The sequence below is a fragment of the Sciurus vulgaris genome, assembly GCF_902686455.1.
Source record: "Sciurus vulgaris genome assembly, chromosome: 1".
In the NCBI taxonomy this organism is placed as follows: Eukaryota; Metazoa; Chordata; class Mammalia; order Rodentia; family Sciuridae; genus Sciurus; species Sciurus vulgaris.
In genome coordinates this window covers 120,544,384-120,616,472 of record NC_136461.1, presented here as the reverse complement: position 1 = coordinate 120,616,472, position 72,089 = coordinate 120,544,384, and the positions used below count along the sequence as shown (strand labels likewise).

At 37.1% G+C, this 72,089-nt stretch overlaps 1 protein-coding gene across 3 annotated transcripts; it reads right to left on the bottom strand.

Annotated features, from left to right (window-relative positions):
• Positions 1-13,087: 13,087 nt before the first annotated feature.
• Positions 13,088-64,332, bottom strand: LOC306638957 (olfactory receptor 10J1; the record flags this gene model as incomplete). Of its 3 annotated transcripts, none has more annotated exons than XM_079102407.1 (2): positions 13,088-13,896; positions 64,212-64,332. In XM_079102407.1, the coding sequence occupies 2 exons, from the start codon at positions 64,330-64,332 to the stop codon at positions 13,088-13,090; spliced, it is 930 nt and encodes a 309-aa protein (XP_078958533.1). The 3 variants fall into 3 exon arrangements, with proteins under 3 accessions (XP_078958533.1, XP_078958532.1, XP_078958531.1); XM_079102406.1 differs by having other exon boundaries at positions 13,088-13,930; positions 64,246-64,332; XM_079102405.1 differs by lacking the exon at positions 64,212-64,332 and adding an exon at positions 21,875-21,936 and having other exon boundaries at positions 13,088-13,961.
• Positions 64,333-72,089: the final 7,757 nt, after the last annotated feature.

Here is a 72,089-nt window from a genome sequence, read left to right as displayed (position 1 = left end):
GACAGGGGTCAAAAGTACTAGGAGTTGAAAACTCCTCCAACTTGTCAAGAGACATAAACATACATATTCAAGGGGCTGAAATAATCCAAAAGAAGATAAACAGAAATTTATACCCAGACCCATTATAGTCAAACTTTTGAAAACTATAAACAAAGGGAAAGCATTATAAGCAGTTAGAATCAACAAGTTGCCTATAGAGGAAAGAAAACTCAGAGAAGATTTCTCACCTCAAGCACAGAGACTAGAAATAAGCAAAACAAATTTTTCAAGGACTGAAAGAAAACAACTCAGAATTCTATATCCAGCAAAAATATCCCCCAGTAAGGAAAGGGGAAGTTCTATATTCTCAGATGAAGGAAGACAAAGGGAATTTGTTGCCAGCAGACCCACCCTAAAAGGATAGCTAAAAATGTTCTTTCAGACAGGAAATAGTACAGGGAGAGAGGAAGAAGAAAGAACGTTGGAAAATGAAAATAAGGGTGAATTAATTACACTTCTCTTTTCTCGAGTTTTCTAAATTATGTTTGACGAGTTGAAGCAAAAATTGTAATTGCTATATAAGGATTGATTTGGTTCTACATCTGCATAGAGGAAATATTAAGATAATTATAAAAGAAGAAGGATAAAGAGACATAAAGGGAGACAAGATTTCTACTCTTTTACTCAAACTGGTAAAATGATGACATCTATAGCCTATGAATACATTATGCATATATACCAAGAGCAGTCATTTAAAAAATTGTCCTAAAAGTACCAGTATGCCAAATGTTAAGACTATATATATACAAAAACGTACTGTGAGGCATCAGTAGAAGTACAGACAAACAGAACAATGAAATTTAATAGAGAACCAAAAAACATACACAAAAATACCCTGCTTCTTTGTGACCAAAGTTAAGAAGCAATTCAGTGGAGAAAAGATAGTCATTTCAAAAATGGTGCTGGTTCATTTGGAGACTCCTAGTGGGGAAAAATGGAACTTTGATCTAAGTTTCATATCTTAAAATGAAAATTAAGTCAAAGTGGATCATGATCTAAATGTAAATGTAAAATGTAAATGATCTAAATTTAGATATAAAACTTCCCGAACAAAACATGGGAAAGAATCTTTAGGGTCTAGGGTTAAACAGAGTGAACACTAAAATACTGAACACTGAATATATGGTCTCAAAAAGGAAAAATTAATAAATTAGACTTCTAAATAAAGACTTTTGCTGTATAAAAACCATGTTAAGTGGATTAAAAGACAATTTTCAGATTGTCTCAATACTCTAGAGAAGTCTCAAAGGACATTTAAACACATAGCACACTTAGGACTAGTATCTAAACCTTATAAAGAACTATCAAAACTTGACAGTAAAGAAATCCAATTAGAATCTGTCTCAAAGACTTCAGTAATGAACATTTCACTGAAGACAATATGCAGATGGCAAATAAACACAGAAAATGATGTTGGACTTTATCAATTATTAGGAAAATGCAAATAAAATAAAAATGAGATATCATTATATACCCATCGGAATAGAAAATACTGACAACACTGAAGGCTGATGGGGTGGAAAATTGAATAACTTATACATTGGTGATGTGGATGTAAAATTGGGAAAACATTGGATGGTTTCTTGAAAAACTAAAAACATAATTAGCATATGACCTAGCATGTTCATTCCTGGGGCATTTTCCAGAGAAATGAAAACTTATTTTCATACAAAAATCTATACATAAATTTGTGTAGTAGCTTTATTCATAATAGAACATCTGGATTCAGCCCAGATGTTCTTCAGTAATAGGTGAATATTTAAACAAACTGGTACATCCAAAGACTGGACTCTTAGAATGAAAAGGAGCAAACTATTGGCTACTTGTGGTGAGCTGAATGAAGTTTTAGCAAATGATACTGTGAAAACAATTCTAAAAGCTCCATAGTGCATATTTCATTTATATAACATTCTTGAAGGATAAAATTATGGAAAAGGGGAATATACAAATGGTTGCAGGGGTCAAAAATGGTGTGGGGTGGGAAGACGATGGATGTAGCTATAAAAGTACAACATGAGGGATCCTCGTGGTGATAGATACATTTGTATTTTGCCTGTATCAATGGCACCATCTCTAGTAGCTAGGTGCTCCTGTTGGGGGAAGTGGGCAAAGCATACATAGGATCTGTCTATATTATTTATTTCAATGGTATGTGAAGCTGTGATTCTCTCAATAAAAGTTTAATTTTAAAAAATCATCTGAACTTGTACTTTATCCCAGCTATAAGATACCTTGGATTTTTATGCACATATATACATACTAGATTTTTTTAGAATAAATGCGAGAAAATTAGTAAAGTATGTTTTCCATATCAAGTCAACAATTACTCGTAAATTTTTTTAGCAACAGCAAAGAGTTCATATGATTTTTCTTCATTAGCTTATTGATTTAATAAATTACTTTTGCTTGATTTCAAATTCTGAATTGGTCTGGAATGCCTGGAATACTCTGACAGTTGTTTGTGGGACACATCCACACACAAACACACACACTTTGCTCATATTTTTTTGATGTCAGTGTCAGGTTTTGGTTTTAAGGTAACACTGACCTCATGGAATCACTTGGAAAGTGTTCTCTCTGCTTCTACTTTCTAGAAAAAATTGTGATATTTTCTTCAGTAATGCTTTAACACAATTTATCAGTGGAAGCTTTTGAAACATGTACCTTATTTCTTGTAGGTTATTTGATTAACTTTATATATATGTGTGTGTGTGTGTGTGTGTGTGTGTGTGTGTGTGTGTGTGCTTAAAATATATACATACTTTAAATTTTATTGACTTGTGCTCTAATATTTATTTATTTTTGTTCTGCTTGCTTTAGTCTTAATTTGTTCTTCTTTCTTTTGTTTTCTAAGACGATTAGATTAATAAAGCTAGATTTCTTCTTTCCTAATTATGCTATTAAGACTATAAGTTTTATTTCAGTCACTGTTTTCCCTGCATTCCAAAATTCTGATAAGCCATATTTCCATTTTCATTCAGTTCAAATAAATTTTAAAAAATTTCTTTTTGGATATATTCTTTAACCCATGAATTATTAGGAAATTTCCAAATATTTGGGGATTTTGCAGCTATCTTTGTGTTATTGATTTCTGATTTAATTATGGTCTGAGAACACACAATATGTGATTTCTAGGCTCTGAAATTTGTTAATGTGTGGTTTGTGTCCCAGAACGTTTATCTTGGTGAATGTGTCACTCAAACTTGAGAAGAATGTTTATTCCACTGTTATTGGATGGATTAGACTACAAATGTCAATTAGATAAAGTGATTGATAGTTCTGTTCGCTTTCTTTACATCCTTACTGACATTCTGCCTATTTAATCTATCATTTACTGACGAAAAAGCATTGAAGTGTTCAACTATAATGGATTTGTCTCTTTACCCTTTCAGCTCTAACAGTTTTGCCTCATATATTTTGATGACCTTTTGTTAGGAATATGCACATTTAGTAATTTTTATATTCTTATGGAATTGCCACCATTTCCATTATGTAATACCCTTCTTTATCCTTTATAATCTTCTTAGTTCTGAATTTGACTTTGTCTAAAATTTATATGGTTGCTTCAACTTTTTTTGTATTACTGTTAACATGGTATGTCTTTATCTCCTTACTTTTAAGCTGTCTGAATGAGTTTCTATTTAAATAAAACATGTAGGTGAGTCCTAATTTTTATCCACTCTGTTAATCTTTTAACTGATATTTTTAGACCCCTCATGTTTAAGGTGGGTTGATATACTTGGGTTAATATGTGCCATATTTTAACTGTTTTCTATTTATTGCATTTTCCATTTTCTTTTATGTGTGTTTTGTGACATTTAAAGAATTTTATACACTTACATTTTTTTCACTTCTTTTAACATACCTTTTTTCTTATTTTAAAAACTATTAGTAGTTACCCTGGAGTTTTGAATATTTTAAATTAATCCAAGTCCACTCTCAAAAAACACTATTCTGCTTCAGATATAATACATACATTTTATCATAGATTCTTCCATCCTCTTCCTTTTGACATTGCACTTATTCATTTCACTGACCTAGTACATGCTACTATTATTGTTTTATAAACAATTGTCTTTTAGGCTCATTAAGAATAAGAAAGATAAAAACTTTTATTTATGTCTACTTATTTCTTCTCTATTTTTTCTTTATGCTGATCCAAGCTTCGGACCCATATGATTTTCCTTCTTCATGAATAAACTCTTTTAACATTTCTTCAATGGCAGGTCTGTTGGCAATAAATCCTTCAGGGTTGGTTTGATTTTTTTCACTTTTGAAGAATAACCTTGCTCTATATGGAATTCTTGGTGGGTAGATTTTCCTTTGAACACTTTAAATATTTCACTCCACCTCCTTCTTGCTTACATGACAAGAAGTCTGTTTTAATTCTTATCTCTGCTTCTCTATGGGTAAGGTGATATTTTTTATGTGACTTCTTTAAACTTTATCTTGTCCTTGGTTTTCTGTACTTAAGTATGCTTTCTGTTGTTATGGTTGTTTTGTTTTTGCTACATGGGAGCATTTATCCCATTTTTTTCCCTAAGATTGCTGGATTAGTGGTTTCATGTCGGTCATTAATATTTGAAATTTCTTAGTCGTTATTCCTCAAATATCTCCTGTTTCATTTTCCTGTTATTCTATTCCTGTTTTTCTGATTTCACATGTGCCATATCTTTTGCTATTATCTCCCAGCTTATTCTTTTTCTTTTTCTTTCTTTTTTTTTTTTTTTTTATATTCTTGATGCTGTGTTTTCTTTTTCTTTCTTTCTTTTTTTTTTTTTTTTTGCCATTCAGTTTGGGAAGTTCCTGTTGAGATATTTTTGAGCTCACTGACTCCTCTTTTGGCCATGTTGAAATTAATGGAAAGCATTCTTTATTTCTGTTACTTTGATTTTAATTTCTAGCATTTATTCTTATTTCTTAGCCTTCCTATCTTTCTACTGAGATTATCTATCCATTTTTATAAGTTGTCTACATTTTACTCTAGAGCCCTTGACATGTCCTTAAAATTCTTATGTTATTAAATTTCCCTGTTAATTCCAACATCTGTGATATATCTGAACCTGCTTTGATGTTTGTTTTGTCTTTTCAGACTCTTCTTTTCTTTGCTTTTATTCCTCACAATTTTTTTGCTAAAAGCCACACATGCTATCTTGGTAATATGAAGTAATATAAATGGGCCTTTAATATGATGATTTATGTTAATCTACTCAGAGGTTTCAAATTCCCAGGATGTTCTTGTTTTTGTCTCCCCTCTTGACTTCGGGTTTCCCTAAGTACTCTTCTCCAGAGTGTCTGCATCTTGCCACCTTCCTGGCTGGAATATATACTGGGAGGAATGAGAAGAGGGAGTGTTCTATCATCTTCTTCCTATTTCTCAATCTTTCAGTTGGCCTGTGTCTCAGGGTTGTGACCTTCATGTGTATTTCTCTGGGATAGTTATCTTCTCCAGGTTATCTACTCTTTTTCCTGCCTGCATAATTTCTCATTTGTTTATTTGCTGTTCCAGCCCTTGTTGACTATCCCTTCCCCCCAATCTCTAGATGAGATGGGAAGGCTAGAGATGACTGGGTGTTGGAGAAATTCCCTTCCCCTGGGCTAAGATTAGGTTCTGGCAAAGTTATTTTCTATAAAGGTAGGACTTTGTTGGAGAAGAATACGGTTATATTTGACATTGATTAATTTTCCCTCTCTGCTACAAGAACCATGAGGAAATTCTTCCTGAACCTTTACCATGGTAGACTGTTGGGGTTCTTGGATGTAAGACCCATGAAACTGTGGAAGCTCCAATAAAACTGCAGCCCTCAGAAGTGTCTGACTCAAGCTAGTCCACTCTGTGCCTCAGACAGGGTCTTCCTGAGCGACCCAGGCTGGCCTCATAATTATGATCCTCCTATTTCAGCCTCCCAAGTTGCTGTTTTTAATTCTTTTGTGTAAGAATGGGATGACAACTTCTAGTTCTTTTTCCACTGATTAAATCTTCAATAGAATTTATGTAGAATGAATACTATCTATAGTATCTATTCATTTCTATTTGATTAGAAATAAAAACAGTTACCTAAAAATTGTTCAGTAAGAGAAAGTCTCAGATCTAAATTGTTCTGTGGTATAGGAATACTAAATCAAAAAGTTGTAAAATAAGGGAAAGTCTAGAGAAATAAATCAGAACAATATTTCAGTATTCTCTCCTTCCAACCTATGTCATATTTTATTCTCATGTTAAAAGCCTTTCCTTTCTCTACCTCTTACCTCTAGTGCTTAGAGTTAAACTTCAGCCAATCAATTCCTCCAACTTCTTTGAATAAAAGTATTAAAGACCTAGAAATAAAAATATGGAATATTTTGACCTCTAAGTTCCCAAAGGTACAGGATAAAAAGATTTGCATGCATACTTGGAGAGCATGCTTTCTAAAGTTCTAAACTAGATAAATCTTTTGGGACTAGTTTAGGTCAAAAGGAACAACTATGCAGTGAAATTAGCAATAAAACACTGATCAATCTTGTCTGAACAAGGTGGGGGTCTTCCTGAGAATTCAGAATCAAGATGATAGATGTCCTTTTTGTTTCTCTTTCACAAGGGTTATTGACAGCAGTCAGCTGGGAGTTCATTGACTTCCAGAAATGGTTTAGCAATTCTCCCACATCTGTGTAGACAGTTCCTTACAAAAGATCAAAGACAACCATTAGTCCTCTAGAATAGGAGAACAAGCTGTAGAAGAAGAAAAAATATATATAGGCAAGTCAGAAGTAGATGGAAAAGGGAACCTTTATACTTAGGCCATCTGGAACATTATGGAATCAGCTAGCAAACTCCCCTCTCCCTAGCCACAATGGTGGAACAACATATCCTGAATCAAGACATGTCTTTCTGTCATTTTTAAGGAAAGAAGAAACTAAATACAGAAAGGTTGGCTTGTCAGGATGGAGGTATGTTGGAGATACTCCGTTGCTACATAATAAATGAAAGGAACATCTTCCAAGCAAAGAAGAACAGAGAAGAGGGTGGATAGAGGGCAACTAACTAGGTTTAAATAGCTGAAGGTTGGCAACCTTCAGCTGTTGGACTTTGACTACCAATTACAAGCTATCTATCTCCTCTCAGCCTCAGTAGCCTAAGAGGTGCTATTCTCTGCTAACATCATAGACCTTTTGTTAGGATCAAATGCAGTACTTTATAACCATGCAGGTGCTGCTAATTTGTTCCATGAAGGAACACGATCTATAACGGCTAGAGTAAGCTCATCCCCAGGGGCAAGCATGAGGGTGCTGCTGAGGCTGAAGGTTGAGAGAGGAAAATATGAGAGGGCCTGGAGATGGTAAGTGAGTGTGCAGAAAGGAAAGCCCAGACTGTGGTGAGAGCACAGGCCATCCTGCAGTCACCCTGAGGATCCACAGAAACCTCTAGGACGACATCTAGAAACCACAGCACACAGCTTCCAGTCTTTGGTATGAAACTCAATTCTAACACCAAAGAAAAATATACTTCTTCTGTTTTCCTAACCCCACTAAGCAGATCTTTCTATTTACTTTGCCAAATCTGCTTCCTTTAAGAGTTCTTTTTTGTAATTCCTGGGAACCCAGAACAGACTTTGGTTAGGAGCCCATTTTTTGCTAGTTATGCATTGCAGCTGCAGAATGAGGAAGGGGAAGACTCAGTTGATAGACCAGATTCAAGCTCTGGTTCTCTTGCTTATTAGCTCTCTGTTCTTTGCTTTTTGATTCTCAGTTCCTTGAGGTCATATAGCTGAACCATTAACTACTATCCCAGTTCAGAGGCCTTGTGATTATTTGTTCTGGGTCCTCCATAGCCCAGCACAAGGGCACAGCCTTCCCCTATGGCTTACAGATGTCTCATAGATACAGGTTTATGGGTTGTGGAAAGGAGATTTTCAGCCAGGATGTTGCAAGGGCATTTGACGCATCTAGACCTTACACCATTGGGCAATCAGGGAGTGAGGTGCTCATGTTCTCTAAAATTTCAGGTAACTCCTGAAGAAATAAGAGTCCACAGCTTAAGTTGCAAAAAGTTTTCTTCCAAAGAGAAGTTAGGGACCACCACAGAGACCTCAAATCTCTGCTATGTCATCTCACTCTAACTGCTACTAACCGTATCTGTAACCCTAACCCCACTAGAGGTTGGTATATGATTGAGAAGAGGTGAATTGGGAGACTGGATGAGAACTTGAATTGACCCTTCTTTATTTATAATTTAAATACATTATTTGAAACAAATTATTCTTCCTTCTATGCTCCCATTACTTCTTTAGAGATCCAGTTTAGCACTCATCATCTAACAAAATTTAGCATAATCTATATATGCACATCTCTTTCTTTCTGCCTCTCCAGTGGTTAGACAATAAGCACAATTCATCATTGTGTGTTCAGCTTCTAGCACTGGACTTAACAACTCAGTGTCTATTGAATTAAATCTATTTCTATAAAGACCACGTGGGTTTGTGAGACTCTGCTTTTCTATGATTTGCTTTAATAACTGAGAAGGTGGAAACTCATGAACAGTCTTAGCTGGTTCTGCATGAATAAGACTTCACAGCCTGAGCAGTGCTGGAGATGATGCTTCTCCTCTTGGATCTCCATGGGCTAGAGTAAGGATCCCAGTTTCCTCTCTCTTGGAAAAGGCTCAAGATGAGATTTTTTGTTTTATCTGGGAGAGTTGAAGTCCTGGAAAATTTAAATTTTTTTTTAAACTTGATTGTTCAGTTACAACTGTGAGTTGTCCTTGGGTGATAATACACTCTGGGTAAACAGAAAGAGTCACACTGCAAATTCAAGTTTGGCCTTTGCCCTTTGTTTTATCTTACTATCTATATAAAGGAGAGTCTTAGTCCTGCCTTTCTCAGGATTGTTCTGAGTAACCAGTGAGATAATAGTTTGGAAGGTGTCTTGGGCAAGGGATTACAGTATGGAAAGGTATTTGCTCCCATAAGTGAAACTGGGCATGAATAGAGGCCAAAATGATTCCAAAGAAGGGGAGAAATTCCTATCAGTTATTTGAATGAGCCAAATATTCTGTGAGAGGCTGAAACTATTCCACAGATGAGAAAAAGTTTTGTGGCTGGTATCTCCATGGGGTGAGAAAAGGTATCAAAAGGATTTGATTCTACAATGTCTGACTGCCAAGTTATTCTGTTCAAACAAGTTATCTGAAAAACACAGGTGATTAATGTTCTAGAAGTCCATGGTAATAAAATGTTCTAAGTGATGTCTGTCAGGAGCCACATAGCCCTGGGCCCCAGGAGACAGACTGGCACAAAGAGCAAGACAGTCCTATTGTCCAGGTAACAGGTATTTATTTCACTGAACTCCAGCATGCAAAGCCCATTCTCAGCTTGATGAGATTTTGCTTTATATAGATTGGGAAAAAATATCCCAAGGCTTACATCTTTGTCATTAAATATTAAACATACTTTGTCAATTTCTCTATTGCATTGCATTATAGTGAGTTTTGCATAGTTCTATCTCCCCTGAAAGACTGGGAATTCCTCTATTTAGGGGACAGTGCAGGGTTTATTTCAACATTTTCCATGTGTAGCACAGCATGTGGCATATAGTAAGGATTCCTTGAATGTTTATTGAATGATGGTCAAAATCTTTACTTGCAAATCTTTGCTTTTAATTATTCAGGTTTTCTTTTCTTTCCTAGTTAATGACTTCTCTTTGTTACTTTGATAGCCACCTATTATGTTCTTAGAAAACTCTAGGTATGGTTTGATTTTTTTATCATTGCCTCTGTGAATTTTGAGAGCGGGCCTGGCAAGTCATATTCTGGAGTGCAGATCTCTGTATTATGTGGGTCTCTGTATTTTTTGAAGGTTTTTCTGATTAATGGACGTGAAAGTTGTGTCCTGATGTGTCCCGAGGCCTGCAGTTCAGCCTAGCCACTAACATGCCAGCAAGTCCTTCTTTGCTGGGTGCTCATCTTTATCTTAAACCACAAACCTACATGATACCCTCTGATCAACCTCTGTTTCATGCTATCTCTTATTCTTATTCAGCTTCAGTTTAAGTTCATGAGATTCCAGTCTTTCCTGTTATTGTCTTGGTTTGTAATCTGTAGCTCTGCAGTACACAGCTACTCAGATGTCTCAGTGGAGCTAAGTAAGAACAACAAGGATGTCAAAAATCCAAATAGATGCCTCATAATCTGAATCTTAGTTTTCCTGAGTCATGGGTGATTCTCATTCTCTAAATGTAAAAAAAAAAAAAAAATCCTCTCAGTGGCAAACGAAGCCTTCATAATTTGCCCAGGATCTACCTTCGGTTGTATCTCCTTCGATTTCCTCTTCTCACACCCTGGAGTCAACACACTGAATTATTTTTCACTCCTTGAACACTGCTTTTACTTTCTTATCTGTAACTGTATTGTTTCTTCTCTTTGGAAGCCTTTTTCTGCAACTTCAGACAATCACCAGCCAATCTCTTATCAGTATTTATTTTTTTAATTTTTATTTTACTTATTTTGCAATATAATCTAAAATTTTTTATTTGTTCTACTTTGTTGTGCATGAAAGTAGAATACATTTATACATTTTGATAGATCATACATAAATGGAGTTTAATCTCTCATTTTTCTGATTATACATATTGTAGGATCACGTTGGTCATGCAGTCATATATGTACATGAGGTAATAATGTCTGTTTCACTCTAGTATCATTCCTACCCCCATACCCTGATCCCCCCTTCACTCCCCTCTACCTAATATAAAGTAACTCTATTCTTCCCTATCTCACCCCACCTTACTATGAATTAACATCTGCATATCAGAGAAAATATTAGACCTTTGGTTTTGGGGGTTTCACTTATTTCATTTAGCATGATATTCTCCAACTCCATTCATTTACTAACAAATGCCATAATTTCATTCTTCTTTAAAACTGAGTAATATTCCATAGTGCATATATTACATACATGTATACACACACACACACACACACACATATACACGTACCACATTTATCCATTCATCTGTTGAAGGGCATCTAGGTTTGTTTCATATTTTAGCTATGGTGAATTGAGCTGCTATAAACATTGATGTGACTGCATCACTGTAGTATGTTGATTTTAAGTCCTTTGGGTATAAACCAAGGAGTGGGATAACTGGGTCAAATGGTAGTTCCATTCCAAGTTTTCTGAGGACTCTCCATACTGCTTTTCATAATGGTTGCACCATTTTGCATTCCCACCAGCAATGTATGAGTGTACTTTTTCCCCACATCCTGGCCCAAATTTATTGTTGCTTGTATTCTTGATAATTGCCATTCTGATTGGAGTAAGATGAAATCTTAGTTTATCAGTGTTTTTTTTTAAATGTTTTAGTTGTAGATGGACACAATACCTTTATTTTATTTTTTCATTTTTAATGTGGTTCTGAGAATCGAACTCAGTGCCCCACACATGCTAAGCAAGCACTCTATCACTGAGCCACATTCCCAGCCCAGTTTTATCAATGTTTTAAAGTCAATTCAGTCCCACTCCTTGGTCTATACCCAAAGGACTTAAAATCAGCATACTACAGAGATACAGCCACATCAATGTTCAAAGCTGCTCAATTCACCATAGCCAGATTGTGGAAACAACCTAGATGCCCTTCAGTTGATGAATGGATAAAGAAACTATGGCATATATATACAATGGAATATTACTCCGCCATAAAGAATGATAAAATTATGGCATTTGCAGGCAAATGGATGAAATTGGAGAATATCATGCTAAGTGAGATAAGCCAATCTCAAAAAACTAAAGGACGAATGATCTCGCTGATAAGCGGATGAGGACATATAATGGGGGGTGGGATGGGTTAGTGTTAGGGTTAGGTTTAGGTTTAGAATTAGGGTTAAGGAGGGTGGTAAGAATGGAGGAAGGAAGGACTGTATAGAGGGAAAAGAGGGGTGAGAGGGGTGGGGGGAAGGGAAAAAATAACAGAATGAATCAAACAACATTACCCTATGTGAATTTATGATTACACAAATGGTATGCCTTGACTCCATGTACAAACAGAGAAACAACATGTATCCCATTTGTTTACAATAAAAAAAGAAACAAATAAAGAAATAAATAAAGCCAATTCAGACAATAGGAAACGTCCTCTCCCAAGACTTCCTGATGTCTCCAATAGTCTTATTCTCTTCTCTTCCCTTCTCTCTCCCCTTCCTTTTCTCCTTTCTTTCCTCCTAACCAATAGCTCTCTTAGTTTTCTTTTAATTTTTTGTGTATATCATGTAAGACAAAGTATTGAAACCATGCTTTTATATATATCTTTGCCACTAGAATTTAGCTTCTTGGATCCAGGCAATAGGGCTTTTTCCTCTTTATTTCCCCTAGATGCAGTACACAGCCTCGTTCATCATTCTTGCCCATTATATGCTTTGTGTAATAATGGCAGCTGAACTGACCCAGGAGGATCTTGGATTGTGCCCTCAAAAGACTATCATTATGGCTGATGAGATAGGTACTTGGCTAGGATCTCTAATTAAACTGTCCCTAGTCACTGACTTCAATAAGCCATACTAGAACCTGGGAAGAATTAATGCAGCTAGGACAGGAAATCCATTTAATCTAGGCTTTGCCATCCTGAGGTTATCCTCCCTGCCTGCCCTGTGGCTTACTACTTGGTATGTCATGTATAAATGGGTTCCAACATGGATTCCTGTCTGAGAAATCCTTATGATCTTAAGAAGGAAAAGACTGTATGAAACAATTTAAAGTGAGTCTGGGTTCTGTTTTTTTGCCTTTGTTAGGTGGAAATTCACAAGGAAATCAAAAGGTCAAAACCCTCAACCCTTATTCCTTCCTGATCTTTTCTTCAGGTTGATCTTATCTTTCTTTATCTATTTATCCACAAAGCAGGCCCATGCTTTATTTGGGGGCTTTATTTGAAGGTTTTCAAATTCCCACTTGCATGATTCTGCTATTTTCCTTGGTTCCTGTCATAGGGGCAGGTCTCTAGGGGTCAAGTGTATGTGACACTCATCCTCATATTCCCACCTGGAGTGGATGTCAAGAGCCTTGGGAGAACTCTTCATAAGTTGTCAGGAGAGTTTCCTGCAGATAGCCCTGTACAGAGCATCCTTGACCTCTTTGTTCCTCAGGGTGTAGACCACTGGGTTCAGGAGGGGCGTGATGACAGTGTAGGTCACAGAGATGAGCTGGTCTTCATCCCTGGTGTTCTCTGACTTGGGCTTGAGGTAGGCAATAGAGGCACAGCCATAGTGGACAATGACCACTGTGAGGTGGGAGGCACAGGTGGCAAAGGCCTTCTTCCGGCCCTCAGCTGAAGCAATCTTGAGGATGGTGGAGATGATGAGGACATAGGAGATGAAGACCAGGCCCATAGGTACAACAAGCACCAAAACACTGATGATTAAAGTCAGGATCTCATTAACAGTGGTGTCAATGCAGGAGAGCTTCATTACAGGTCGGATGTCACAGAAGAAGTGGGCCACCTTAGAGGCACAGAAGGGCAGTCTGAACACAGCTGACACCTGTGTCATTGCTACAACTAGGCCAATGCTGCAGGCCCCTCCCACCAGCTGGAAGCACACCCTCTTGCTCATGATGATTGTGTATCTCAGGGGATTGCAGATGGCCACATAGCGGTCGTACCCCATTGCTGTGAGCAGGAAGCAGTTAGTAATTCCAAAGGTTACAAAAAAGAACATCTGTGTGGCACAACCTGCCAATGATATGAATTGACTCATACCCACAAGACTGGATAGCATCCTTGGGAGAATAACCAATGTATATATGGTCTCTGAAGTGGATAGCATGCTCAGGAAGAAGTACATCGGTGTGTGAAGATGACGATCAGTTTGTATGATGGTCACAATGATGACATTGCCTGCTAGAGTTAAGATGTATAGCATAAGGAACACCACAAAAAGAGTGATCTGGTGCTCATGGAAACTGGAGAAACCTTGGAAAGTAAACTCAGTGATGAGAGTGTAGTTTTCTCTCTTCATTGAGTAGTCAAAATCTGAAGTGCAAAGAATAAAAGTTATATAGTTCCAGTAAAGTAGTTTAAGCACATTTCTGAAATTGATTGAATTTAGTTCTCAGCTGTAAATCTGGGGACACATTTCATAGTGGATTCAAGTTAATTTCTGAATTTACTTAACATTTTTTGCTCTGTGGTCCTCTGTTTTGATTTCCTACACATTCGAGGATTGGATAAACTCTTTTCTCAAGGTATAGCAGTGCATGTTCCTACTTCTCTCTTACTCTTCCTCCCTCACATATGGAAGGCCTTCCTCCATTTACATAATTCTTCTCCATTCTTCATAGATCAATGTAAATTTTCAGTCCTCCCTAAAATCCAATGTTCTCATGTTTATTTGGATTATTTTATACCCGCATCCTTGCAGTGTCTTCTCATGTAAAGATTTTATAATACCTCTTACGTCTTTTCGTATCTCACTAGCTCAGAATTATGCATGAATTAGATGATTGGAAACGATTATTTAGGGATGGACTAGAAAGTTCTTTCCTTTTGAGACTATGAATCATCCCTCTTGCAAATCCACATCCTTTAGGAAATAGAGGCAAAGAAAATGCAGGAAGGTTCATCTTGTTTTCAAGAAGAAAAAGGCAAATCTTAACCAACCACCAACCTCTCCCAGCTGCTGTCTGAATGATGGAAGTCTGCTGACAGTTCACAGCACTGATTCATGTATGTTATAAACTATGCTACATCTTTACCTTCCCTAAACTAAAAAGCAAATTTACAGCCAATACAACTTTGGGAGTAGAATACACCTACTCTGCAGAGGTAAACAATTGTATCAGGAAAGATGCAGCAAATTCAAGTGTCCCTCACCCAAAGTAAAAGCAGCCTCTGAATGCAAAAAAAAAAAAAAAAAAAAAAAAAAAAAAAAAAACTACAATAAGAATACATCATTTTGTTGAAGGATAGGGATCAGTGCAATTTATGTAATATTTTGTATTTTTGTCTCTTTTAACAGTAACCTCCTGTAGGGTATTTAAATTATATTCTGATTTGCTTATGCATATTCAGAAAGTGACTTTTTACATAAAGTAAATCATATCAGCGATGAAGGTTAGGAGGCATGGAGACTTTCTTCAAGTTTATAAAAACCTATTTAACAGGAGTTGATGACCAGCTGTTTATCATTTACACTAAGAATGTTAAAAGAGAGTAAAGTTGTAGTAGAAAATATTTTCCAAAAGAGAAAATCACTTGACACTAAAATATGTGGAATAGGACAGTTTATCTTCTGTGAGGTCTCTGAGCAGAAATTAGGCAGTAGTCCCGCTGTGGAGTGGTATGCCACTTTTTCAGTGATATCAGAAATGCCTGGTAGAGCTTTGATTGTTATGATGATCCACAAGGGTGCTACTGGCAATCAGTGATGCTAAATGTCCTGCAGTACATGCAATTGTCCTTCCCAAGGAAGAATTTTTCTATCCCAAATACCAGTAGAGATCCTATTGAGAGATGCTTGGGTTAGATTATCTGATTTGGCTGAAGTCTATCTTGAGGTAGAAGAATGGCTACCATGGCATGATTAGCATCCTCTCCCCCTTGAAAGCCTATGCTTCTTCAAAGGAGATCAAGGGTAGGAACACATCCTAAGTCAACTCATGAGTAACAAACTTTATTTCATCCCCTTTTTTTAAGAGCACTTACATGACTCTGCCCAGTCCTGAAGCACAAAAGGAGAGCTGGCTGGAGGAGGCCAAGGAGGAAAGATTGAAATGTTGGGCTCCCTTAGTCACAGTGTGAAGGTGCAGGGAAGAGCAGGGTGAGCAAGAGGACTATGATGGGTTTGAGGCCAGGCAGGCAGGGGAGAAACACACTCTCATAGGAGTGTGGTTAGGCTTGGTAATCAGGCATTCTTGTGTGGAAGAGTCTTTGAAGCCAGGAAAGATGCTCTCTAAGGATCAGCAGTTGACCTTCTGGGAGTCACTCCCTAAAGACATTGCGAGAGCCACCCTGAGTCTGGGAGGATGCAAGCAGCAGGTATCTGGAGGTCTCATTATGTGTAAGGCTCATTTACCCAATTGTCAAGTTAGTGCTTTGAGAGCCTAGAAGTTTTTGCTTCAAGTAGAAATAAACAGTTGAAGAAAACTGGTTAATTTGTTCAAGTTTTACTCACTTGAATAAGCACATTGGGTTTTTTTTTCTTTTTTTCCGATAGGCCTTGGAAATCCATAATGACAAATCTATGCAGCTTAAGCCTACAGCTATAGTGTCTTGGATCTCAGGAAGCTTAGGACCTTCTACTTCTAGGCAGGAATTCTATGCATTATAATTAACTTTGGAATAAAAGTAGTCAAATACATTCATGGTCCTATGGAGGACAGTTCCCACTACTTGTGTTTTCCTCTGTCATTCAGGATTGAAAGTGCAGTCTAGGCCCAGAGATTCTCTCTTTGGGGCCAGGAAACAGAGATGAGCCTTTGAACACTATTCTCTTTACCCAGCATTCTCTTCTTCCCTCCATTAGGTAAACTTCTACTAGTCTGTCAAGACCCAGCTCCAAATTTACTTTCCATTGAAAACTCTCCATGAGTTAGTTTATTCCTTCCTTAGCAAGCACCTTAACATGAGGTGCTTATCTGTGCCCATCCATTCTTTAGGAATTATCATATGCCAGACCCTGTGCAAGTTGTTGGACATACAGGAGTGAATAAGATGTTGCACCAACTTTTAAGAAGCTCACAGTTTAGTTGCAGGTAATAGAAAACCATAATAAACTGATATGAATGCTACAGTTAGTCCTTGATTAGACTCAGACTGATCATGGGAAATTACATTGTGTAAGTAAAGTGAGATGAGGTTACAAAGCTTTTTAAGAGTTTTTGGATCTTACCACTTATAAGGACCTCTCAAGTGATTCTCACTTATCCCTTCTGTTCATGGACTTCAGTTTCCTTAGAAATTGATCTCTTAAAGGAGTGAACTTCTACACTACACTCACCCTGTGGCCTCTTCCTATCTGTCCAGTGATTTTCCTTCCTTCCTTGAAAAAGACATACCCAGCACTGAGTTGGTAGATTGATCTGGCAGCAGTGTGCAAATGGATTTGAGATTGGTGAGAAGAGGCAGGGAAACCAGCTAGGTGGCTGATGTAACAGAGATAATTGGGATTGATCTAGAGGGGTGGCAGTCATCCCAGAGAGAAGGGATGGATGTGAGAGACATTTGAAGAAGATCAATAGAGCTTGTACCTGAATCAATCTGTGGATCAAGAGAGAGCAAAGAACCAATCATTTTATAAACTACTCTTATCAGGTTCATTCAGTCAACTCCCTGATTATTTGCAAATATACATAACTTCCTATTGTAACAGATGAATCAAAAATTATTTCTGTATTAATAATATATCATTAGAAGATTGGTAGCCATGGGATCTCAGCAGGAAAGGAGTAGGGCTGGGCAAAACAGCTAAATGCTTTATGATGTTATTGCTTTGGAGCAATTGGAAAGATTTTGAAATGGGGAACTGGGTTGATGATATAAAAAAGTGGTGCCTGATGAAAAGGAAAGGTATTTAGCTTCAACAGCTACTAAATTTATTGAATATTTTCACATATTTTGTCTCAATCCTCCAAATGACCCTGTGAAGTTGGTAGTATTGTTTTAAATTGCGCATGAGAGATACATGAGAAGCCCTGCCATCAACCATAAATATATCGGGATTTGGTGCTAGAAAGAAATGAAAACACACACACACACACACACACACACACACATACAGTGACTATGGAAACAAAACTTGCAAAAAAATGAAAAGAACCTGCTATAACCTCTTCTAGTTCCACATATCACTTTATTTGGGGACCAGATTCCAGTAATTATTATAGTGTTTATTCATGATATCCAATTTAGCTTAGGATTCCAGGCATAAAATTCCCAATGATACTTTGGAATTGTCAATGAGAGACTTTCAAGGCCCTGAATGGCACTCACAACAAATCTGAGATTCCTAAAGTCATGTCCCCTCCTGCACTGTGTCCCACCCTATTCCTGTAGCTTGGAGCTAGTGTGTCCGAGTTTTCTGCATGTGAAAACTTCTTTTTAATTTCAAAATATTTCATGGACCTTCAATGCAATAATAACTGGATAATAACAGTTACACTATGTATACCTATTGAAAGAAAAAACAAAATCTGAAAAAGAAAATTATGGATTTAGTAACTGGTCCTTTCAAATGAATTAAAGTTACATTTGAAAATCATTGCATATGCTTTTGTAAGGATTCGTTCATCTGCATAAGAGGAATGTTGCAAGCAGGAATCCTGGCACTACTCACAGTGACTCTGAGGCAAATAGTAGAGAAGAAGAAATAATATGAGAATTATCTGGTAAGCTAGTAGTAAGTAAAGTACAGGAGATAAGAATCTGGAGGTGAAATGCAGACAGGTGGTGGCTGACTGGTTTATTAACATGGCAGGTGTATCTAGGAAGTATTTCTTAGAAGACCTTGGAAGAACAGTTTGCTTTAAATGGAACATGGATCAGGGACCATAGAAGAAGCCTATTTACAAAGTACTGAGGGAATTCACTAATTCTACCTTGTTAAAACTGGGGCTTTTCCATTAATTGCATGCCAAGGATGACTTAATGTTGATCTCAGAATGACCTAGAGCAATGTGCATGTGTGTGTGTGTGTTGTGTGTGTTGAGGGTGGTTATGGATATTAACAGCTCGGAATGTGCTAGGAAATATTATTTCATAACATTACTGGCTCCTCTCAGTAACCCTATGAGGTTTATATGTCAGCCTTATTGTGCAGCTAGGACAAAAATGCCATGCAGTTTAAGTCACTCTTCTTAGGACACATGTGTGTGATGATGGACCTACAATTTGGGAGGCATGTCTCTCTGGATCCAAAGCCTGTGCTCTGTATACAATATAACACTGCTTAAGTATGTTCTACTCAAGGTTATTAGTTCTTGGAAGAGTTAGTGTAAACAATAACTATGGGAAAAGATAGGTATATAGGTTAGTAATCTGACAGATCCTGAGCCCTATCATTTCCCCAATGACCTTTGATCCACTTCAGACTCCTTTTCCTTCTTTCTTCTTTGTGATTTGTCTGGGTGGAGAGAGGATGCACAAAAATATTCAAGGAAGAAAAGGATACTATGATATACAATTTCTGAATGTCCAGACTGATTTCTGGTACCCAAGAACATCCCTAATAAGATTTTATATATATATATATATATATATATATATATATATATATATATGTGTGTGTGTGTGTGTGTGTGTGTGTGTGTGTGTGTGTGTGTGTGTGTGTATACTTAGTTTGGGGATCTCTTCTTCTAGAAGTATAAAATAGCATAATTTGGTTATTTATTGTAAAGGAGAAGTCTGGTTTAAAATAATCATTGTGTGCTTATAATGCAACTACAGACTCTGGGATCACACTGCTTGTGCTTAAATTCTGATTCTACCACACACATGCATTGAGTCACCTTTAGGAATTTACTTAATCTCATCAGGTCTCAGTTTTTTCACCTGTTGAAATAAGAATATAAACTACCTACCCCTTAGATTTAAGGTGAGGATTAAATGAATATAGTGCTTAAAATGATGCCTACTGCCAACTTTGACCAAGTGTACCAAAACAGGGTACCAAAACAGGATTCACAAAGGGGAACAAATAGACTGAAAGTATTAAAATAATGAAAGTAAAAGAGGAAGGGCTGTCTGCCAGTTCTCATTGTATTTTAGCTTCCCACAACTATCTTTCTTTCTTCTTTCTTCTCATAAATATTTATGTCCCAGGCTCTGTTAAAGGTGCAACAGATGCAAAGAGAACACTCGTAGCGAAGCCTGAGTCATCACCCTGTGTATACAGATGCCATCTTGCTGAGGTGGGGTTCTCTAGAACCAGAACCTGAGACTAGGACTTGGGTACAAGGGGTTGATTCAGGGAGTGGCTTCAGAGAAAAAAAGGAGAAACAACAGAGAGGGACAAGGAAGACCTCAGCAAGGATGTGGTCTCAACTGGAGTCTGACTTGAACCTGGTGTAATAGAGGTTTCTCACATTGACCACTAAAATTGGTTTCATCTTGAGGCAAGTCAGGTGGATTTTTCTACCTTCTAAATCCCTCAGGCATTCGTCATGGGCTGCCCTTTGTAGAGGTGGGGTTTGTATGGTCTTCTCTACCTTTCAGGCAAGGTCAAGACTTCATAGAAGAGGGAAGGTGTGGGCAATTAACATTTAAGAATCATGTTGACTGAGAAGGGGTGTCCCCAGCCCTGCAAAGGGGCTCTGGGCAGAATATCAATAGAGTCCATTGTACTACTCAGAGTATCTGGGGAATGAAATATAGGGGTTCTTCTTTTTTAATTGTCAAAGATGAAGGAAACATTTTTATGGTTTTTGCTCAAGCTGCTTAAAATTCAACCTTTTAACCAGCTTGTAAACTAGAAAGCTTTCACCTGACAGCAGTATAGGGTTCATACCCAGAGTAAGAGGCACAAGGTAAATAATGAGTGAATTTGTTGTTAACTATAAAGTGTAGCATTGGAGGTGTCATGCATAAACAACGGAGAACCTTTCATTTTAGTGCCCTGATTTTCACACAGAGGCAGGTTCCATTTACATAAGTTCCTGTGATAAGATGCTACACATTTTCCCTACCCTCCCTATTGGTTTATCATGCTCTGTGCCAAGAATAACAGGAATAATGCTTACTATTTTCAATACATAGACATGCTTTATCTCATTTGATTTTCATCAAGCTTGGTAAACCCATCTATCCAGCTTAGGCAGATCCCTCTAGCTCTTCATTCATTAATATTTTCCTTCTTTGTTTTGCTCTATCCTGTTCATTCCTAGATGCTTCCCAGACAGGCACTTGGTGCCCTCATGTTATCTTTTTTCTTTTTTCCAACTGACTCCCTCACTGTGACACCTCACTAAACTCTTTGCATTTTATTACTATATTGAGATTGATCAGCACCTAAGAAGGGGGCTTTCTTCCCAAAGCTCTGCGTAAAGCATCCTTGACCTCCTTGTTCCTCAGGCTGTATACAACAGGGTTCAGCAGTGGGGTGATAACAGTGTATGTCACAGAGATGAGTCTGTCCTGCAGAGAATTCTGGGATTTGGGTTTCAGGTAGATGAAGGAGGTACAGCCATAGTGAACAATAACCACTGTGAGGTGTGAGGCACAAGTGGCAAAAGCCTTTTTCTGGCCCTCAGCTGATGCCATCTTGAGGATGGTGGTGACAATCAGGACATAGGAGATGAAGATCAAGACCATGGGCAAAACAAGGACACAGAGACCAATGAGCAAAGTGATAAATTCTTTGATGGTGGTGTCAGCACAGGCAAGCTTCATTAGGGGCCGGACGTCACAAAAGAAGTGGGAAATGATGTTGGCATCACAGAAGGGAAGGCTGAAGACAGAAGACACCTGAATGATAGCCGTGCTCAGGCCAATGGTCCAGGATCTACTTGCCAATTGTATACATGCTCTTTTGCCCATGATGACAGAATACCTCAGGGGGTTGCAGATGGCCACATATCGGTCATACCCCATGGCTGTGAGCAGGAAGCAGTTGTTGACACCAAAAGTGAGATAGAAGAAGAGCTGGGTGGCACAGCCTTGGATGGAGATGGTTTGTTGGGGCATGAGAAGACCAGACAGCATTCGGGGGATGATGGCCACAGTGTAACATGTCTCAGACATGGACAATACACTCAGGAAGAAGTACATGGGTGTGTGAAGTTGATGACTGATGTAGATAACTGTCAAGATGACAGCATTACTGGTAAGAGTCAGCAGGTACAAGACCAAAAGTACCACGAAGAAGATGAGTCTGTGATGCCACCCAAAAATGGAAAAACCTTCAAAAATAAACTCTGTTACAACTGTGAAATTGGGTCTTGACATTGAAGAGGATCTGGGTCTGAAAGAGATAAAGTAGGAAGCCTGAGAGTCCAGGTTGGAAGCAGTAGGCTGGTCCAGGGTCATCAGCCATGTGCAGTAACTCCTAAAGAATGTACCTCTGGGTTTCAGAAGTACTGAACGTCAGATACTGGCCAAGCACTCAAGGATCTTTAAAGTTTCTCAGGGTCCTAGGACTGGAGCAACATTCAGTAGAGAGCTGAGGAAAGAGTAAAAATGTAAAAGGGGTACTAGAAACCCTTAATTAACTTGGCTAGAAGTAGATGGGAATTGGAGAAGGAACTAGAATGAGTGTGCACAGCCATGGATCTCCACCCAAACTCATCTGGTTTGGACCAGCAGCGTCTCAGAGGCCCACAGCAGAAAGACACATTTAAAGAGTGAGTGCAAGCCAGGGACAAATCATATGTGAGGCACACTCCTGGTAAGCAAAAGACCCCTCCAACTTTGTTCCAAAGGGCTTTCATTTGGTAAATCAAGATGTGAAACACTGCCTCCTCTCACATTAAAAATCAAAATATATTAATATCTGTAGTAAGGCAGTGAGAGGAGATACTGCGTCTTTTTCCCTCTTGAAGAGAGTACAATGTGTGGACCCAGAACATTCTGTGGTCCACAATCAACTCCCTTTTCAATCTTGCTTCTGACCTATGGTTTCCAGACATCACGTTTTTTTTTTGTTTTTGTTTTTTTTTTTTTAATAAAGCAATCACAATTTTTAATTTGTTTGAATGCATAGGAAGAAAGACTTTTCCTATATATTATATATCAGCACTGCACAATAGAAATATGGTGTAAGCCACATATGTAATTTCAAATTTTCTAATATCCACATTAAAGATAAAAAAAAACTAAAATTCATTTTAACAATATGCTCTAACCCAATTCATATAAACTATTATTTCAATATGTAATCAATGTAAAGACTATTGATAGGATATTTTGCACTCTTCTTTTCAAGTTAAGTCTTTGAAATATGGTACGCATTTTATGCTTACAGCCCATAACATTTCAGACTATCCACATTTCAAGTGCTCTGTAACTACAACTGATTATTGGCTAATGTATTGGGCTGTGTACTTCAAGAACATGAGTGATTCTGTTTTCATCTTTTCTTCTTTTCTACATGTTCTACTTTTGTCTTCAGAGGAAAATCAGTATTTTAAATAAATAATTGGAGTAGAACAAGGAAAAGTATGGGTTTTGGGAATCAGAGACCTGGATTTGGTGGGTTATGATTCTATTATTTTTCTAATTTATTTGATGTTCTTTGAATAGCTGTGGTTCAACAGGACAAATGTAAACATTTTGTAGAGATAAGAGAGAGTTGTCTGCCACAAGGGATAATGGTGATATCAAAAGATGTTTTACTCCTGAGCCAGTGGGATTATGTGAACCAGTTTAGCACTGTCTAATTTATGTCTATTACGTATATGCTGAATGCAATAGTTAAAAGAGTAAAACTTAACCCCAGAAAGAGTTGTTTTGTTACTTTTAAGCAGTTTTACAGTTGCCAACCATATTATATAAGGCAAAAAAAAAAAAAACTGTACAAATTAGTGACTAAGTTCCATAAATATATTAGTATCACACTTCACCAATTTCTAGAGAGATGAAGTCCTTATATTTAAGTCCATCTTCATACCATTAAATTTATTTAAGACTTTATAACTGCATGCATATTTATTCTTCTTTGGGGGTGTTGATTGGTTAGTTGGTGTTTGGGAACCTTGATGCAAAGATTTGAGTTAATCATACTCTACAATTATAGCATCTTATCCTTATCACCATACCAGACTCTTTTCTTTTTAAATATTTTTTATTATTTGTTCTTTTTAGATATACATGACAATAGAGTGCATTTTGACATATTATACATACATGGAATATAACTTATTCTAATTAGGATCCTGTTCTTGAGGTTGTACATGATGCATCACTTGTTTTAATACCTCAGACTCCTCTCTATGTGAAGGGGAGTTTCTGCTTCTACTTTCTAATCTCCAATTAAGCACAATAAAGGCTCTGAAACTTTGAAATACTAGCGACTATAAGACAACAGTGATTAAAAACAACAAAATATTTAAGTTTATAGTAACCTCTAGCTTTAATCCCAGTGTAAATAGGAAGATGCCTTATTTTCTTTGCTCAATTCATTTGTCTCCAGTTGCTCACCTATAAAATAGAATAATAATACATATTCCATACGGTTGCTATGGAGATTATGTGAATTACTGTGTGTAAATTGCCAAGCTCAGTTCTTATACAGGAAAACAATACATTACATTTCTTCCCCCTCTTCACCTGTCTTCCTCATCCCCAACTCCTCACAGCTCTGGAATCTGCTTGAGTGTGTCTTATTTTCTGTCTCTCTCTCTCTTTCATGTTCATGGATGGCCGTTCTTATTAATTTCTCTAATCCCTAGCAGATGAAAAGTCTAATCCTTACTTTCTCATCCATCTCCCATCCAACTCTGAAATTCTGATCAGATTCTGAATATGTAAGAATGGGAGTTATCTGGAATTGAATCAACCTACAGCTATTTCACATGTGACTTTGGAAATGTTTCCTGATAGTTATGTCACATAGGAACTTGGAAATGTTTAGTCCTCAGTTTTCTCACCTGTGAGATGAAAGCATTACTGATATCTACCAGAGAGGGTTAATGTGAGAATCCCATGAGAATATGCCTATATAAGCCATTTAGCAGAGACTGGCTTGGAGATGCTATTAATAAATGGTATCCAGGACATTACAAAATCTGAATGTTTTAGGCCATTGTTTTATCTTCTATATTTTACATGGAATGATAAATTGATACTTTTACCTCAAGCCTGGCTTTCAGGGGTAAAAGGTAGTCTTCATCCAGCTAATGCTGGTGTGGCAACTTGCCATTTAGAGGAAGTTTTCCCATCCTTTACAGACATGAGGAGAAGGAGATGGTAGGGAAAGAAAGACAACTTAAAGGAGAGAATCCCAAGAATTGGGGGAAGGATCTGGATGTTGATTGGCATAGTTAAGTCATTCTAGCATTCCCTCCAGCCCCACAGAAATTCTACATGAATCCCTGTGTCCAGGATCTCCCACTTCAACACTGCGCTTATACACTGATACATCAGTTCGCTGACCTGTCTTCTTGACTTCTTGTTAATGTATGGGACAGGAAATGGAGAAAATTGAGGGAATGTCTATGCTCAGAGAAAATACCCTTTCCATAAAAAGTGGGAAATTGAGGTTCATTTAACCAGAGTCAGATATTCTACTACCTGCCTCCAGGCCCATTTATTAGGCATGAGATAGTGTGGGGACAGATCTAGATGTTTCCAATTCCCCTGGATCACTCAAAGCTACATCAGGAAGATAATATTCTGGGGTAAATTGACCAATTAAGCCACTCAAAAGCTGTCTGAGATTCTCTAAGACTACACCTTTTCTATGTGATTTTTTTTTTAGTATTTATGTTTTTTGATGTCTAAATTTTGAAGTACAACTGTATAGTCATTATCCTCACTTGTCAATATTCTCAGGAAAGAAAAGAAAAAGAAAAGGTGATACATCATGAGTCAGGGGTCATAAGGCCACATCCAGGTACAGAACAAGAATCCTTGCTTCGTAAAGTCATCGAATGGGACTTACAGCTCACTGGGCAGGGCTGAGACTCCTTCCAGATCCAGGAGAATAAGGTTCAAACCCATTATTTCCTGAAGTCCTATTGTACCATGGTGGGTATAACACACAGGGAGTCTTTCAAAGAGAAGGACTAGAAGAAAAATATGGAACTCACCAGGGTCTTTCAGTTAATTGCTTGCCCCTATTAGTCAGGTCTAGGAATAACAAACACAGGGAAAGCACACTGAGCTCTCCTGTGCTTCCTAAGAGCCCTGTTTAAGTCTGGATTGCAGACTGTCAGAGAGGACCTCTGGGGTTCCTTCCTCAAGTCACAGTGATGGTCCCCAAGGCAGAAATAGCAACATCCAGACACCATGATGTCTGGGGATCTCATTATAAAGGGACTCATCAACCCAGAGATTCTGAGGTTTCCCAAAGGAACAAAGCTTTTGCATCATGACATGGTCCTGCCCTGTTCAGGGTCTGAAGAGGACCTCTTGCCTATTATAGACAGAGCCTCCAAACCCAACCATGTGTAAGTATACAGCCTCATTAGGCAAGTCTCTCACACTACAATGCCTCTCTGTCCCAAGGACTGAGGATCTATCTCAGTTCTCTTCAATTTGAATATTCTAAGAACTATGACTCATTCACTTATTTATTCCTCAACAAACACTCATTGATCAGGTCTCACATGCCAACTACATGGAACGTAAATGAAACTAGGGATACGGCCTCTATACGGCATGCCAGTTCTGCTGGCTTTGTAGAATCTGGATATGACTGGGTACTACCTTGGAACAGCTGAGTCCCTGACTCTGAGGAGAATCAGAAGGGCAGCCTCCACTGGAGTCATTCCTGAAGCCCTGTGTTTCTCTCCCAGCCTTGAGTCACTCAGCGGACGCAGCCTTACATAAGGTGAACCCAACACAGAGCTTTCCAAACCTGGGGGGAGAATCAGATATCAAACCCACCAGGTTCCCCTGGGATTTGGGCTCTTCGGTAGTTCTGGAGTTCTGGTGCCCAGTTTATGACTTTCTCTTAGAGACTCAAAAAGCAGGAAAAATTCCCTTTCTAAATCCCAGTGTTCTGGGAAATAGAGACATGAAAGTGAGACAGTTCATTGTGGTATCCTGACAAGTCAAGTACACTGAGAGAATGAGGAGCATGGCGTGGTAGCTGACATTCAGTCCACTCCACATACTGTCTTTCAAGGTCCTCAAACATTTACCCTGAGAAATTGGAAGTATTAATGGCTAATATGCCATTAAGAGTCAGAGTCCCACAGCTGAGAGATGACTCCATAGTATATTTATCACTGTTTGAGAAGGGCCAGTAGTAACCTCAGTAGAACCATTTGCAATCCCTCAGGGAGCAGCCGAAGGAAGGTGTAAAGTGGGCAGCAGGTCTTAGCAAGACCTTGAAATAATCCACTAATCTTGGGCCTCATTTGTCAACTGGTCCTTCTCACAGTTATTTTTTTCTTTATATAAATATGCAAAATATTGAAATTTGAGATAGAATGAAGTAGAAATCCATAAGAAGGGGAAGAAAACCGTGATAGGGGAATTGTGAACTGCAAAATGGTTGATTATTTGTTAAAAATGTGATTATTATTTTTATATGTTTTTCTGAAACAGGATGAATTTTGTCTGAAATAGACTGAAAACTCTGGAGTGCAGAGAGCTTTTTTCTGAAGAGGAGAAAATAAATTGATGATTACATCGTCTGTACATTTTGACAGTTATGTTTCTTCCTTTCTGATTTTTACACCTCTTATTTATTTTGACTTCCTTCATTTGCTGGTGAAGTATAATATTGAATACTAGCAGTTATGGAGGTATTTTTTTCTTTTCCCGGATTTTCATTTAAATGCCTCTCACATTTCATTCATCATTAGCTGTGGTGCTTGTTATAGATCTCTGGCAGATAACTTTTATCAGATGAAGGAAGTTCCTTTCTGTTCCTAGCTTGTTTGCAAGTTTATCATGAATGAGCTGTTAAATTTTCAGCTAGTTCCTTTTCTGCATCCATTGATATAATTGTATGCTTTTTATTCTTTAATTGGTTAGGGGGGAATTACATTAATAGATCTTTCTAATGTTGGCGCCTTCATATGTTTTTAAGACTAACCCTAGCTAGTTGGTCTTTTTATACACTGTTGAATTCAGTTTGCTATTTTTTCATCTATCCATTATTGGTTGATAATTATCTTTTCCCACTTTATCTATTTTTGGTACCTGAGGTTCGCAATTAGCAACCTCTTTAAATACCAGGGAAATATCACACCTTTTCTATGCTCTGCTTCTTAAGTTGTTTTCACTACTACCATTTCCATTTTTTAGGGTCATCATTCTAATAAATTTCCTATTTCTTCCTAGTGTAATTATATATATATGTATATGATTTATATTTATATACCGATATATAGTTATATACATACATGTAAAAATATATGTCATATGTGTCCTACAAATATTTTATACTTTTTCAAATAGGTTAGTATAAAATTGCTTAAGGGATTGATTTTTTTTTTTTGTTATTTTGTTTAGAGACAGGATCTCACTGAGTTGCTTAGCACCTTGCCATTGCTGAGGCTGGCTTTGAACTCACAATCCTCCTGTCTTAGCCTCCTGAGACACTGGGATTTCAAGCGTGCACCACTGTGCCTTGCTCAAGGGTTGCTTTTATAGATGTTTTATCTATATCTGTTCTTTTATCCTTTTTCCTACTTTTTTTTTGCTTGTTGTGGTCTTCTGATTTTTGTTGATCATAAGTGTTAAAGATTTCATTTATACACTAATCTCTTCAAAGATACAAACTTTAAAAGATAACATTTCTATTGTTTTAGTTTTTTTATACTTTCACATTTTAATTAGTTTTCTCTTATTATTATTGAGTGCTACTTTTCCTGGGTTTATTAATTAATTCCCAGCTTCTTGAATTAAAATCTTCATTTGTTATTTTTCAGTAAATACATACTTTTTTTTCTGAAAACTTCTTTGGATGTCCCTCTTTAGTTTTGATATGTGCTTAAGATCTAAAACACATTTTTATTTTTTTTCTTTTACACACAGTTTATTTAGATATGTATATTAAGAGAATAAGTTTAATATAGGAATCAAGTGCTCAGACCCTGGATTCACAGTCCTTGGGTTTGTACCACTCAATTATCAGCTATATAACTTTGGAAAAATTGCCCAATTTTTTTGTACCCCAAATTTCCTTATTTGTAAAATGTAAGGAATAACAGCACTACCTCAAACAATTGTTATAAAGATTGAATGAGTAAATACTTGGAAGTTCTTAGAATAATGGCTAACATATAGTAAGTTCTATATAAATGTTTTTTAGATAAATAACCACATCCATGAAGAATGGAGGAGGGTTTGTCTACTTTTCTCTTTTGATTAATTTCTTACTTTATTGCAGTGTGATACATGAATATATATTTTCAATGCTGAGGTATCTTTTTGAGGTCAAAGGAATAAACATTTTCCTTACAAAGGGTAGAGTTCAAGTCAAGCTTATCATTATTATGATACATGTAAGCTCTATTTGTCCTTCGATTACTTGATTAGTCAGTTTCCAAAAGAAATGTTTTAATGTCTCCTTTTGTGATTGTTTGCCAATTTCTCTTGGTAGTTTTATCATTTTTTTTTTTCGCATAGTCCAGTTTGAAGCTATGCTGTTAGACCTTATAAATTTATGAATGGAAAATCTTCCTGGTGAACTATTTAATCAGTATTATAAGTCCCTTAGTGGTTTTCACTTTGAATATCTTTTATGCTATTAGTGATATATATTAGCCTTCTTTTCTCCGCATTTGCCTTAATACTATTTCAATTTCTCTGATTTTAACCGTTCTGTGTCACATTATTTTCATATGCATTTTAAAATAGTGAATTGAATTAAAAGATTATTAATATTCAGTCTGAGAGCTTCTTCATTTTAATTATCTAGCTTAATCCATTCATAGTTATTATAATTAGATAAATTGTTAGATGTTGCTGTCCTCACATTTTATATCCTGTTTGTTAAGATGTGCTAATTTTTATTTGTTTCCTAGTCAGACTTTTGTTTGATTAATATATTTGTTTACATTTTGTCTAGAAATTTATAAATGCACCATTTTTGTTCTTTTTACAGTCATACTTGTTATAATTTAATTATATTTTTGATAAATAATCTAGATGTAGAATTAAAAATGTGAAATTTTCTATATAATTTTACATATTAGTTATCTATCTTGCTTCCTAGAATATCCACTTCCAACTCTTTTAACTGTTTCTCATGTTATGCACCTTCATATTTCTGCTACTTTATCGATAATATGCATATAATGGCATTTCTTGATTCCTAAATGTTAGACATTCTCTCTTGACTTCCCAGCTCATTTATATCCTCATTTGCATGCACATGAACACAAACACACCCACATACTTCCCCTCCTGTCATCCTCTCAGTAAAAATTAAATCTATTTTCAGAACATACATTATTATGATATGCAAATATTATTCATAACTGAGCCACACAGCTTACTATAAGTGCACAACTCTTCCTGAGCAATTTTTTTCTTACTGAATTTTTATAATTGAATGTTTTTATTTGATTAGCTTTCAATTATCTATAATTAATCAACACTTAAACTTCCACTGGAACTATAAAGCTTTTTTTCTCCATAGAGTTAGATATAAACATCAGGTAATTGCCCCAAGTCATATTTAGTTATTTATATAGCCTGCTAGTTATTTAACTCCTTTTTGTTTTAAGACTACCATTCTGGAATTCTTGTCTCTCCTTCTCCAATCTGAATTGGGTTCCTCTCTAGGATACTACAGCACTATACTCCTGGATGGAGCTTTTCTTTACTAGTGTTCTTGAATTTCATTGTCCTTTCCTGTTGTAGTTTGGATCTGGAATGTCCACCACTTCAGGAAATGATTAGATCATGAGGTCTCTAACCTCATCAATGGATTAAACCATGGATGGTTTTATAATTTGAGCAGACTATTGGGATGTGGTAGGACCCTGCCCTGGGACCTAGTTGAAGGGAGTGGGCCCCTGAAGGCTATATCTTGTCTCTGGCCCTCTCCCCGCTCCACTTTGCTTTGCAGCTGCCATGAGGTAGGCAACTTTGCCCCATAATACACCCCAGCCATGATGCTCTGCCTCATCTCAGACAAAGCAGTGGACCCAGCAGACTTTGGACCAAAACCTCTGAAACATGAACCAAAAATAAATCTTTCCTCTTTTAAGCTATTTTTCTCAGTTATTTCGTAACAGTGATTGATGAAAGCTTACCTGCTACTTAACCTATTTTCTGGATCCCTCATTTTGACTATACATTTCTTTTTTAAAATTTAAAAAAAAATTTTTACAGACTGCATTTTGACTCATTGTAGAAAAATGGGGTATATCTTTTTGTTTCTATGGTTGTGCATGATGTAGATTCATACATTCCTGTAATCATACATGTACATAGAGTAATGATGTCTGTATCATTCCACCATTTTTCATACTCCCCTCCCTCTCATTTCCCTCTATATAATCTAAAGTTTCTCCATTCTTCTCTCAACCCCCCACCTGCCCACCCCCATTAAATATCATCATCCACTTATCAGGGAAAACATTCAGCCTTTGGCTTTTTGGGATTGGCTTATTTCTCTTAGCATAATATTCTCTAATTCCATCCATTTATCTGCAAATGCCATAATTTCATTCTTCTTTATGACTGAGTAATAGTCCATTGTGTATATATACCACAGTTTCTTTAACCATTCATCGTTGAAGGGCATCTAGGTTGTTTCCACAATCTAGCTATTGTGAATTGAGCTGCTGTAAATATTGATGTGGCTGTGTTACCATAGTATGCTAATTTTAAGTCCTTTGGGTATAAACCGAGGGGTGGGATAACTGGGTCAAAAGGTGAGTCATTCCAAGTTTTCTGAGGATTCTCCACACTGCTTTCCAGAGTGGCTGCACCAATTTGCAACTCCACCAGTAATTCTTTAGTAACTTTCTAAGAACAAAAACACAGGATATTCTCTAAAAATACATTCATTGTATCCACCTATGTTGTGAAGAGCTTGATTAAGTACTGATGCAGTATAGAAATAATTTCCCCTCCTAATTATGAAATCATTGTCTATTTTCTAACTTTTAGTGTAATTTTTTAAAAGTCTAATTTCATTTGAAACTTCTCTCTTGGAAATATGTGTTTTTCTCTCTTCTTTGGAAGATTTTAACATTTTCCTTTATCCCCAGAGTTTTCACATCACATGATGATGGCTTTCAGTGTATGTTCTTTTCTTATGTTTTTCCCTCAATATGCTAATAACTCAATCTTAAAATTTATATTCTCTGGAATTTTGAAATATTCTTTTCATTGATGTTGTGCCTCCTCTATTATTTTTATTTGCATGTTCTAGAATACATGCTTGTTGGACATTACACCTATTCTATGAATCCTCACATTATCTATTCTGTTCGCTATTTTCTAACATTTTTTTTCTTTTTTACTACACTCTCTGGAAGACTTCCCCCAATTTCTTTCCCAGATTGTGAATTAAATAATTAATTTTGGTACTGGGGATTGTACCCAGAGGGCTTTACCACCGAGTTATATCCCAATCCCTTTTTATTTTGAAACAGATCTCACTAAGTGGTTAGGGCCTCACTAAGTTGTTGAGACTGGCCTCAAACTCGTGATTCTCCTGCCTCTCAGTCTCCTTTGTCATTGAGATTGCAGATGTGTGCTACAATGCCTGGTATTTCAAATAGTGAATTTATTGATGGAAGACATAGTCCTGTTTTCTGAATTTTATTCTTTTAGAAGCCTGATTTTATTTCATATACAGTCTTTTATCTCTTTGAGGATATTGAATATGTTTACACATTTTAAAAAATTCTCTTTTATAGTGTTTATTTTTCTGGTGTGGTCTTCTATGGTAGAAAACACCTTGGCTGCCCTATTGTATCTAAGAAAGAAACTCTAATAATTGGATGTTTACAGGGAAATAAAGTGACAAGTCGTTTTCAGTGCGAAGTACCCAGATGTCAGTGCCTATGGGCATATTCTCTCAGGAATCTTCATTTCCCCAGGAAGAATTTCTCTAATGTTCTTTCTGATGACTGCAAACTTTCTTAACAGGATTATGGGAATTAAAGGAAAAGGAGATTGGAGGTGAAGGGTGGGATGGGGAATCTTTCAACTTTGTGCAATTTTTCTGAATTCCCTTATTTTTTTGTACATTTCTTCTCCACCTTGCAAATTTCTTTGGAAAATGTAAATCTCCACTATTTTACTTGAATTGGGAGTTGTATTCCCCTTACAATGAGTTGTAATAGAAAAGTGGAACCCTGTACTTACAGAACTTGAATCTGCATGATGTACTGCAAGCCGCCCTGCTCTCTACTCCAAAGGGAGATGCCGTCTCTGTCTTCCAAGGGTTTTTGCTATAAAATATCCTTGAAATAATCATCTGGAACAAAGGTGGTTAGTGCCTCTGTTCCAAAATGTACAGCTATGTAAAGGACCCAAGGAGAATTGTTACAATCAGTTCAAATATGTACAGTAAAAGCTAAAAGGGAAGGAAGACATGCTGTGTGTGGCAGTGAGTGGGGGTAAATATTGGTCTCTATAGTATACTGTAGAAGCATTGAGCATCACCAGAAGGAGAAAAACTCTATAACTTTTATAAAAAAGAGACACAATCTTCAAGAGGCCATTTGACCCACTTGCTACTTAAAGGAAAAATATATTTTCAGTTTCAAAAAACATTGGAAAACTCTATTTCCAACATTATTAAAAACTGAAGAAACTTTATCATGGAGAGATTAGAGATAGGAAATGAGTATAAAGATAAATTCTTGTTTGTTTTGATGGAAATGTATAGATTCTTCAAATTTTGTGAAGATATGAAGTCAATGGAAATAAATGGTTGGGATTTCTTCGCAGCTGGCAGGAAAAGGCAGGCAAGTTTCCATGATAAAATACAAAATTATGCATCCGAAAAAGAAGACATATAGTGTACTTAAAGTGTTCTGAGTTATTAATGAAAAAAAAGTGGGATTTAAAGTCACATACTAAGTCTAAACAACTTTTTTTAAGGATATGGATTTAATGAGGAAGCAGGGAAAACAATAGTAAGATCTCTCATGCAAATCCTTGGTCACCTTCATGCTGTGCAGATGAATTTCTCATTGGTACAAAAGCAGGTTGAAAGCAGAGCTGGGAGAATGTTCTAGTGAGAGCGGCAAGGGCTCCCATGTGCAAGTAGTCTGATAAGAAGAGAGTGTGAAGTCTGCAGTGGCAGAAGCAGAGAAGGGATGTGATTCACTTCAATATAATTATGCATGGTATGAACAGAACAAATAGAGGCTCACTCAACTCACATCACACAATTCTAGGAAGTACATGATGACATATTCTATTCAATCAAATTCAATGGTTGTTTTTTTGAAAATCCCACACACCAAGGCACTTTTCAACTCCACGTTCACAACTAGGTCTCTCTTCATAGCGGGTCCCACAGCCCTAGATCCATTCAGAACCACCTTTTATTCCCTAACCAGGACACAGTCTTCCCTAATAATGACAATAAAAATCATGATCAACATTTTTTGATATGTTACGATGGGTCAGTTACTTTGCTCCTTGATTTCTGCATTTTGATTCTCAAATATTCTTATGAAATAAATTTAATATTAGTAATTTTATAGACAAAGAAATTATGTTGCAGAGTGATTTGAACCTTATCCAAAGTGAAGTAAAAATCAGTAGTGACTCTTTTGCTCCAGAGTCTCCATATTTAACCCCTGAGCTGAAGTTATTCTCTTCCTGATTAATCTGGATCTGAAAAAATTAGACCCTCTAAGTTGATGACCTTGGAGGTGCATGCATCATTTGTTTACCTTTCCCTTATTGTATTAGATAATACCTTCTTTATAGTGTTCTCTGACCTTAAGACATAGTTAAGTCCCCCTCCTTTCTTCTTTCATGCTGTGTTAATTGTAGTTTTTATTCAGCTTTTACTTTGTTTCTGCAATGGTTTGCCTTAATTTGTTGTTGTGACTGCTGCTTGCTCTTGTCTTTCTTTCTGGTACTGGAGATTGAGGCTGACACTTTGAGCATGTTGTGGCGGATACTCTGCCGATGAGCCACATTCCCAGGCCAGCTAAGAGAAATCACACCTTATACCATCCATGACCTAGCTCTGCTTGACCTTGGTGGAATCTTCAACTTAAAGATGAGGAGAGTGTATCTTCTTTTCCACATCCTTGTCAACATTTATTATTGCATTTATTCTTGACAATTGCCATTCTGAATGGAGAAAAATGAAATCAGAGTAGCTTTGATTTGCATTTCTCTAATTGCTAGAGATATTGAACATTTTTTCAGGTATTTGTTTATCAATCTTATTTATTCTTCTGTGAAGTGTCTGTTCAGTTCCTTAGCCCATTTATTGATTGGATTATTTGGCTTTTTTTGGTGATAAATTTTTTGCGTTCTTTATATATCCAGGAAATTAATGCTGTATCTGAGCATTAATTAATTAATGCTGTCTCTGAGGTGCATTTGATAAAGATTTTCTCCCATTCTGTAGGCTCTCTCTTCACATTATTGATTGTTTCCTTTGCTGTGAAGAACTATTTTAGTTGAATCCATCCCATTTATTGATTCTTGATTTTACTTCTTGTGCTGTAGGAGTCTTGTTAAGGAAGACAAGTCATAAACTGACATGGTGGAGATTTGGGCCTACTTCTTCTTCTATTAGGCACAGGGTCTCTGTTCTAGTGTGTCTTTGATCCACTTGAGTTGAGTTTCATGCAGAATGAGAGAGATTTAATTTCATTTTGATACATATGGATTTCCAGTTTCACCAGAACCATTTGTTGAAGAGGCTATCTTTTCTCCAGTGAATTTTTTGGCACATTTGTCTAGCATGAGATAACTGTATTTATGTGGGTTTGTCTCTGTGCCTTCTATTCTGTACCATTGGTCTATGTATCTGTTTTGGTGCCAGTACCATGACATTTTGTTGCTATGACTCTGTAGTATAGTTTAAGACTTTGTGATGCCTCCTGCTTCACTTTTCTTGCTAAGGATTGGTTTGACTGTTCTGGGTCTCTTATTTTTCCAAATGAATTTCACAATTGCTTTTTCTAGTTCTGTGAAGAATGTCATTGGGATTCTCAAAGGAACTGCATTAAATTGGTTCACTTGGTAGTATGGCCATTTTGACAATATTTTTTTAAGCATGGGAGATATTTCCATTGGCTGAGGTCTTCTTCAATTTCTTTCTTTAGAGTTCTGTAGCTTTCATTGTAGAGGTCTTTCACTTTTTCTGTTAGATTAATTCCCAAGTATTTTATTTATTTTTTTTTGAAGCTATTATGAATGGGGTAGCTTTCCTTATTTCTCTTTCAGTGGATTCATCACTGATGTATAGGAACACATTTGATTTTTGGGAAAACTTGTAATGGAACCACCATTTGATCCATCTTTATACCCAAAGGACTTAAAAATCAATATACTACAGTGATGCAGCCACATCAATGTGTATAGCAGTTCAATTCACAATATTCAAACCATAGAACCAACCTAGATGTCCTTCAACAGATGAATGGATAAAGAAAATGGCATATATATACACAGTGGACTATTTCTCAGCTTTAAAGAAGAATGAAATTATGGTACTTGCTGGTAAATGAATGGAGCTGGAGAATATCATGCTAAGTGAAATAAGGAAATCCCCAAAAACCGAAGCCTGAATGTTTTCTCTGATATGCAAATGCTAATTCACAGTAAGTGGGCGGGGCTTGGGAAGAATAGATGTACTTGGGAATAGGGGAGAGTGAAGGGAGGGGATGGGATATGGGGGTAGGAAGGATAGTAGAATGAATTGAACATTTTTACCTCTTTGCATATATGATTACATGACCAGTTTGATTCCACATCGAGTACAACCAGAAGAGTGAGAAGTCATACTCCATTTATGATGTATTAAAATGGATTCTACTGTCATCTGCAACTAATTAGAACAAATGGAAAAATAAAGATTAGGAGAGGAAAAAAATCCCAAGTCAACAATCTAGCCACAAGTAGCACAGCTTGTTGGGGGGTGGTATGAAACCCCACCTGGAAATTCATCCTCATCATAGTAACAACAGAGAGAAATAATACAAAAGTTGTGGACACTACAGCTCTATGCAAATCTGGCACAAGGCCATCCTCATATCCTTTCAGATATATTGCTGACAAGAATGGAGACTAACCACAGAAAATGTACCCCATAAATTCCTATCCACAACACAGCCGTCTGAACGACCAGAGGGACCCCACTCTTACAAGACCCACTGAGAAAGTTTCCAACACAATACATGCTGTGTCAAAAACTACTAATCATAACCAAAGAAACTATAGGGAAACTATTATAAAGTTAAGTTGTAATTAAATTCAACATTACACAACAAATCAATATACCAAGGCACATCGTCAAGAGAGGACTGTTCCCTAAGAAGACCCTCACAAAAAAGTGGAAGTCATATGTGCAAATCTCAACATAGAAACTCAAGGAAACCCAAGAAATATGAAAAAACTAGGCAACATGATACCTCTAAAAGTTGCTCATTCTCTAGTAGTTGATTCCAAAGATACTGAAATGCATGAAATGCCAGACAGATAATTCAAAAGAATGATTTGAAAATGTCAGCAAATTCAAAGAGGATACATGTCAACAGTTGAATGAATTAAGGAAGACAATGCAGAATGAAAGAGAAATACAAAACAGAGATAAAGGTTCTAAAAAATAAACAGTAGATGTTTTTAAAAATGAAAACCACAGTTTGTCAAGTAAAAACCTCAGGTGAAAACCTCATCAATATATTTATCAAGCTGAAGAAAGAATAATAGGGGTTAAAAACAAGGTTGATGAACTAGCACATTTAGTCAGGAATAAAAAATGATATACACACAAGAATATGAATAGAACATACAAGATGTGTGGGATACCATTAAAAGACCAAATGTATGTTTAATTGAAATAGACCAGGTTAAAGAGCTACAGGCTAAAGATTTGGAAAACCTAATCAGTGAAATAATAAAAGATTTGACATTATTTGGAAAAATATGAACATCCAGGTATAGAAGGCCTTTATGACCCCAAATGAACATAACCAGAAGAGAACCTGTCCATGACACATTGTACATGCCAAAGTACAGAACAAAGAAAGAGTATTAAAAACTGCAAGAAAGAGGTGCCAAGTCACATAAGGCAAACAGGTCAGAAAACCAGTATATTTCTCAGCAGAAACTCTAAAGTCTAGGTAGGAGAGAATTCTAGTTCCTTCTCCAATTCCCATCCATTATTAATTCAGAAAACCACTAATCTTCTAAGTGCACAGGAGGGAAAGAAATGAACATGAATTATTTTAGAACAATTAGAAGATAAAACAAAAAAAAAGATGAGAACTAGCACAAGCATTTAGATAATAAATCTGAATATAAGTGGTCTTAATTCTCTAATTAAAAGTGTATTGCACTGATGAATTTTCATATTGAACCATTCTTGCATTCCAGAAACAACTTCCACTTGGTCATGGTGTACGGTCCTTTTAATGTGGCACTAAATTCAGTTCTCTAGTACTATATTGAGGATTTTTGTACCAATGTTGTCAAGGAATGTTGTTCTCTAGTTTTCTTTTTGTAGAGTATGCATCTGTCTTTGCTAGCAGAGTAAAGTTGGCCTCATAGAAGGAGTTTGAAAGAAATTTCTCCTCTTCAAAAAAACCTTGTTCGGAAAATGTGTGAAAGATTGGTGTCAGTTCTTTAAATTTATCAGTCACGTCTCAAATATAGAGCTTTTCTTTGTTTGGAGGTCTTTGATTATTGCTTCAATCTCCTTATTGTTATAAGGTGTATAAAGATTCACTATTTATTCCTGGTTTAGTTTTGTTAGGTTTTGTGTTTGAAGGAATTTATCCATTTCATCTAGCTTACATACTATGGTAGCATACAATTGTTTATAGTACTCTTAATCCTGTAAAATTAGGAGTAATGTCCTCAAGTTCCTTTATGATTTTAGTAATTTGAATCTTCCATCTGTTTTTCTAAGTCCACCTAAGCATGTCAAATTCATTAGTTTTTTTTTTTTTTTCAAAGAACTAACTTTTTGTTTCACTGATTTTCTCTTTTTTTTTTTTTTGTTTCATTGGTTTCTTCTCTAATCTTTATTATTATCTTCCTCTGTTAGTTTTGGGTTAAATTTGTTCTTTTTTTTTCTAGTTCCTTAAGTGGTAAAGTTAGGTTATTGGTTGAGTTTTTTTGTAATCATTTTTTTAATGTAAATGTTGATAGATCATAAATTTTCCTGTCAGCACTGTTATGTTTTTTTATTTTCCATTATTTCTATTTATTTTCTAATTTTCTTTGTTATATCTTTTTAAATTCATTGGTTGCTTTAAAACATTTGCTTTAATTTCCACAAGTGTGTGAATTTTACAGTTTTACTTTCCTTCCTTCATCCATTCTTGCCCCCCTCCCTAACCCTAACACTAACACTAACCCCTCCCACCCCTCATTATGTGTCATCATCCACTTATCAGCGAGATCATTCATCCTTTAGTTTTTTGAGATTGGCTTGTCTCACTTAGCATGATATTCTCCAATTTCATCCATTTGCTGGCAAATGCCATAATTTTATGATTCTTTATGGCTAAGTAATATTCCATTGTGTATATATATATACACCACTATTTCTGTATCCATTCATCAATTGAAGAACATCATCTAGGTTGGTTCCATAGTCTGGCTATTGTGAATTGAGCAGCAATGAACATTGATGTGGCTGTATCTCTGTAGTATGCTGATTTTAAGTCCTTTGGGTATGGGCCAAGGAGTGAGATAGCTGGGTCAAATGGTGGTTCCATTCCAAGCTTTCTGAGGAATCTCCACACTGCTTTTCAGAGTGGCTACACTAATTTGCAACCCACCAGCAATGTATGAGTGTACCTTTTTCCCCACATCCTCTCCAACACCTATTGTTGCTTGTGTTCTTCATAATCGCCATTCTAATTGGGGTGAGATGGAATCGTAGGGTAATTTTGATTTGCATTTCTCGTATTACTAGAGATGTTGAACATTTTTTCATATATCTGTTGATTGCTTGTACATCTTCTTCTGTGAAGTGTCTGTTCATTTCCTTAGCCCATTTGTTGATTGGATTATTTATATTCTTCGTATAGAGTTTTTGAGTTCTTTATAGATTCTGGAAATTAGTGCTCTATCTGAAGTATGAGTGGCAAAGATTTCCTCCCACTCTGTAGGCTCTCTCTTCACAGTACTGATAGTTTCCTTTGTTGAGAGAAAGCTTTTTAGTTTGAATCTATCCCAGTTGTTGATTCTTGCTTTTATTTCTTGTGCTATGGGAGTCCTGTTAAGGAAGTCTGATCCTAAGCCAACAAGTTGAAGATTTGGACCTACTTTTTCTTCTATTAGATGAAGGGTTTCTGGTCTGAATCTGAGGTCCTTGATCCATTTTGAGTTGAGTTTTGTGCAGGGTGAGAGATAGGGGTTTAATTTCATTCTGCTGCATATGGATTTCCAGTTTTCCCAGCACCATTTGTTGAAGAGGCTATCTTTTCTCCATTGCATATTTTTGGCACCTTTGTCTAATATGAGAAAATTGTATTTATTTGGGTTTGTGTCCATGTCCTCTACTCTGTACCATTGATCTACCTGTCTATTTTGGTACCAATACCATGCCGTTTTTGTTACTATTGCTTTGTAATAGAGTTGAAGATCTGGTAACGTGATACCCCCTGCTTCACTCTTTCTGCGAAGGATTGCTTTAGCTATTGTGGGTTTCTTGTTCGTCCAGATGAATTTCATGATTGCTTGCTCTATTTCTGTAAGGTACATCATTGGGATTTTAATTTGAATTGCATTGAATCTGTATAGCACTTTTGGTAGTATGGCCATTTTGACAATATTAATTCTGCCTATCCAAGAACATGGGAGATCTTTCCATCTTCTAAGGTTTTCTTTAATTTCTTTCTTTAGTGTTCTGTAGTTCTCATTGTAGAGGTCTTTCACCTCTTTTGTGAGATTGATTCCCAAGTATTTTATTTTTTTCGATGCTATTGTGAATGGGGTAGTTTTCCAAATTTCTCTTTCTGAAGATTCATCACTTATGTATAAAAATGGATTGGATTTATGAGCATTGATCTTGTAACCTGCTACTTTACTGAATTCACTTATGAGTTCTAAGAGTTTTCTAGTGGAATTTCCAGGTTCCTCTACATATATAATCATGTCATCAGCGAACAGGGATAGTTTGAGTTCTTCTTTTCCAATTAGTATCCCTTTAATTTCTTTGGTTTGTCTAATTGCTCTGGCTAGAGTCTCAAGAACTATATTGAGTAGAAGTGGTGAAAGAGGGCATCCCTGCCTTGTTCCAGTTTTTAGGGGGAATGCTTTCAGTTTTTCACCATTTAGAATGATATTGGCCATGGGCTTAGTGTAGATGGCCTTTACAATGTTAAGGAATGTTCCTACTACCCCGATTTTTTCTAGTGTTTTCAGCATGAAGGGATGCTGTATTTTATCAAATGCTTTTTCTGCATCTATTGAAATAATCATGTGATTCTTAACTTTAAGTCTGTTGATATGGTGACTGACATTTATTGATTTTCGGATGTTGAGCCAACCTTGCAATCCTGGGATAAAACCCACTTGATTGTGGTGCACTATCTTTTTAATGTTCTTTTGGATGCAATTTGCTGAAATGTTGTTTAGAATTTTTGCGTCAATGTTCATTAAGGATATTGGTCTGAAATTTTCTTTCCTCAATGTGTCTCTGTCTGGTTTAGGTATCAGGGTGATATTGGCTACACAGAATGAGTTTGGGAGGGTTCCCTCCTCTTCTATTTCATGGAATACTTTGAGAAGTATTGGAATGAGCTCTTCTTTAAAGGTTTTGTAGAACTCAGCTGAGAACCCATCTGGTCCCGGACTTTTCTTTGTTGGTAGGCTTTTGATGACCTCTTCTATTTCATTGCTTGAAATTGATTTATTTAAGTTGTGTATATCCTCCTCATTCAGTTTAGGCAATTCATATGTCTCTAGAAACTTGTTGATGTCTTTGAGGTTTTCTGTTTTGTTGGAGTATAGATTGGCTGTGTGGCATAGAATATGGTCTGTTTTAGAGAAGGATCCATGTGCTGCTGAGAAGAAAGTGTATTCATTCTTTGTTGGATGGTATATTGTATATATGTCCATTAAGTCTAAATTATTGATTGTGTTTGAGGTCTGTGGTTTCTTTGTTCAATTTTTTGGAAGATCTGTCCAGTGGTGACAGAGGTGTGTTAAAATTGCCTAGTATTATTGTCTTGAGGTCTATTTGATTTCTGGAATTGAGAAGGATTTGTTTGATGTACATGAATGAGCCACTCTTGGGGCATAGATATATATGATTGTTATGTCTTGCTGATTTATGCTTCCCTTAATCGGTATGAAATGTCCTTTTTTATCCCTTCTGACTAGTTTTGGCTTGAAGTCCACATTATCTGAAATGAGGATGGCTACTCCAGCTTTTTTGCTGAGTCCGTGTGCATGGTATGTTTATTTCCCATCCTTTCACCTTTAGTCTGTGGGTATCTCTTTCTATGAGATGAGTCTCTTGCAGGCAGCATATTGTTGGATCTTTCTTTTTAATTCATTCTGTCAGTCTATGTCTTTTGATTGACAAGTTCAGGCCATTAACATTCAGGGTTATTATTGAGATATGATTTGTATTCCCAGGCATTTGACTCATTTTTGTTTTTTGACATGATTTGGTTTCTCCTTTATTTGGCTATTCCTTTACGCTAGTTCCTCCCTTTGATTATTTACATCATTGCATTTCATCTCCTCCTCATAGAATATTTTGCTGAGAATGTTCTGTAGTGCCAGTTTTCTTTTTGTAAATTCTTTTAGCTTTTGTTTATCATGGAAGTATTTTATTTCATCGTCAAATCTGAAAGTAAGTTTTGCTGGGTATAAGATTCTTGGTTGGCATCTATTTTCTTTCAGGGCTTGGTAAATGTTGTTCCAGGCCCTTCTAGCTTTTAGGGTCTGGATTGAAAAGTCTGCTGATATTCTTATTGGTTTCCCCCTGAATGTAATTTGATTCTTTTCTCTTGCAGCCTTTAAAATTCTGTCTTTATTTTGTATGTTCGGTATTTTCATAATAATGTGCCTCGGTGTGGGTCTGTTGTAATTTTGCATATTTGGAGTCCTATAAGCCTCTTGTACTTGGTTTCCATTTCATTCTTTAGATTTGGGAAATTTTCTGATATTATTTCATTGAATAGATTGTTCATTCCTTTGGTTTGTTTCTCTTGCCTTCCTCAATCCCAATAATTCTTAAATTTGTCCTTTTCATGATATCCCATAATTCTTGTAGATTCTGTTCATGATTTCTTACCATCTTCTCTGTTTGGTCAATTTTGTTTTTCAAGATTAAATACTTTATCTCAATGTCTGAAGTTCTGTCTTCCAGGTGTTCTATCCTATTGTTTATGCTTTCTATGGAGTTTTTAACTTGGTTTATTGTTTCCTTCATTTCAAGGATTTCTGTTGGTTTTTTTTTTTTTTCAGTATCTCTAACTCTTTATTGCAATGATCTCTTGCTTCCCGTATTTGCTCTTTTAACTGTTGATTGGTGCAATCATTTAATGCCTGCATTTGCTCTTTCATCTCCTCCCTCAATGCCTGCATTTGCTCTTTCATCTCCTCGTTTGCTTCCCTGATTGTTTTAATTATGTACATTCTGAATTTCCTTTCTGACATTTCTTCTGCTGTGCTGTCATTGGGTTTTCTTGATATAGTATCTAGGTTTGTTTGGGACATTTTCTTCCCTTGTTTTCTCATATTGGTCAGATATCAGTGGGACTCTGAGATATTGCAGATTTCCTCTATTGGCTTATAGTGTCCCTGTAGATTTCCAGTATATCTCCTCCCAGCCTTCAGTAGCCTGAAGTCTTGGAGGAACTTGATAATGCAGTGCTTCTGAAGAAAGCTGCCCCTAGCCTGCTACTGGTTCCAGGGCTTGAAGCTGGTTCTGCATGGAAATCCTCTTACTGGGCGGTCCTGCTCCTAGATGCTCGCTATAGACAGGCCTGTCCCTGCCTGAGGGAGCCGGGCTGCTCGGGGAAAGCCTTTCTCTGTCCTGCCTTGGTCTCAGAAGTCACCTGCGGGCCGGAGTCCTCCACTGGGTCTGGGGCTTGGGGTTGGCTCTGTGCGGAAAAGCTTTCACTGGGCAGGCCTGCTATGAGAACCTGGCTATGGACCGGGCCTCCTGTGGGAGGGAGCAGGGCTGCCTGGGGAAGTCTCTCGCGGCCCTGCCCTGGTCTCAGAAGCCCCCTGCAGGCTGGTGTCCGCCACTGGGTTCAGGACTTGGGGTTGGCTCTGTGCAGAAAAGCTCTCACTGGGCGGGCCTACTCCTAGAAGCTGGCTGTGGATTGCACCTTGTGCCAGAAGGAGCAGGGCTGCTTGGGGAAGTGTCTTGCTGCCCTGCCCTGCTCTGAGAAGCTGCCCACTGTCTGGGCCTGCCACCCAGGCCGAGCTTCACCTGGTGGGAGAGACTCACTCTGCGGCTCTATGTTTGTCCGAGTCTCTCAATACCTCCCCTTCTTGAATCCTGAGTTCTGGAGTGACAGGTGATGCAGTCACCTTCTAGTCTGCCATCTTGGATCTCCTGACCTCTGGTTTCCGACAAGAAATCTGATAATAATTTTGTTGAGAATAACTTGTCTAATAGTCCCCATTATCTGCAGATGATACATTGCAATATCCCCAGTGAACATCTGAAATTATAGGTAGCACCAAACCTTCTACATACTATGTCTTCTCTAATATATACATACATAAATTTAATCTTTCCTATTTTAACTAAGCTTTATCACTTGCTGTCTAGTAACTTCTGCACTTTGATGTATGACAGCAAAAGTAACATAGATTTCTCTTTCTTTCTTCACAATTTAATAGATAAAAGATTTGTTCTTACAGTAGTTCTTAACAACTTCAGGTTCTTATTAGGTCAAAAACTTTCAATTTTTCACAAACGGAATGCACTTTTCAGCTTTTTTTAAAACATAGTCTAATGGACAGAATCACTACTTTTGTGCTTTAGGACAATTACTAAAGGAACACAGCTGTGATGCTCTGAAGTTGATCTGGCAATTGAGATGGTTGCTAAATGACTGCTACTGTTTGGATATAGTCTGAGTATCTTCCAAAGGTCCATGGACTGGAAGCTTGGTCTTCAGTGTGGCAATGTTGATGTGGAGCCTTTAAGAGGTGAGAGCCAGTGCAAGGTGATTAGGTCACAGGAGCACAGCCTCAGAAAAGTCAATGCTGGTCTCACTGAGTAAGTTAATTCTTGTGAGAATGAGTTGTTATAAAAGCAAGGCCACTCTATATGCTTGGTCCCATCTGAATACAGCCAGTTCCCCTCCTGTTCCTCTGCTATGTTGTGATGCAGTAGATAAGGCACCCAATCATAGACATTCAACCTCCAAAACTGTGAGATAGATAAACCCTTTTTATTTATAAAGTACCCAGCCTCAGGTATTCTGTGATGGCAACACAAAATGGACTAAAATAGTGACTAACATGGGTACCTAGCATGGATAAAGGGATGGTTCATGTCCCAGATGGGAAGGAGCAGGATGCTACTGAGAACAGCATGCAATTCAAAACTTTTGACTTATTTCTGGAATTTTCCATTTAAGATTTTTAGATAGACAGGCATGGTGACACATGCCTATTAGAATTCTAGTGTCTTCATATGAGTCTCCTTAAGCTCATTTTACTTGGAACTGTTGAACTTCCTGATGTGTATATTCATATCTTTAATAAAATTTGGGAAAATTTCAGTCATTATTACTAGAATATTCTCTTTACCCTTTCTCTTTTTCTTCTCCTTCTGGAGCTCTTACAATGCATATGCTGGTCTACTTGATGGTGTTCCATGGTTCTTGTAGGTTTTGTTCACCTTTCTTAGCTTTTTTCATTCTATTTTTCAGTTCAGTAATTTTTTCTTCAAGTTTGTTGATACCTCTTCCTGATCATATCTGGCTTTGAATATCACAAGTGAATTTTTCCTTTCAGTGTTTTTACTTTATAGCTCCAAGATTTCTTTTTTCTATTTTTTTCTCTCTCTTCATTAATATTTCAATTTTTTTATGTTTTCTTAGCTTTGCCCACTCTTTTTTCTTTTTTTGAAGGGGGAGGTGTTTATTGTCTTTTTTTCTTTATTTTTAATTTTAATTAAAAATCATAAATTTACATAGGGCAATGTTGTTTGATTCATTTTGTTATTTTTTCCCCTTCCCCCCTCCCCTCCCACCCGTCTTTTCCCTCTATACATTCCTTTCTTCCTCATTCTTACCACCCTCCTTATCCCTAACCCTAAACCTAACCCTAACCCTAACACTAACCCCTTCTACCCTCCACCCCCGTATGTCCTCATCCGCTTATCAGCGAGATCATTCGTCCTTTAGTTTTTTGAGATTGGCTTATCTCACTTAGCATGATACCCTCCAATTTCATCCATTTGCCTGCGAATGTCATTCCTCATTGGCGGAGTAATATTCCATTGTATATATATGCCACAGTTTCTTTATCCATTCATCAACTGAAGGGCATCTGGGTTGGTTCCACAATCTGGCTATAGTGAATTGAGCAGCTATGAACATTGATGTGGCTGTATCTCTGTAGTATGCTGATTTTAAGTCCTTTGGGTATAGGCCAAGGAGTGGGATAGCTGGGTCAAATGGTGGGTCCATTCCAAGCTTTCTGAAGATTCTCCATACTGCTTTCCAGAGTGGCTGCACTAGTTTGCAACCCCACCAGCAATGTATGAGTGTACCTTTTTCCCCACATCCTCGCCAACACCTATTGTTGCTTATGTTCTTGATAATCGCCATTCTAATTGGGGTGAGATGAAATCTTAGGGTAGTTTTGATTTGCATTTCTCTTATTACTAGAGATGTTGAACATTTTTTCATATATCTGTTGATTGCTTGTACATCTTCTTCTGTGAAGTGTCTGTTCATTTCCTTAGCCCATTTGTTGATTGGATTATTTGTATTCTTGGTGTAGAGTTTTTTGAGTTCTTTATAGATTCGGGATATTAGTGCTCTATCTGAAGTATGAGTGGCAAAGATATTCTCCCACTCTGTAGGCTCTCTCTTCACATTACTGATCGTTTCCTTTGCTGAGAGAAAGCTTTTTAGTTTGAATCTATCCCAGTTGTTGATTCTTGCTTTTATTTCTTGTGCTATGGGAGTCCTGTTAAAGAAGTCTGCTCCTAAGCCAACAAGTTGAAGGTTTGGGCCTACTTTTTCTTCTATAAGATGCAGGGTCTCTGGTCTGATTCCGAGTTCCTTGATCCATTGTGAGTTGAGTTTTGTGCAGGGTGAGAGATAAGGGTTTAATTTCATTCTGTGGCATATGGTTTTCCAGTTTTCCCAGCACCATTTGTTGAAGAGGCTATCTTTTCTCCATTGCATATTTTTAGCCCCTTTGTCTAGTATAAGAAAATTGTATTTATTTAGGTTTGTGTCCGTGTCCTCTATTCTGTACCATTGATCTACCTGTCTATTTTGGTACCAATACCATGCCGTTTTTGTTACTATTGCTTTGTAATAGAGTTGAAGATCTGGTATTGCGATACCACCTGCTTCACTCTTTCTACTGAGGATTGCTTTAGCTATTCTGGGTTTCTTATTCTTCCAGATGAATTTCATAATTGCTTGCTCTATTTCTGTAAGGTACATCATTGGGATTTTAATTTGAATTCATTGAATCTATATAGCACTTTTGGTAGTATGGCCATTTTGACAATATTAATTCTTCCTATCCATGAACATGGGAGGTCTTTCCATCTTCTAAGGTTTTCTTTAATTTCGTTCTTTAGTGTTCTGTAGTTCTCATTGTAGAGCTCTTTCACCTCTTTTGTGAGATTGATTCCCAAGTATTTTATTTTTTTTGATGCTATTGTGAATGGGGTAGTTTCCTAATTTCTCTTTCTGAAGATTCATCACTTATGTATAAAAATGCATTGGATTTATGAACATTGATCTTGTAACCTGCTACTTTACTGAATTCACTTATGAGTTCTAAGAGTTTTCTAGTGGAATTTCCAGGTCCCTCTAAATATATAATCATGTCATCAGCAAACAGGGATAGTTTGAGTTCCTCTTTTCCAATTCGTATCCCTTTAATTTCTTTGGTTTGTCTAATTGCTCTGGCTAGAGTCGCAAGAACAATGTTGAATAGAAGTGGTGAAAGAGGGCATCCCTGCCTTTTTCCAGTTTTTAGGGGGAATGCTTTCAGTTTTTCACCATTTAGAATGATATTGGCCATGAGCTTAGCATAGATGGCCTTCACAATGTTAAGGAATGATCCCACTACCCCAATTTTTTCTAGTGTTTTGAGTATGAAGGGATGCTGTATTTTATCAAATGCTTTTTCTGCATCTATTGAAATAATCATGTGATTCTTAACTTTTAGTCTGTTGATATGGTGAATGACATTTATTGATTTCTGGATGTTGAACCAACCTTGCATCCCTGGGATAAAACCCACTTGATCGTGATGCACTATCTTTTTAATATATTTTTGTATGTGATTTGCTAAAATTTTGTTGAGAATTTTTGTGTCGATGTTCATTAAGGATATTGGCCTGAAATTTTCTTTCCTCGATGTATCTCTGTCTGGTTTAGGTATCAGGGTGATATTGGCTTCATAGAATGAGTTTGGGAGGGTTCCCTCCTCTTCTATTTTATGGAATACTTTGAGAAGTATTGGAATGAGCTCTTCTTTAAAGGGTTTGTAGAACTCGACTGAGAACCCATCTGGTCCCGGACTTTTCTTTGTTGGTAGGCTTTTGATGACCTCTTCTATTTCATTGCTTGAAATTGATTTATTTAAGTTGTGTATATCCTCCTCATTCAGTTTAGGCAATTCATATGTCTCTAGAAACTTGTTGATGTCTTTGAGGTTTTCTGTTTTGTTGGAGTATAGATTGGCTGTGTGGCATAGAATATGGTCTGTTTTAGAGAAGGATCCATGTGCTGCTGAGAAGAAAGTGTATTCATTCTTTGTTGGATGGTATATTGTATATATGTCCATTAAGTCTAAATTATTGATTGTGTTTGAGGTCTGTGGTTTCTTTGTTCAATTTTTTGGAAGATCTGTCCAGTGGTGACAGAGGTGTGTTAAAATTGCCTAGTATTATTGTCTTGAGGTCTATTTGATTTCTGGAATTGAGAAGGATTTGTTTGATGTACATGAATGAGCCACTCTTGGGGCATAGATATATATGATTGTTATGTCTTGCTGATTTATGCTTCCCTTAATCGGTATGAAATGTCCTTTTTTATCCCTTCTGACTAGTTTTGGCTTGAAGTCCACATTATCTGAAATGAGGATGGCTACTCCAGCTTTTTTGCTGAGTCCGTGTGCATGGTATGTTTATTTCCCATCCTTTCACCTTTAGTCTGTGGGTATCTCTTTCTATGAGATGAGTCTCTTGCAGGCAGCATATTGTTGGATCTTTCTTTTTAATTCATTCTGTCAGTCTATGTCTTTTGATTGACAAGTTCAGGCCATTAACATTCAGGGTTATTATTGAGATATGATTTGTATTCCCAGGCATTTGACTCATTTTTGTTTTTTGACATGATTTGGTTTCTCCTTTATTTGGCTATTCCTTTACGCTAGTTCCTCCCTTTGATTATTTACATCATTGCATTTCATCTCCTCCTCATAGAATATTTTGCTGAGAATGTTCTGTAGTGCCAGTTTTCTTTTTGTAAATTCTTTTAGCTTTTGTTTATCATGGAAGTATTTTATTTCATCGTCAAATCTGAAAGTAAGTTTTGCTGGGTATAAGATTCTTGGTTGGCATCTATTTTCTTTCAGGGCTTGGTAAATGTTGTTCCAGGCCCTTCTAGCTTTTAGGGTCTGGATTGAAAAGTCTGCTGATATTCTTATTGGTTTCCCCCTGAATGTAATTTGATTCTTTTCTCTTGCAGCCTTTAAAATTCTGTCTTTATTTTGTATGTTCGGTATTTTCATAATAATGTGCCTCGGTGTGGGTCTGTTGTAATTTTGCATATTTGGAGTCCTATAAGCCTCTTGTACTTGGTTTCCATTTCATTCTTTAGATTTGGGAAATTTTCTGATATTATTTCATTGAATAGATTGTTCATTCCTTTGGTTTGTTTCTCTTGCCTTCCTCAATCCCAATAATTCTTAAATTTGTCCTTTTCATGATATCCCATAATTCTTGTAGATTCTGTTCATGATTTCTTACCATCTTCTCTGTTTGGTCAATTTTGTTTTTCAAGATTAAATACTTTATCTCAATGTCTGAAGTTCTGTCTTCCAGGTGTTCTATCCTATTGTTTATGCTTTCTATGGAGTTTTTAACTTGGTTTATTGTTTCCTTCATTTCAAGGATTTCTGTTGGTTTTTTTTTTTTTTCAGTATCTCTAACTCTTTATTGCAATGATCTCTTGCTTCCCGTATTTGCTCTTTTAACTGTTGATTGGTGCAATCATTTAATGCCTGCATTTGCTCTTTCATCTCCTCCCTCAATGCCTGCATTTGCTCTTTCATCTCCTCGTTTGCTTCCCTGATTGTTTTAATTATGTACATTCTGAATTTCCTTTCTGACATTTCTTCTGCTGTGCTGTCATTGGGTTTTCTTGATATAGTATCTAGGTTTGTTTGGGACATTTTCTTCCCTTGTTTTCTCATATTGGTCAGATATCAGTGGGACTCTGAGATATTGCAGATTTCCTCTATTGGCTTATAGTGTCCCTGTAGATTTCCAGTATATCTCCTCCCAGCCTTCAGTAGCCTGAAGTCTTGGAGGAACTTGATAATGCAGTGCTTCTGAAGAAAGCTGCCCCTAGCCTGCTACTGGTTCCAGGGCTTGAAGCTGGTTCTGCATGGAAATCCTCTTACTGGGCGGTCCTGCTCCTAGATGCTCGCTATAGACAGGCCTGTCCCTGCCTGAGGGAGCCGGGCTGCTCGGGGAAAGCCTTTCTCTGTCCTGCCTTGGTCTCAGAAGTCACCTGCGGGCCGGAGTCCTCCACTGGGTCTGGGGCTTGGGGTTGGCTCTGTGCGGAAAAGCTTTCACTGGGCAGGCCTGCTATGAGAACCTGGCTATGGACCGGGCCTCCTGTGGGAGGGAGCAGGGCTGCCTGGGGAAGTCTCTCGCGGCCCTGCCCTGGTCTCAGAAGCCCCCTGCAGGCTGGTGTCCGCCACTGGGTTCAGGACTTGGGGTTGGCTCTGTGCAGAAAAGCTCTCACTGGGCGGGCCTACTCCTAGAAGCTGGCTGTGGATTGCACCTTGTGCCAGAAGGAGCAGGGCTGCTTGGGGAAGTGTCTTGCTGCCCTGCCCTGCTCTGAGAAGCTGCCCACTGTCTGGGCCTGCCACCCAGGCCGAGCTTCACCTGGTGGGAGAGACTCACTCTGCGGCTCTATGTTTGTCCGAGTCTCTCAATACCTCCCCTTCTTGAATCCTGAGTTCTGGAGTGACAGGTGATGCAGTCACCTTCTAGTCTGCCATCTTGGATCTCCTGACCTCTGGTTTCCGACAAGAAATCTGATAATAATTTTGTTGAGAATAACTTGTCTAATAGTCCCCATTATCTGCAGATGATACATTGCAATATCCCCAGTGAACATCTGAAATTATAGGTAGCACCAAACCTTCTACATACTATGTCTTCTCTAATATATACATACATAAATTTAATCTTTCCTATTTTAACTAAGCTTTATCACTTGCTGTCTAGTAACTTCTGCACTTTGATGTATGACAGCAAAAGTAACATAGATTTCTCTTTCTTTCTTCACAATTTAATAGATAAAAGATTTGTTCTTACAGTAGTTCTTAACAACTTCAGGTTCTTATTAGGTCAAAAACTTTCAATTTTTCACAAACGGAATGCACTTTTCAGCTTTTTTTAAAACATAGTCTAATGGACAGAATCACTACTTTTGTGCTTTAGGACAATTACTAAAGGAACACAGCTGTGATGCTCTGAAGTTGATCTGGCAATTGAGATGGTTGCTAAATGACTGCTACTGTTTGGATATAGTCTGAGTATCTTCCAAAGGTCCATGGACTGGAAGCTTGGTCTTCAGTGTGGCAATGTTGATGTGGAGCCTTTAAGAGGTGAGAGCCAGTGCAAGGTGATTAGGTCACAGGAGCACAGCCTCAGAAAAGTCAATGCTGGTCTCACTGAGTAAGTTAATTCTTGTGAGAATGAGTTGTTATAAAAGCAAGGCCACTCTATATGCTTGGTCCCATCTGAATACAGCCAGTTCCCCTCCTGTTCCTCTGCTATGTTGTGATGCAGTAGATAAGGCACCCAATCATAGACATTCAACCTCCAAAACTGTGAGATAGATAAACCCTTTTTATTTATAAAGTACCCAGCCTCAGGTATTCTGTGATGGCAACACAAAATGGACTAAAATAGTGACTAACATGGGTACCTAGCATGGATAAAGGGATGGTTCATGTCCCAGATGGGAAGGAGCAGGATGCTACTGAGAACAGCATGCAATTCAAAACTTTTGACTTATTTCTGGAATTTTCCATTTAAGATTTTTAGATAGACAGGCATGGTGACACATGCCTATTAGAATTCTAGTGTCTTCATATGAGTCTCCTTAAGCTCATTTTACTTGGAACTGTTGAACTTCCTGATGTGTATATTCATATCTTTAATAAAATTTGGGAAAATTTCAGTCATTATTACTAGAATATTCTCTTTACCCTTTCTCTTTTTCTTCTCCTTCTGGAGCTCTTACAATGCATATGCTGGTCTACTTGATGGTGTTCCATGGTTCTTGTAGGTTTTGTTCACCTTTCTTAGCTTTTTTCATTCTATTTTTCAGTTCAGTAATTTTTTCTTCAAGTTTGTTGATACCTCTTCCTGATCATATCTGGCTTTGAATATCACAAGTGAATTTTTCCTTTCAGTGTTTTTACTTTATAGCTCCAAGATTTCTTTTTTCTATTTTTTTCTCTCTCTTCATTAATATTTCAATTTTTTTATGTTTTCTTAGCTTTGCCCACTCTTTTTTCTTTTTTTGAAGGGGGAGGTGTTTATTGTCTTTTTTTCTTTATTTTTAATTTTAATTAAAAATCATAAATTTACATAGGGCAATGTTGTTTGATTCATTTTGTTATTTTTTCCCCTTCCCCCCTCCCCTCCCACCCGTCTTTTCCCTCTATACATTCCTTTCTTCCTCATTCTTACCACCCTCCTTATCCCTAACCCTAAACCTAACCCTAACCCTAACACTAACCCCTTCTACCCTCCACCCCCGTATGTCCTCATCCGCTTATCAGCGAGATCATTCGTCCTTTAGTTTTTTGAGATTGGCTTATCTCACTTAGCATGATACCCTCCAATTTCATCCATTTGCCTGCGAATGTCATTCCTCATTGGCGGAGTAATATTCCATTGTATATATATGCCACAGTTTCTTTATCCATTCATCAACTGAAGGGCATCTGGGTTGGTTCCACAATCTGGCTATAGTGAATTGAGCAGCTATGAACATTGATGTGGCTGTATCTCTGTAGTATGCTGATTTTAAGTCCTTTGGGTATAGGCCAAGGAGTGGGATAGCTGGGTCAAATGGTGGGTCCATTCCAAGCTTTCTGAAGATTCTCCATACTGCTTTCCAGAGTGGCTGCACTAGTTTGCAACCCCACCAGCAATGTATGAGTGTACCTTTTTCCCCACATCCTCGCCAACACCTATTGTTGCTTATGTTCTTGATAATCGCCATTCTAATTGGGGTGAGATGAAATCTTAGGGTAGTTTTGATTTGCATTTCTCTTATTACTAGAGATGTTGAACATTTTTTCATATATCTGTTGATTGCTTGTACATCTTCTTCTGTGAAGTGTCTGTTCATTTCCTTAGCCCATTTGTTGATTGGATTATTTGTATTCTTGGTGTAGAGTTTTTTGAGTTCTTTATAGATTCGGGATATTAGTGCTCTATCTGAAGTATGAGTGGCAAAGATATTCTCCCACTCTGTAGGCTCTCTCTTCACATTACTGATCGTTTCCTTTGCTGAGAGAAAGCTTTTTAGTTTGAATCTATCCCAGTTGTTGATTCTTGCTTTTATTTCTTGTGCTATGGGAGTCCTGTTAAAGAAGTCTGCTCCTAAGCCAACAAGTTGAAGGTTTGGGCCTACTTTTTCTTCTATAAGATGCAGGGTCTCTGGTCTGATTCCGAGTTCCTTGATCCATTGTGAGTTGAGTTTTGTGCAGGGTGAGAGATAAGGGTTTAATTTCATTCTGTGGCATATGGTTTTCCAGTTTTCCCAGCACCATTTGTTGAAGAGGCTATCTTTTCTCCATTGCATATTTTTAGCCCCTTTGTCTAGTATAAGAAAATTGTATTTATTTAGGTTTGTGTCCGTGTCCTCTATTCTGTACCATTGATCTACCTGTCTATTTTGGTACCAATACCATGCCGTTTTTGTTACTATTGCTTTGTAATAGAGTTGAAGATCTGGTATTGCGATACCACCTGCTTCACTCTTTCTACTGAGGATTGCTTTAGCTATTCTGGGTTTCTTATTCTTCCAGATGAATTTCATAATTGCTTGCTCTATTTCTGTAAGGTACATCATTGGGATTTTAATTTGAATTCATTGAATCTATATAGCACTTTTGGTAGTATGGCCATTTTGACAATATTAATTCTTCCTATCCATGAACATGGGAGGTCTTTCCATCTTCTAAGGTTTTCTTTAATTTCGTTCTTTAGTGTTCTGTAGTTCTCATTGTAGAGCTCTTTCACCTCTTTTGTGAGATTGATTCCCAAGTATTTTATTTTTTTTGATGCTATTGTGAATGGGGTAGTTTCCTAATTTCTCTTTCTGAAGATTCATCACTTATGTATAAAAATGCATTGGATTTATGAACATTGATCTTGTAACCTGCTACTTTACTGAATTCACTTATGAGTTCTAAGAGTTTTCTAGTGGAATTTCCAGGTCCCTCTAAATATATAATCATGTCATCAGCAAACAGGGATAGTTTGAGTTCCTCTTTTCCAATTCGTATCCCTTTAATTTCTTTGGTTTGTCTAATTGCTCTGGCTAGAGTCGCAAGAACAATGTTGAATAGAAGTGGTGAAAGAGGGCATCCCTGCCTTTTTCCAGTTTTTAGGGGGAATGCTTTCAGTTTTTCACCATTTAGAATGATATTGGCCATGAGCTTAGCATAGATGGCCTTCACAATGTTAAGGAATGATCCCACTACCCCAATTTTTTCTAGTGTTTTGAGTATGAAGGGATGCTGTATTTTATCAAATGCTTTTTCTGCATCTATTGAAATAATCATGTGATTCTTAACTTTTAGTCTGTTGATATGGTGAATGACATTTATTGATTTCTGGATGTTGAACCAACCTTGCATCCCTGGGATAAAACCCACTTGATCGTGATGCACTATCTTTTTAATATATTTTTGTATGTGATTTGCTAAAATTTTGTTGAGAATTTTTGTGTCGATGTTCATTAAGGATATTGGCCTGAAATTTTCTTTCCTCGATGTATCTCTGTCTGGTTTAGGTATCAGGGTGATATTGGCTTCATAGAATGAGTTTGGGAGGGTTCCCTCCTCTTCTATTTTATGGAATACTTTGAGAAGTATTGGAATGAGCTCTTCTTTAAAGGGTTTGTAGAACTCGGCTGAGAACCCATCTGGTCCCGGACTTTTCTTTGTTGGTAGGCTTTTGATGACCTCTTCTATTTCATTGCTTGAAATTGTTTTATTTAAGTTGTGTATATCCTCCTCGTTCAGTTTAGGTAATTCATATGTTTCTAGAAACTTGTTGATGTCTTTGAGGTTTTCTGTTTTGTTGGAGTATAGATTTTCAAAATAGCTTCTAATTATGTTTTGTATTTCACTCATGTCTGTTGTGATATTTCCTTGTTCATTCCGAATTTTAGTAATTTGAGTTTTCTCCCTTTTTCTCTTTGTTAGCATGGCTAAGGGTTTATCAATTTTGTTTATTTTTTCAAAGAACCAACTATTTATTTTGTTAATTTTTCCGATTGTTTCTTTTGTTTCAATTTCGTTGATTTCAGCTCTGATTTTAACTATTTCCTGTCTTCTACTGCTTTTCGTGTTGGTCTGCTCTTCTTTTTCTAGGGCTTTGAGCTGTAGTGTTAAGTCATTTATTTGTTGATTCCTACTTCTTTTGTTGAATGTGCCCCATGAAATAAATCTTCCTCTCAGTACTGCTTTCATAGTGTCTCAGAGATTTTGATATGATGTGTCTTTGTTCTCATTTACTTCTAAGAATTTTTTAATTTCCCTCCTGATGTCTTCTGTTATCCATTCATCATATAATAGTGTATTATTTAATCTCCAAGTATTGGAGAAGTTTCTGTTTTTTATTCTGTCATGTATTTCTAATTTCAGTCCATTATTATCTGATAGAGTACAAGGTAGTATCTCTATCTTCTTGTATTTGCTAACAGTAGCTTTGTGGCATAAAACATGGTCTATTTTAGAGAAGGATCTATGTGCTGCTGAGAAGAAAGTGTATTCGTTCTTTGTTGGATGGTATATTCTATATATGTCCATTAAGTCTAAATTATTGATTGTGTTTGAGGTCTGTGGTTTCTTTGTTCAATTTTTTGGAAGATCTGTCCAGTGGTGACAGAGGTGTGTTAAAATTGCCTAGTATTATTGTCTTGAGGTCTATTTGATTTCTGGAATTGAGAAGGATTTGTTTGATGTACATGAATGAGCCACTCTTGGGGCATAGATATATATGATTGTTATGTCTTGCTGATTTATGCTTCCCTTAATCGGTATGAAATGTCCTTTTTATCCCTTCTGACTAGTTTTGGCTTGAAGTCCACATTATCTGAAATGAGGATGGCTACTCCAGCTTTTTGCTGAGTCCGTGTGCATGGTATGTTTATTTCCCATCCTTTCACCTTTAGTCTGTGGGTATCTCTTTCTATGAGATGGGTCTCTTGTAGGCAGCATATTGTTGGATTTTTCTTTTTAATCCAATCTGTCAGTCTATGTCTTTTGATTGACAAGTTCAGGCCATTAACATTCAGGGTTATTATTGAGATATGATTTGTATTCCCAGGCATTTGACTCATTTTTGTTTTTTGACATGATTTGGTTTCTCCTTTATTTGGCTATTCCTTTAGGCTAGTTCCTCCTGTTGCTGATTTACATCGTTGTTTTTCATCTCTTCCTCATGGAATATTTTGCTGAGAATGTTCTGTAATGCCGGCTTTCTTTTAGTAAATTCCTTTAGCTTTTCTTTATCGTGGAAGGATTTTATCTCATCGTCAAATCTGAAAGTAAGTTTTGCTGGGTATAAAATTCTTGGTTGGCATCCATTTTCTTTCAGGGCTTGGTAAATGTTGTTCCAGGCCCTTCTAGCTTTTAGGGTCTGGACTGAAAAATCTGCTGATATTCTTATTGGTTTTCCCCTGAATGTAATCTGATTCTTTTCTCTCGCGGCCTTTAAAATTCTTTCTTTATTTTGAATGTTAGGTATTTTCATAATAATGTGCCTTGGTGTAGGTCTGTTGTAATTTTGCATATTTGGAGTCCTATAAGCCTCTTGTACTTGGTTTCCATTTCATTCTTTAGATTTGGGAAATTTTCTGATATTATTTCATTGAATAGATTGTTCATTCCTTTGGTTTGTTTCTCTAGTCCTTCCTCAATCCCAATTATTCTTAAATTTGGCCTCTTCATGATATCCCATAATTCTTGTAGATTCTGTTCATGATTTCTTACCATCTTCTCTGTTTGGTCAACCTTGTTTTCAAGATTAAATATTTTGTCTTCAATATCTGAAGTTCTGTCTTCCAGGTGATCTATTCTATTGTTTATGCTTTCTATGGCGTTTTTAACTTGGTTTATTGTTTCCTTCATTTCAAGGATTTCCGTTTGGTTTTTTTCAGTATCTCTAACTCTTTATTCAAATGCTCTTTTGCTTCTGTTATTTGCTCTTTCAACTGTTGATTAGTGCGTTCATTTAATGCCTGCATTTGTTCTTTCATCTCCTCGTTTGTTTCCCTGATTGTTTTAATTATGTACATTCTGAACTCCCTTTTGGACATTTCTTCTGCTGTGCTGTCATTGGGTTTTATTGATATAGTATCTAGGTTTGTTTCGGACATTTTCTTCCCTTGTTTTCTCATATTGGTCAGATGTCAATGGGACTCTGTGATATTGTAGATTTCCTCTACTTATAGTGACCCTGTAGATTTCCAGTGTATCACCTACCAGCCTTCAGTAGCCAGAAGTCTTGGATTAATTTGATAATGCAGTGCTTCCGAAGAATGCTGCCCCTAGCCGCTACCGGTTCCAGGGAGAGAGACCTGGAGAGGTCTCTTGTTGCACAGCCCTGGTTCCAGAGGCTGGTTGTAGGTTGGAGATCTCCACTGTCTTAGGGTCTTGTGGCTGGCTCTGTGTAGACAGGCTCTCACTGGGTGATTTGCCCCGAGAAGCTAGCCTAGAGAGGCGCTTCCTGCTGGAGGGGGCTGGGCTGCTTGGGGAAGTCCCTGGCGCCCTGTGCTGGTCACTGAAGCAACCTGTGGGCGGGCTGTAGCTGGTAGTGGGGCGGGCTGGAGCTGGCTGGGGCGGGCTGGAGCTGGCCGAGCTGCTTCTGTGCAGAAGGGCTCTCACTTGGGGGCCTGTTCCAAGAGGCTGGAGGATCTGTCCCTGTGGGCGGAGCCACCGCCAGACTGCACCGAGCTGCCTGGGGGAGATGCTATCTGCCCTGTCCCACTCTACTAAGCCACTCAAATCCGGGCCTGCCACCCAGCTGAGCTTCACTGGGTGGGGGAGACTCACCCCGTGGTTCTATCTTAGTCCTAGTCTCTCAATGCCTCCCCTTCTTGAATTCTGCGTTCTGGGGCAACTGGAGATGCAGTCACCCTCTAGTCTGCCATCTTGGATCGCCCCGTGGAAAAAGCCTGCAGCTGGAGGGGGACAATGCTGCCTGGAGAGGTCTTTGGCTGCCCAGCCCTGGTCCCAGAAGCCACTTGCGTGTCGAATATCTCCACTGGCTTGGGGACTTGTGGCTGGCTCTGCGTCGAGAGGCTCTCACTGGGTGGTCTGCCCTGGGAAGCTAGCCTAGATAGGCGCTTCCTGCCGGAGGGGGCTGGGCTGCTTGGGGGAGTCCCTGGCGCCCTGTGCTGGTCACTCTGTTTATTGTCTTAAAGTCTTAATCTGAAAAATCTGCCATAATATCCCTTTCAAGGATAGTGAATTTATTTTTGTCCTTTGATTGGAATATACTATTCCATTTTTTTTTTAAATTGATTCACTGAACATAGGTAACTGTCATCATTCTGGAAACCAGATTCTTCTCATTCTCCAGTTTTCTGCTTTTTTCATCTTTATTTTTTTGTTGTAGAATCTGTGCCAAAGGTCAGACTGAGTATGCATCTTTCCTTGGAAAAGAATGGTAATTTTCTAATTTTCCTTGTATGTGCAATTGCTTTTGAATGCTCAAATCTTCAATGTCTTATTTCCAAAAAGGAAAAAAAAAAGATAAATAAAATGGGTAAAGGGGGGTTGAACTTTTAAATTCCCAGGAAGCCATGTCAGCTGGAAGGTCAAGGCCCTTGCAACCACAGGAGAGAGATGAGGCAACAATGACTGTTCACTTCTTTGTTAGCATGTGTATGATCACAAGCAGCGATAAGTGATCAGAGCACAGATCCTTCATATTTAGAGGGCAGGGTCACCCTGGCTTCTGAAAACGGTGTGCAGTTTCTTCCAGCAACATGTGCATAGCTCTCTCTGGGTTGCTGGCAGAGAGGAATGGCTAGCTGCTAGTGTGCTAAGAGTTGATATTGATGGGAACTGACTGCAATTTACAGTCATGACTTCCCCTGGAAGTTGCAAGTCTTCAATAGACTCTGGGGTTCCAGAGAAATTACATCAGGCAGATTCTGTTGTTTAGGTCAGGAGACAGGTTCTAGTGCTCCTTAATCTTCCAACTTCACCTCACTCTGTCTCTGCTAATGCATTTTTAATTTGTAAAGTATCTTCATACATCTCAGAACTTGACTTTTATATAGCACTCTACTTTTATTTCACTGATATTATCTTGACATCCTTCTGAGAATGTGAAATGTATGTTTTTTTGACAGACTTTAATAGACACCCTGCACTGTATCTGATTCTTCTATGTTGTTTTTCCTTTGTTATTTTTTATTATATTGATATTTCCTTTTATGTTAGTGACTTCAAATTTTTGGTGATCCCTATAAGTTGAATCATAACTAAGAGTGGTTCTGTAACAAGCTCTTTGGAAGCTCTGTGTGCATGTGTGTGTGTGTGTGTGTGTGTGTGTGTGTGTGTGTGTGTGTGTGTCTGGGGTGTAGAGTGTGGATGTTCTTTACTAGAGTGATAAAACTTGGCAATGTGATAAAACTAGTTTTTTAAGGATAAACTTGTTTTTTTTCCCAACATAGGGCATTGAACCCTCTAGACCTGTAAGTCTTTTCTCTCAAAATGCTAAGTTCCATAGGGGAAAAATTCTGTATTCTCTGATTGAGAATTATAAGCCTTATTGGGAGTTTTACTGATATCCTTTTACCCACCCCCCCCACCTTTTAAAATAGTTATTGGTCCTAATCAATCTAACAACATTAATAATGAAAAAACAAGTCATTTGGACTTATAATAATATTTGAACACACATTTTCAAATGTAATTAGTCATTCTATCTGTGGTTTTGACTAAATTAGCTTTATCTACTTTTATATTGAAATTTTATCAATTTAAATATACATTGTATTTATTGTAAGAGTAAAATTCAAGAATAATTAATAAATTATTAGATTGTTAACTTTTTGGACAAATTTAAGAGTTTTAAATAGTTAAATAGGAAATAAATACTTCATGGTAATATTAAAGAAGAATATGTTGGCTATTGGATAGGTTTAGAAAAAACATCTTTGTAAAGCACTCAGAAATATTAAAGTTTTTTCAAGTACTGTGTTATTTTTAATTTCTTAATTCCATTTAAGCAATGAATCTTTTATAGATGAATTCACCGCCTGATTTTAATTTTACATCCCAAATCATACAGAACAATATCCACTGTGAATTATTTTTTTTACTGTGAATTATTTTAATCTACATATAATAAAGAATATGAAGCAAAGAAGAAAGTGCTAAAGAATGATGAAATATTTACCCAAGATATTCTGTTTCTCCACCAACCTCAGTTTCTCTGTTGAAAAATGAGCATCTACCTAATAATGGAAATGCATATTTTAGTGACTGCTGGAATGATTTAGAAGCTGACAATCATGTTTTAAACATCTTTCTTCTAAAATGTCAACTGTTTCAGCATGATGATAAATGTTTAATAGTAAAAATCCGTTTTTCTAAAGTAACATTTTAAAATTTCATTGTAGTATCTCAGAAATAGTCTTTTTATACTGGACTTTAGTATTAACTTCAGTTGAAAACAGAGTTTAACTCTCAACTATTGAGCGAATAGTCAAAATGTGTAGTAGGTATGTCTCTATTCATAAAAAATTATTTAAATAAAATGAAATAGAAGGAAACATAATAGACTTGAATGAAAAACATGAAAATATGCTGCATGAGTTAAGGTTGACTACTGTTCTGTGACTGTTGTGCTTCAGTTTGTACATGTGTACACACACACAGATGAATACATATGTATTTGGTTGTTATAACATGCATTTTGTATTGGAGACCATGAGTCATGATAAAGAGTTTGAAATTCTTAAAGTACAAAGGGGAAAGTGCTTGATGTAGAGCAGGAAGACAGGCATTAACTACCGGGATTGTTAACAACACAAAAATGTAAGGTTTTGGAAATATTATTTTTGTAAGAGACCAAAAATATATGACCTACAGAGTTAATGACAGAGTGGAATAACAATTAGGACTTAAAAGTACATGGGAGGAAGATAAGAGTCAAAAGAGATCAGTAAAATAATATAAAATGGCTAGAAAAATTTGGAGATATAAGAGTGTGGGGATTTTGTTAGCTAATACTAGTGATGAAAGCAATAATAATACATTGTAGTTCTGAATACTTCCTGCAGTTCTCACAGCTGTTCCTGCTGTGTTTAGTCTAGTGTTGTTGATTCATACAACAATTCAATGGGGAAAACAGAGCAGGGATTGGTACCCCATTTTGCAGATAAGGGAAGATGAATTTATGGGAAATATAGCTATTTTCTCATTCTAACAAGAATAAAGGATATTTGTCTTTTATTTCTCATTTCCAAAGGACTTTTGTGTTTGAGAAGAAACTTTGCATATAGGTTTCACATATGAGGAAACTGAGGTTCAGAGAAATTTAAAGATTCATTGAAATGTATATGGTGAATAAGAAGTAGAGTACAAAATTAAATCTTTTTATTTCAATGTTTGTGTTATTTCCACTTACTTCTGCCAACCTTTAAAAACTGCTACCTACCATTTTAGTAACAAAGTTTGTAAATATAGACTTATTACTGAGAAGGTTTGAAGGTACAGGGCAGCATTTTCAAGGCTACCAAAAACAAAAATAAAACATATTTATTTATTGAGTGAAAGTAAATGTAACCATTGGAAATACAGGGTAACCCCAGTTTGGGTTCTCTTGGATTTTACCAGAAATTTTCCAAAGTAAGTAGTTGAATCTATGTAAGACTAAACCTTAATGGGTTATTTAAAATTTTAAATATTCAGATGTAGCATTAGCTTTTGCAATTAACATAAAGGAGGATGTGTCCTGTGAAAAATACATCACCTGGTACAAGTGGGCAGAATTGTCCTTTCAGCTGACTCTGGGGGATTATTCACTGCTCATTTCACCCTGTCATCCATAAAGAGCATGTGAGATGTTCACTATAGTTGTATGTATGACTTGTGTTCATTAGTAGATTATATCACTCTGCCCGGATCTCTGAAGCCAATCACAATGATCCAGAACTTGTCTATACCCTTTCCTCTCCCTAAAAATAATTCCTTACATAGAGTATCATCAATAATATTTTGCATGTTCTTACAACATAAATGAAGTTATGATTATATTTCTATCTCTTTAAATAGATTTCCAAGGAATTTTAATCACATTCCAAAAATATTCTCTTATATGATCTTGAAAACACCTATGGAAAATAGGTATTTTCCTATCTGTCAACCTAGAACTTATACAAAAAAGATCCAAACTTTTGCTGCTGAGTTTTATAGATGCTTATCTCTGTAATCACTTGATTTATGGCATCTAAGATGCAAAAAAAAAAAAAAAAAAAAAAAAAAACCTATAATTGTCCATAAAGAAATTACTTCAGTTAGCTTTTAAACCTACGTGCCTCCAAATGGGTAAGGAGAAACTCCATGTCCAAAAAAAAAAAAAAAAAAAAGTGTTACATATTTAAAACTTACCCCTGCTTCAGATCAGTCTCCCCTCATTAGTTCTTTCTACAGCCCTGATTTCATTCAATTCCTGGCTCTCCAGATAGCCATCACACTCCCAATGCCAGTGAGTTCTTATCTTTGTTCTTGGTGAGATGCAGGCTTGTTTGATCTTTGGAGAGCTGCCTTCCATTCTCAAGTGTCTGGATTTGTAGTGTCTTTGTTCTCTCCTCTTCTCACCAAACCACAGCTTAATGGACTCCAGAATTTTAACTCTAGTGACTGTGGGCACTGCTCCACTTTTATGGCCTGGAGAATCTTGCAAGACTCTGTTTGAAACAGGACCATCCTGTCAGGAGAGTTTTTTGGCCAATAGCCCTGCACAGAGCATTCTTGACCTCTTTGTTTCTCAGGGTTGTAGATCACTGGGTTTCAGGAGGGGCGTGATGACAGTGTAGGTCACAGAGATGAGCTGGTCCTCATCCCTGGTGTTCTCTGACTTGGGCTTAAGGTAGGCAATGGAAGCACAGCCATAATGGACGATGACCACCGTGATATGAGAAGCACAGGTGGCAAAGGCCTTCTTTCTGCCCTCAGCAGAGGCTATCTTGAGTATGGTGGAGATGATGAGGATGTAGGAAATGAAAACCAAGCCCATGGGAATCAAGATCACCAGCACACTGATGATTAAAGTCAGGATCTCATTAACAGTGGTGTCAATGCAGGAGAGCTTCATTACAGGTCGGATGTCACAGAAGAAGTGGGCCACCTTAGAGGCACAGAAGGGCAGTCTGAACACAGCTGACACCTGTGTCATTGCTACAATTAGGCCAATGCTGCAGGCCCCTCCCACCAGCTGGAAGCACACCCTCTTGCTCATGATGATTGTGTATCTCAGGGGATTGCAGATGGCCACATAGCGGTCGTACCCCATTGCTGTGAGCAGGAAGCAGTTGTTAATTGCCAAAGTGATGAAAAAGAACATTTGAGTGGCACAGCCAGCCAGGGAGATGGGCTGACGTGCACCCCTGAGGTTACAGAGCATCCTTGGTATAATGACAAGTGTGTACACTGTCTCTGAAGCTGACAGCATACAGAGGAGAAGTACATGGGGGTGTGGAGGTGACGATCAAGGCTGATTATAGTCACAATGATGACATTGCCTGCCAGGGTTAATATATACAGTGCAAGGAACACAACAAAGAGTGTAAGCTGGTGTTCATGGAAGCTGGAGAACCCTTGAAAAACAAACTCACTCACCAATGTGTGATTCTCTTTCTTCATTACATTATGTATGGTATCTAAGAAAGAAAAAGGTACATAAAGATCCTGGATGGGTGGTTTCTGTCAAACAGTAGGCTGGGCAAACACTTATGGTTAATTCAACACAGGTTCCTGCTTATTTATATTCACATTCATACTTACTTCTTTGGGGAGTGGAGAGTGGAGACATGTTATCTTTTATTTTTTCTCAGTGAGACAAAAGTACATGGCCCTCAGATGGCAACTGTTGTAAACTCATTTCCTTCTTCTCTCATGTGCTATCTTATCTTGGGCAAGGATTGAACATCTCTAAGCCCAGTTTCCTCATCTTTATGTGGATGTAGTGATGATACAATCATAGAATTGTTGATAGAAGAATTTATGCTGTTAAAATTAAAATTTATATTTGAAATTAAAATTGAATACATTCAAGTTCAGAGGTGTCATGCTAAATTCCAGGTTCTGTAGGTACATACTAACTCCTGAACTTCTAGTGTTTGGGTAGAGCTTTTGCTTCTTTGGCAGAGAAACTGCTTTTTCATTCCAATCTTTTGACTGCTCCTCTCAACTCTGTCCTACATTCCTCTTCCCTAGATACCACTCATTTTACAAAGCCAAAACCAAGTCCTTTTTAATTTTTTTTTCTCCTTACCTTCCCACCTCTCTCTCAGACCTACATGTCTGTGCACATTCAGTTAGCATAGAACTCTTTACTGACTTTTAGCATTATAAGCCCCTGATAGAACATTTACAGTTATAAAACATATTCACATACATTATTTAATTTTATTAACACCCAATGGAGCAGGGAAAATAAGGCTTAATTTTTCTTCAGACTTGGGAACTGAAGTCATCTCTTCTTAGGGAATTGCCCTTGGACTTACAGGTGTCAAAGAATCAAACCAGGACCAGAACTCATATCTTCTGATCCCTTGTACTTGTTCCTCCCACCCCACAAAACTATAGCATAACACAAAAATTACCCCCAGTACAACTAGAAAGGGACCATGCATTCCTAATCCTTATGGTCACACAGTGACCACTACAATGTAGAATACAAATTATATACAGGTCGGATCATTACAAATCATTTCTCCATCACACAAACTAGCCACCATGAAGCAAAAATGCTGGAGCATCACAGTGAAATTTCTTTTCAAAGAACCAAAGGCAAAAATGTTTTAACCTTTGTCTCGTTTCCTGATGGCTATGCCTATGACAGCACGATGAAATAATTGGGTTATATTTTAACATTGGAATTATAACATTATAACAGGAGAAAAGCACACCATTATTAACATATAATTGGCAAATATAGTCCAACTTCTCCAGTAGCCTTTACCCTCTTAGGAGCCAGCATACAATTATATATAGGTTAGTTGTAAAAAATCCAAATTCAGTAATAGAAGGATGTAGTTGCTTCAAAAGTGCATTTTGCTAGAAGTAAAGCAAATAAATCACATTATACAATGGTGTGCTATTGGCAGATTTCAAAGGTAAGCTTATTTTGCACTTTTAAAATTACATTTAATTTATCTATTTTTCAGAAATGCACCACTTTCTATAAAAAAAAAAATCTACAAAAAGGTATTTACAAGGGATCAGCATACAGTTGTGCTTCAACACCTCAGAGCATTTCAGAGGAAATTAGATGGGGTTTGCCAAAAATAAATTTTATGTTAGATGCCAGACACTACTTCTTGATAGGAAAAGTTGTTTGACCCTGATGTGTGGTTAGTAACTGTAAACATGCTTTATGAAGCTTTATAAACTTCTCAGTGGACTATGAATTTGTCTGAAGACAAGAATATAGACAAGGGAGCATAGCTTGTATGTAGCAGAGTCACATTGTTTATCACCATATCAGTTGAGATACCCTTTAATCCTGGGAGCCATGATTTATTGGGATTAACAGAAGATCTCTGTAAGTAATAAATAAAGGAAAAGAAGAACAGATATTCACAGACATTAGGATCATTTCTAGCTTAACATAATTTGACCCTTTCATAACAACAAAAGTCATACATGTATCTTATTCCTCACCATGGCACCTCTGTTCACTACTAAAATCTTCCCCATATCTCACTTACTCTCTTCCTGTGAATCTGTGATTCACAGAAAAATTGAGGTAGAGGTCAGAGAGGTGGCCCATGGATCACCAATGTTCACAAACCTGGGTCATGAAGAAAAGTCAGCTGAATGTGGGTCATTTCACTTCCAAAAAGGATGGAGGTGGAAGGAAAGATAAAGGGGGCTCTCTGTACGCTACATATACTCTTTGGCTGGTGGAAGAGCTTCTGACACCAAGGAAAGGCCTCTCTGAGGAGCAGTTTCCAGGGTCTCTAGGTGCTATTCACCAAGCACCTACAGAGTCACTGGGGGACTAGGAAGCCAACAGTTTATGCCAGGGGACCTTGTTACATGAGGGGCACATTCACTAGATTGTGCTCTGGGAATCTTGAGGCAGTTTTCACTGCAAGTAGAAACAGCAGTGGCTTAGTCGTCAGGTTTATTTTTTTAAAATAAATATTCTATTTTTATACAGCGGAGCCTTGGAAAAACCATGGTTACAAAGCCCAAGTGAGCTCCAGCTAAGAATCACTGTGTAGGATTCCAGGAAACCATGCAACTCTCCCTGCTGTATGCTAGAAGATTTTTGTTGGGTTAGTTGGTTTCTCTCTCCCCTTAACTGAAAAGTCAATTTGGGCATTTTTTTTGTCCTGTAGCAATCAGAAGCGGGGAGGAGATACATGCAGTTCAAGGCCAGTCTTAACAACTTAACGAGGCCCTGTTTCAAAATGAAAAATGAAAAGGGCTGGGAGAAAGTAGTAGAAGTAGTTAGGTGGCCCTGTGTTAAATCCCCAGTACAAAAAAAAAGGAGATCCAAACTCAAAAGTCAATAGAAGCTTTAGAAAGCCAAAAGGGCGCTGAATATTCAGACTGAGCCAGGGCTTCATCCTCAGGGACCATCAGGTAAATGATTCTAAACACACTAGTTTTCAAGACCCCAGGTTTTTGTTTTTGTTTTTGATTTTTCCCTCACTACTCCAGGTGCTATATTTTTCCTGAGAGCATTTTATTCTAATTTTCCTTTCATATCCATCTCCCCACCAGATCCTGCCAGTTCTCCCCAAAGTTAATTTTCACATGCTTGGCAAAAAATCAAGTGCCTGAATTCATATCATGATGAACTTGAAAAATGCCCCTTGGGCTCATCCTTTTTGTTTGCTTTTTGTATTAACTATTCTTCTTCTCTACAGAATTTGTGGTGACTGTTAAATTTAGAAAATTATACAAGGAAAAAAGTTTATGGCAAATATAAAAATGTTAATAACATTTGCTCTTATCTCTATAAGTTTCAGCAACATAAAAAAATAAAGTAGTAGCCAAACTAGAGTTTCTTTAGAAGACTCAAACATTTTAATTAAATTATCGTTGACAGAGTTGGTATCCTGACTTCTTCTTGTTTGCAGCTCAGTAGTATCTTCATATGCACTGTAACCTGCAATTGGGGTAAGAGTATGATGGACAGTTTCCTGCTTATGTGCCACTGTTGATTAAATATAAGCTTTTCCACTGAGCATGGTGGCATATACCTGTAATCCTAGCAATGCAGAAGGCTAAGGCAGGAAGATTGTAAATTTGAGGCCAGCCTCAGCAACTTAGTGAGATCCTAAGCAAGTTAACAAGACCCTGTCTCGAAGTAAAAAATAAAAAGGGCTGGGGATATGGCTCAGCACTTTTTTCTGAGGAGTCTTTTTTCCCCACTGATCTACAATTGTTATCTCTGTCATATATTGTAATTCCATATGTATAAGCATAGATCAGTCTGAACACTTTCTATTCTGTCTCTGGTTAATTTAACTCCCTGTACCCAAGCCACACTGCCTCAATAATCAGAATTTCATAATAAGTCTTAATTAGCAAGAAGACAAACTTTCCTTATTTTATTTATTTGCTTGTTTATTTATTTATTTATTTATTTATTTTTGTGGTAATAGGGATTGAACTCCAGCCCACCCTATCCCTGAACTATATTCCCAGCTCTTTTTATTTTTTATTTTGAGACAGGGTCTCACCATGTTACCAAGACTGGTATAGAATTTGCAATCCTCCTGCCTCAGCCTACAGAGTTGCTGGGATTATAGGTGTGTGCCACCAAATCCAGATGTACCTTGTTTTATTCTTTAGTAGTTGAAACTTCACTTTTTCATACAAACTTTAGAAACAGTTTTTTTTTTTTTTTTCAGTTGCTTTAAATTAAAAGCTCACTTGGGATGAATTGATAAGGGTTCTCCAGTTATTTAAATCTTAATGTTTTATACATCAAAAGATAATACACTATGATTAAGTGTGTTTCATCTCAGAGATACAAGGTAGGTTCAACACAGGCACATCAACAAATATAATTCACCAAATATATAGAATTAAGGATAAGAATCATATTATCATCTCAATTGATGCATAAAAGGCCTTGATATAATCCAGCACCCATTCATTTTAAAAATTCTGGAGAAACTGGAGATTAAAAACCTCAACATTATAAAGACTGTATATGACAACCCCAAAGCCAATATACTAAATAGAGAAAAACTGAAAACATGTTCTCTAAAATAAGAAACAAGTCAAAGATGTACTCTCATCATCCTATTCAAAATAGTTCTTGAAACTCTAGCCAGAGCAATCAGACAAGAGAAGGAAATTAAGGGAATACAAATAGAAGAAGAATTAAAAATTATCTGTTTGTTGATGACATGATCCTATGTCTCAAAGATCCAAAATATTCCACTAGAAGACCTCCAGAGCTGATAAACGAATTCATCAAAGTAGCAAGATATAAGCTGATCTTGGTTATGGTTTAGATGTGAGGTGTACCCCAAATGCTCATGTGTGAGACAATGCAAGAAAGTTTAGATATGAAATGATTGGGTTACAAAAGCCTTAACCTAATCAGTATGTTAATCCATTGGTAGAAATTAGCTGAATGGTGACTCTAGTCAGGTAGGGTATAGCTGGAGGAAGAGAGTCCCTAGGGGTGTGAATTTGGGGTATATGCTTTTTCTTGCTGAGCAGAGCTCCCTCTCTCTCTGCTTCTAGGTGCCACATCCTCAGCTGCTTCCCTCTGCTACACATTTTGGTCATGATGTTCTGCCTTGCCTCAAGCCCTGCGTAATGGCCAGCTGTCTATGGAGTGACGCCTCTGAAACTGTGAGCCCCCCCCAAAAGCTTTTTCCTCCTTTAAAATTGTTCTTATCAGGTCTTTTGTTCACAGCAGTGGAAAAGATGATTAAAAAACACTGATATATCAAAATAATTTTCCTATATTCCGATAATGAATCTGCTGAGAAAGAACTTGAGAAAATTACCCAACTCATAATAATCTTCAGAGAGAGAGAGAGAGAGAGAGAGAGACACAGAGAGAGAGAGAGAGAGACAGAGACTTGGGAATAAATCGAACTAAGAATGTGAAAGATCTCTATGATGAAAACTATAGGACACTGAGGAAAGGAATTGAAGAAGATCCCAGAAGACTGAAAGATCTCCCATGTTCTTGGATAGGTAAACTTAATATTATCAAAATGGCCATATCACCAAAAGTGTAATATAGATTCAATGTACCAAAATACCAATGACATTCTTCACAGAATTAGAAAACTATTCAAATTCATTTGGAATAACAGAAGACCCAGAATAGCCAAAGCAATACTGATCAAAAGGGTGATGCTGATGCATCACAATCACTAATCTCAAATGATAATATAGAAGCAAGACAGCATGGTATTGGCATCAAATTAGATATGAAGAGCAATGGAATAGAAGACACAGAGAAAAATACACATAGTTACACTTACCCGATAGTTGACAAAAGTGCCAAAAATATATATTGGAGAAAAGAGCATTTTTGACAAATGGTGCTGGGTTGGATATTCATATATACAAGAATGAAACAAGATTCCTATTTCTTACCCTCCACAAAGTCAGCTCAGTGTTGATCAAAGATCTAGGAAGTATACCAGATATTTTGCAACTGCTAGAAGAAAAGATAGGTTCAACAGTCCAACATATTGGCCCAGGCACTGACTGCCTTAACAAGACTCCTAAAGTACCAAAAATAAAATCAAGAATCAATAAGTGGGATGGCATCTAATTTAAAAACCTTCTTCATAGCAAAGGAAACAAAAGCATGAAGAGAGAGAAAATTGTTGCCCGCTACTTTTTCAACAGGGGATTAATATTCAGAATGTATGAAGAACTAAAAAAACTTAACACACACACAAACACACAAAAGCCAAACAAATAATCCAGTCATTGAATGGACAAAAGAACTGAAGAGACATTTCTCAAAAGAAATGGCCAACAAATAAATTTAAAAATGTTTAACATTCCTAACAATTAAGGAAATGCAATCTCAATCCAGTTGTAATGGCAATCATCAAAAATACAATAATAATGATAAATGCTGGTGAGGATGTGGGTGGAAAGACACAATTAAACACTGTTGGTGCGACTGTAAATTAGTATAACTACTTTAAAAAGCAGTATGGAGAGTCTCAAAGACTAGGAATAGAACCATCATATTATCCAGCTAGCTCACTCCTCAGTTTTTTATCCAAAAGAACTAAAATCATTATACTACTGTATAGAGGGTAAAGAGGGGTGGGAGGGGTGGGGGGAAGGGAAAAAAATAACAGAATGAATCAAACAACATTACTCTATGTAAATATATGATTACACAAATGATATGCCTTTACGCCATGTACAAACAGAGAAACAACATGTATCCCATTTGTTTACAATTAAAAAAAAAAATCATTGTACTATAGTGATACAGGCATATCAATGTTTGTAGACGCACAATTCATAATAGCCAAATTATGGAACCAGCCTTGGTGCCTGTCAATAAATGGGTGGATTAAGAAAATGTGACATATACACACAAATGAAGTTTTACTTAGTCATAAGAAGAAATAAAATTATGGCATTTGCTGGTAAACGGATGGAACTGGAGAGCATCATGCTAAATGAAATATGTCAGACTTAAAAAGTCAAATATTGACTATTTTCTCTCATATGCAGAAGGTAGAGGGGAAAAAAAAATGGGTGGGGGCAGATCCCATGAAAATAGAGGAAAGATCATGGCGTTGAGGAAAGAGATGGGAAAAGGGAAGAAAATAGAGAATGAAATTGAAAAAAATTAAGCTATCTACATATATAAATATACCATAGTGGATTCCACCTTTATGTGTATCTATGAAGCTCAACCAAAACACCAATTCATAAATGGAAGGAAAACCAGTAGAGTAGAGGAAAGGGAAGAGGGTGAGAGAGATTCCCTTTATATATAAGTTATTTGTAGGATGAAATAGATTAATATCTTACTCATCATCAAATTTTACCCTCTAGTTTTTGAATTCCTTAATAACTTTCTACAACATTCCTTCAATAGGTTCTTGACAATTGGTTGGCATTCAACTATAAAGAAGAGATGGAAAAGAGGGGTGGGGGGTGGAGGGCAAGGGAAAAAAATAACAGAATGAATCAAACAATATTGCCCTATGTAAATTTATGATTTTTAATTAAAATAAATAAATAATTAAAAAATTTCAATTTAGAGCTAAAAAAAAAGAATAGATGTTTACATGTTAGTAGATTTAGGTATTATCAATACTATGAACATTATGTATATTGATGTGTAAATCACCACAAAATTGGCCAGTGGAAATTGCTTCGGCCTGTTCCCTACATTCTTTTGACATGACTTCTTATTGTTTGAGCAT